This window comes from Protopterus annectens, chromosome 2.part1 (genome assembly GCF_019279795.1).
Source record: "Protopterus annectens isolate FY-2018-M chromosome 2.part1, PAN1.0, whole genome shotgun sequence".
NCBI lineage: Eukaryota > Metazoa > Chordata > Ceratodontiformes > Protopteridae > Protopterus > Protopterus annectens.
Window position 1 is genome coordinate 1608098362 of NC_056729.1, and position 72089 is coordinate 1608170450.

The window sequence follows — 72089 nt, forward strand, 5'->3', positions numbered from 1 at the left end:
ATCTGCCCTGCTGCCATCCTTGAACCTTGCTTCCTGCCTAAATCTTCCCCATGCTACCTTCCTACCCCTTTGAAAATGTAAAAAATGGGCACCTATCCCACAAAGAAGAACATATACCATTGCTTCCCCACATCCATATAACTCTTCCTTTCCTCTTCTCTTTTGTGCTCCTCTGCTTGCTCTATCCCCTTGCTGCCTGTCCTGTACACCCACTTACTTTGCATTGATAATATGAAAATAGTAGGGAGTTTGCTTATAGCAATTTGCTGGGCTATCAGCTGTGCTAAGACCGGTATGATAATGTAAGTGTAAACGTGTATCATTAAGACTTTGCTGCATGCATGCATGCTACTGGCATCATGGAAGCAAGGCCTTGCTGCATCGCCACTCAGGTCATTACATGATCTGTTACATTTTCACCAGTGAATTTCCCACTTATTCTGACCTTGTCATACAACATTGCTCCTACAACACAGTTAATTAGAAATGGGCCACATTGAGGCACACCATACTACTTCTTCTGTAAGCAATTTTTCTGAGTCTGGCCCTAAACTTTATTTACTGAACTTTCTTTGAACAAGAAAATGAATCAATGGACAGTGACGCATCTCAGAGTGGTCATTTTCTGGTCCCTGTGCTAATGGCAGTATAGATAAGTTCAATCTGTACCATTAATCTGCTGTTGCCTGTAAAAGGAAACATTCCTCTTGCTTATCCGTGTCTTATAACTCATGCGGCATGTTACTTTGTATGTTTTTTTTTTGTGTTACACTTAACTTATTGAAATCATGTCTGTCGATCTCCTTGCAAGTGCGTTTGGAATTATTAAGATAGCCATTCTCATTTTCCCTAACATTTTCCAACACAGAGGTCAAGGAGCGTGAAGCTGTCAGAAGCTACACTCTTGTGTTACATTTCTGCAAATGTTAATAAGTGTACCGCTGTTCCATTTACTTTATAAATTCATGGTGGGAAAACATCTTAATATAGATAAGTAGACAGATATATAGATGGATAGATACATATATAGAGCGATTGATTTACAGTCTGACAAGAACTGCAAATGTAAGCCAAGTGTACACACCATAAGTAGTTCAAAGACTATATAATGAAAGGGTTAGGGCTTTTCAATGGTATCTTCTTAAACAATGCAAACACATGACTATGAATAAAAGTAGATTTATTCACACTGGTACTGGGAACTTTTATAAGCAGAAATCATTTTGCATTAGCAGAATGGGGACATTGATATATGCTGCCCAAAGTACTAGCTGAACTTAAACATGGCTAATGCTACTTATCTTAGAAACCAGCGATTACACCTATCAAAAATCCCTTTGTAAAGTTATTTACAGGGAAAATTTCAAACCAAATCTCACAGACTATCTGGAAAATGCAGATGAAAATCTACCTTTTACAGAGAATTATAGAAACTTGAAAAATGACTGTAGAAAGGATATCTATGACCTATCACAAATTACCTTCACTCTTGCAAATGTTCACTTTCCCAACTCCTGTCAAGATTACAGACCCATCTCTAACCTCAAGCCACTAGCCAAAATATTTATAATGGGTGGCACAATGGTGAAGCAGTTAGTATTTTCAACTCATAGCCAGAGGTTCTGTGGTTTGATTCTCAGCTGGGGTGTCTTCTGTATGGAGTCTATATGTCCTCCCTGCATTTGCATGGGTTTCCCCTGGGTGCTCCAGTTTCCTCCCATATTCGAAAGACATGAGTTTGGAGCATTTCTCCCAGGCCTTGGCTGAAAATGGGCTGTGTCCCAGTCAGACTTTCCTGGTAAACAAATGTTAAATAAATATTTAGAAAAAAAGATCTGCAAACTAATCTTTGCACACATAAATCTATATGGTGTAGTTTGTGATAGTCAACAGACCTTTTGTAATGCCTTCATTTCCATGACAGCATTGTAAACAATTGCTAATAAAATTTACTGCAACATAAAAATGGACTTCTCACAGAAGGTTTATTTGTTGACAAGACCAAGGCTTTCGAGATTGTCCTGCTACTCAATAAACTCACTAGGTTTAAATTTGAAGCAAAATACAGTACAATGTTTTAAATGTTTCCTAGATGACAGAAACTTTCAAGTCTTCTGTAATAACTCATTGTCTAATGCTGTATCCCTTAATATAGGTATTACTCATACTTCTGTAATTTACTTTTTCTATTCTCACTATTCATAAATGATATCAGCCAGGAGGTGGACCTAGCCTTGTATGCCAATGACCTACTCTTCACAGAATCTAGTAAGTCATTTTCCCGCCTGCAGCAAAATATGCAAGATAATTTCTTCTCTCATTGTAAATGGACAAACAAAAAAAAAAAATAAATTATTTATTTATTTTATTTTATTTATTTATTTATTTAAATTTGTTGACCGGGAGTGTCAGACTGGACGTGGGTCCATTTTCAGCGGAGGCCCGGGGAGAAAAGCTCCACAGTAAAATAAACAGACAGTAGTTACATTGGATTACATAGTGATTAACAATTTAACATAGAAATTACTTACAACATATTTACAGATGAAGAACATAGTACAACAGTAGACAACTAGAATCTTTATCTGTGAAGTACATAACAGGCATTAACAAATGTAACAATGAGAAGTTCCTGCTGTATAATAAATACTAGGCTTATGAGCATCTGAGCTTGCTATCATCAAGGTAGTTAGTGGAGGTGAAAGAAAGGTAGTAGTTGGATGGGGTGGATGATATTAGAGTGGAGTTGCAAGGGCATAGCCAGCATGTTTTGCTTTTAATAAAGTTTGGAGGTAATTGTGGGTGGGAGTGAGTTCCATAAAGAGAATAGTGCTTCACCAGCAGAGTTATTGGCTTTAGTGATCTGCAAGTGATTTTTGTTGCTGGATCTTAGTGGTCTGATAGGGTTGAGGTAGATTCTGGAGGATTGGGACATTTATTGGATGGTTTTCTAGTTTGTGGGTGAGTGAGAGTTGATACCACTGTAGGAGGTGAGGAAGCCAGCCCAGTTCAGCAAGGAGACAGTGGTGACTATGTATAGGGATGCCCTGTGATTTTTTTGCATTTTGTTGCAGCAGGTCTCGCTTTGGTGAGAAATTGTTTATTTCTGTATAATGCTCCTAGTTTTTGTGGACTTTTTATGGTCATGGATATGTGAATGTCAAATTTTAGTTTATTGTCTATTTCTAGCAATTTGGTGTGTTCAGTTTGGTATATAGTGGTGTTGTCTTTTGCTGTGATGTTAAAGTGAGAGTTGTTTAATAAATCCTAATACATCTGTTGTAATGATGTTCTGCAAATCTGTGCCCTACCACCATTACAAATATGTGATACAGCAAACAAGATTTTACCCAGTGTTACTCAACAGATGTATCTTGGCATTCTGCTGGACCCCTAACTTTCCTTCTGAACACACACTGACTTTGCTATCCACAAGGATTTCCTCTCCTAAAACTCTGCTCAAGATTAACTCACCTCATACCTCACATCATCCTTCCCAACCCCTTAAGAGTGAGAAATTTGAACAAAGCCAAATAAAACGGGGGGACAAATGCCCAAAATGGGGCAAATTTTAAATATTGCTCTTGTAAACTTAGAAAATTGCTAGAACAACATATTTTGTGTTAGTATGTTTTTTGTTCGGCTTTTAGGGGTTACCACAGCAGAACTCCGGACTGCTAATGATTGGCAGTTGATTTTTACAGTGCCAAGGTGCCAGCCTGACACCCTACCTTCAACGAAGGCACGTCCATTCACGCATGTCTTTCGAATGCCACTTAACCGCGGGGAGGGCATGCAGACTCCACACAGAAGGCACTCTAGCCGAGAATCGAACGGGAGAACCTCTTGCTGTGAGGCAACAATGCTACCACTGCACCACCATGGCTTATTTTGTGTTAGTATGTATTTTTGAATTATGTGAACCCTGAAACTCAGATGTCTCATTATTTAGCAACTTCAGTCCCTAGCGGTTTGCTAGAAATCTACAAATGTTATGAGATGCAGAGTGAAAGTATGAGGCAAAATTCTGAACAGCTGAGAGGAAAAGAAAATGGTTGCCATAATGGTTAAGGTATTTACCTTATAGATGCAGGGTTCAGGATTCAGTTCTTACATTGGCTAACTGGCTAGGTTTAAAATAGCCCAAAAGGACAGTTAGCATAGTACTAATCTATGAACCTATGTATGACTCGTCTGCTTACTCCTAAAGCTAGAAATACAGTTCTTAAAAATGTGCCAAAACTCAAACAAGGGATACTATTACTAAGGCTTCACTCCAGTACAACCACCAAGAAACTCCAAGAAGCAGTAAACAAAATTAGTTGATTTGACCCTTTAGTCAGTCAATGCATCCATTGTTGCAATCTACTTAAGCACTTCAAATTGCTTCCAATACATAATAGGGCAATATTACAGCTCAGTACAATAATTTTCAAAATCCTCACACTTGGCAACTGCCCTCATCTGAAAAACAAACTTTTAGCAATAGGCCCAGCCTATGCTGTCTGCAACACCTCAGATGATGGGTCCCCGATCATAAGGCCTCATTTTGTCTCTTCCAAAGGAGAAAGAGCCTTTGTAAAAACTGCCCCTACCACTTGGAATCACCTCCCATGTGAATAAGATCACAAATCACATTACTGCACTTTAAGTCAAAACTTAAGTAGCATTTAAAGAGTGAATCAACCTACATCTGTTTCAGAGACCGAGGCATAGCGTAAACAGCAAATAAGTTACTGACTTCTACCTCTTCATCCTTGTTAAACCCAATGTGGCAAATTAGATCCAATCAATGTAAATATTGTAAATAACTTTCTAGTTTTATTGCTTCCTATGAACTATCCCGTAGTGGGAGTATGTTTTTGCAGACTGTGGATATGTTGTTGTATGTTGTCTTTCAGAGTATGTGTATACGATAAACTTCTCAACATTAATTTATAAATGTTACAGTGTAATTTGACTCTCCCACCTTCCTGGTTAACAAATTGCAATAAATAAGTAAACCATGCCAGAATTATAGCAAGGGTAGGGCAAGATGGGACACTGTCCTAAGTGCAAGCTATTAGAGAATTAATTGGCTCTTGATTTGTCCCTGCAGAAATACTGTTTGTAGGGCAAAAGTGGGTAAGCAGCCTGAATGCTGATTTTAAACGTGACTGTTAAATGAAATGGAAATTCATTAGATTATTTATTTTTTTTTTTTATGAACTCCTTGCCACATTTTGCAAATTTATTTCACTACGTTTTCAGAAATAAAACTGTGGGAAGGTGACCCTTGCAACAGAGAGGAGAGCACTTTTTTTAGTTTTTGCATGCACAGAGGTTGTTTTTTGGTGCATGCTTAGCACTGCATTGACATTCGCGTTTATGCTGTATTGTGGATGCTGTTTTACATGTCGACAAATGGGAATGTACATACAGGCATGTATGTATCTACAGTCAAAATTTCAGTAATCAAACTTCCTGAAGGACAGTAAGTTTCAAGAAGAACCTGCTGGTGCATAAATCCAAGTAGCGGGTGCAGTGACAGAACTCACTGCCTTCTAATCTTCCTACCATCAAAGGTGAGTGCGGTGTCTCTTGAGAATTGCAAAACATTGAGCTAAAGAGCTGAAGAATATATACAATACTGGATATAATGTGAGATGGTTTCTTGTGGGTTTCTGCTTACCATACCCCCATGTACTAATCATTCTTTCTAAAGAGTCATAGCAACATGGGAATGGCAATCATTTCCTCACACTTTTTAATTCTTTACTCAGAGATTGCTGTTTTGTAAGACAAACCTCTGCAAACAGCAGAATATCTCCCAGACTGAGGAATGGAAGCATTTTAGCAGTTTTGCATTGTAATTAGAAGCAATGAAGAAATTTAGATATCATTCCTGATTTTATATTTAAATTATCAGCTCTACACTGTGCGTTTACCGCATTTTGTATGAGAAAATTATATTTCTTGTATAGATTTTGAAATTACATGACTGAACATGGCAGGAGGCATATTACTGTTTATAATAGCTGCATTTACTCAGCATGCCCTTCAGAAAACATTGAAACAGTCACTGTTTTATACAGGGAAATAATCAGATTTACTGCAAAGTTAACAGAGATGACTCATCACTTTATAGCTTATATAATACAATTTGCCATCCCTGAACAAAAGGTTGAGATTTAAGATATTTTTTTTTACATTTCAGTTACATAAGTAAGTTAATTTTTTTCCAGCTCCTCACTTTCTCATCTGTCAGTGATATTACAGATAAATATATGGTTCAAAATATAAATCCAGTTCTGAAAAAAAGGGGTTTGATACATCAGCTTGTCTTGGCTGGTATACTGGCGTCCATTTGCCTACTTACTGTGTTAAAATCATATACTTATGTAGACATACATTTGTGGATTTTCTTATCAGTTGTAAATAACACAACTCAGTTTAAATGTCATAGTGTTTGTAATGTATAGTATAGATTCCATTAATGGAAAATGGGAAATGCCCATTTTTTGTTGGCAGTTAAAATAAAAATAGATCAAAAGATATCCATCACCATTTTAGAAAATACAGTGCATCCAGTAAGCGCTTTGGATACAACAGGCAGGTGCTTACTTTGATGACATCATTAACCCAGTGTTATCGCATTAAAACCCTTTGTCTTACACGACCTTCTTGACCTCTGCCATTCTATGAGCTGCACTAAGATGCTACTGATATGTTTGTATCAAGCAACATCCACCCGCTTCCATCTTCATCCTTCGTAGTGTACTCATTAATATCAATAACTCTTTTTCTGTTCTAATGGTCTGATATTCACATGTAACATGCATATTGCAGTTGAATGAACCAACTTCTGTTTGTTGGAAGTCCCATAAAATAATGATTCTCTAGGAATGGTGGCAGCATTCCTTAGGGGATTTTACCACGTGTTTATACAGAGGGATAATGGCATCCCGAGTACTTTTATACTACTGTGTGTTCAACTCAGCACTCCAACAGCTGGGTTTGCTGCCCACTGACATATCGCTTTGTCTGTTGGCATTATCTTCTTCTGATATGGCCACGCTTAAGTCCATTTCTGCTGCTATTTTTACTGCTGCATCCTGCTTTGGTTGTTCATTTGATTCAATGTACTCCCTATATGCACCTAACACTTGCTCATGCATGAGAAGACATTTTACTTAATGGATCTTACCTAGTAAATGGATCTTACCTAGTAAAAATGGAAAATATTTATAACCTAGTCTGGATTGTTACATAGATGTCTTCTGTGTGGAGTCTGTAGGACATCCCTGCATCTGTGTCTGATTTTGCTGGGTGATTCAGATTCTTTCCATATTGAAAATAATTACCATAGCTGAACAGGTATTATTACAGATTGCCAGTAAGTGTGTGTGCTGTATGAGAGTAAGTGAGTGCATGTTTGTGTTTGTGTTTGTGTATGTGTGTGTGTCTGCTCATCTGATTGTGTTTCTGTGTGTATTATTGTATGTCCATGCAAGTGTTTGTGTGAGTGAGCATGTCTGTGTGGGCGTGTGTGTGTGAGTGTGTTTGTGTGTGTGTGTGTGTGTGTGTACATCTGTGTGCACTTGTATATGTGTGCGCGCGTGTGCATGTGTGTGTGTGTGTGTGTCTGTGTGTGTGCGCATTTGTGTGTGTGCGCATTTGTGTGTGTGTGTGTGTGTGTGTGTGTCTACGGTGAGTGCACGATACGTTTACTTGATGTCCAATCAAGATTATTTCCTTTGCATCCTATGCCATGATTGTATGATTGCAGATACCTACAATACCATGACTGTGCACTTGCAGATATGCAGCAGATTATTTGCATGTATTCTTAACATATTACACGCGCAGTGTGCACTATAATATGCTGCAATGCGAACCACAGTGGCCAGATGCTATACAAGTGTTGCTGTGACCTAGGGTGCACATCCAGATGCTTCTAAGCATCTTTGTACATCTGTCTAAAACTTCTGCTCTCACCTGCAAAGTCCATCATATCCTTAGATTGCATATCCATTACATGTAGGCTAAACCATGTAACATCATCTGTGTAGAAGACAATATATTACTCATTTATTTACATATTGGTGTTTTCTGGCTTCATTGCTCACCTGGTGAAGGGATGATCCAAAGTCAGTATTTTTCACTCATGAACCAGGCCAGAATCAAACATACAGCTGAAACAGTACAGATGCACTCTAGACAACAGACAGCATACAGATCCAACTTAAATTACAAATGTTGAGCCCAGAGCAAGGGATGTGGACATAAGACAGAACTTCCAATATCAAGGTTAAAGATACACTTCAATGTAATGCAAATTAAAGTCGATCCCATTGCAGGGACTTCAAATACAATCAAACATGCAGCAGTAATAAACTTAGTTATAAATATGTAACTGGATTTTCCAAGCCATAGGGCTTGTTGAGTGGTGTATTATACAGCAGTTGCCTGATAACGTAATCACTAAAGGTAGCATGAAGAAGTTAGATAAACTGGTCCACAAATATGCAACTTCAATTAAAATATTGCAGGGTGAGCAAGAAGAAAAAAGTGCTGAGGCTAGTGGATAACTAGAAAAGTGATCAGGTAAGGAAAGAAATAGCATTAAAGGAAAGAATTAGTAATACAAACTGAAGCAAAGTGACTGAGCAATGCGGTGAAGGCTAAACGTATTAGGGATAAATAGGCAGGCAAAGGCAAGGATATTCAGGGAATTAATACAGTATTTTGTTAATGCCAGGAAGACTATATGGGATGAATAGAACAAAAGATAAAGGCACAGATAGATGAAACATTTTCAAGATGAAAAAAAAAACTTTTAGTGGTAGAGTAACAGGTGGATGAGAAGATGGGATGAGTCAAGCAACAGGTAGGTCAGGAGATGACATGAGTACTGAGAAGTGCTTGTGCTATGCTGGATGCAATCTGCAGGTGATCTGTGCCCTCCCAGTAAGGTGTAGCAGTACCTGGAAGTGTCATCAATGTTTCTTATAACTGCAGTGAAGCAATCTCAGCTAGTAGCTGAGTTGTGAAGAAGATGTGAAACCAGTTTACTATTCCTAAGGAAGCACAGTATGGGTCAATTTGAGACAAACGTGGCAAATTTTAGGTGGATGGAGGAGGTTGATAAAAGGTAATGCATATTCTTGTTTGGTAATGAAGACTCCTTTACAGATGGTCATTTAGAGCTTAAGTATTATAATAACTTTCAGCATAGCTTCATCTGGATAGTAGATGACCAAATCTTTTAATCACTTCAAATAAATTTTTTTTTGGCACTGTTATTTAGGCTATACTCAAATATGACCAATCCTAAATATTCAGTAAATTCAAAATGACTGAGGTACTATAAGATAAGTCGAGGCTTCCAGCATGGATTGCCAAGCTTCTATTTAGCCAATTACCCAAACTGCTTAATTCAAGCAACCATTCCTCTAACATGTTGAGGGTACTTGAGGTCATAATGTAGCTGCCTAACTGCTCAGCTGTTACTGTAGGCAAGTGGGTGGGCTTTGTGCTGAAAACAGTCAGTCACCATCTGCAGTATTACTTGACTTGTACAATAGTGTGCCTTTTTCATAACCTAACAGCTAGCAGTCAGCGAGACACCAAAAGAGGTTATCCCCCTTCTTCTATGCTTAGATATAAAATGCAGTGTATTCTGGCTTCTATATGACTTATAATTCAGCACTATCATGTTCTCGGACAAACAGTATCAGAAGGAAGCAAGAGTAGCTGAAGGAAAGGTATATGGCTTTATATTACCCCAGTGGGTTAGGCCATTCTTGTTAGTGATGACTGCTTTTGGCACAGAGAGCAGCCTGGCAATGTAAGTTCTTGTTGAGACTTATTGTAGAGGTATACCATCTAGTGTTGAGATTGGGGGAGAACGCTGTTCACTGTGGAGGATGAGGGGTTTGTTAGGTCTAATTCTCATCACCATTCCCCTGCTTCAGAAGAGACAATGACAACATAATTGATAGAAGTGATAAAAGCTGAGGCAAATTCCTCCAAGGATATACGTGCAGTTATATAGTTTTACAAGACAACTCACAGAGTGTCTTTGCAGAACCTACCACAAAAGAAGGCCTTACAGCAGCTTGTCTGGAGCCTCAGGAAGAATCAAATGGCCATCACAATGAAGACTTTCACCAAGAGTGCTAGACTTAATACTGGACATTATAACCATAAGTAACAGCATGATTATAATACAGAAAAGCAGGCTAGATGGTTTTAGGTAATGGATATTCCTAATGATAATGGAATGGGACTCAGCAAGCCTTGCTAGAAGTCTTGTTTGGATGAAAGATGTGTCGTTCTTAAAAAAAAAAAAAATCTATGGATAGCTGGGTACCATGAACAGTAACAGGTGCAGCTCCTTTAATGTATTGCTTGGTGGTTTCAACCAACCATCAAATATGTGAGTCAGATGTTGGTCAGGTGATTGTCTTGGTCAAGGAGTAGGCTTATAGTAACAACTCAGTGCACATCCTTGACTTTGAAAGGGCCTTTATCAATCCTTTGGAAAATGCCTGCCAGGGTCCTGGCCATTTGGCTGTCTGTTCCACATGGGGCAGATTTTGTGGTGCAGGATCCATGAATGGGTGAGGAGGTGTGATTAAAGTATGGTATCTACCATGAATTTGAATTGGAGGAGAAGGAGTCCTTGAGCTGAATGTGGTTCCAGACAACATGTGATCTTCAAACTGTCAAATAAGCAGCGATCCTAGGAGAGCGTCCCCTTCTTCTCCTCCTCCTAGTTCACTGACAGTTACATCTCGAGTAAGTGTCAATGAATTGACAACCATACAGTTCATCAGCACAGATTGGTTCCTGTACATCTCCCCAGTTTGTCCCCCAAAATGTTTTATTCATGTCAGAACTGGTGGCTTTCTTACATTGGTTCATAGGTTGTTAATAGTAATGCAATCCAGGAGACTATTGAGGAGCCCTGTCCAGTTTTCTAATTAGACCCAGACCTCTATCTGGTTAAATGACTTATTATCACATAGTAGGCAAATGGAGGCTGAGAAAATCAAACCTGGATCACAGGAAGTAGCTCATTAACATCTTAAAGCATTAATCCTACATGTACACTTTAGACCGTAGAGTGGTGGCACTGATATCTCAAGTCTGTCTGTATGAATCAGGCTGTGGGCTTGGATGATATGCAAGTGTCCTTTTCCTGTGAACAGAGCCACTCTGATGTCCTATGTGAGGCTTTCCTGCATGGCCTTCCCCAACCCCTAAGAATCATAGATGAAGAGTGTGATATGATACTCTCTGCCAGGTATTGTCAGACAGGTCAGAGTTTGATACTTGCATTTTTTTATTAAGCCAAAGCATAGTGGCAGCTGTATTATACCTATACCAGTTCCACATTTGTTGTGCTTCCCATATTTTCCAAAAAGCACTTGTGGCCAGTATAATGGACATTATTCAGCATTGTTCTGTTGTTCCTTCCCTTTGTGACAACTCCAGTGATGTGTCCATGTTTGCCATGACTGCTTGTGGATTTGTGGGATATGTGTAGCATCTCTTAGTGCCCTTACTATGATTCTTTGAGTGTGTGTGTGTGTGTGTGTGTGTGTGTGTGTGTGTGTGTGTGTGTGTGTGTGTGTGTCTACAGGGGTGGCAGTGGAAAGGGACATTTCCTACCTGTTCTTGCCCAGTAATTAACTGTGCTATCTGTTGAGGGGATACTGCTGTGGGTGTTGTTGTTGCCTATTATGTTATAGTTATTAGTGGGCTATGGTACTTGTATCATTCCTTCCTTATTTTTGTGCTGCCATGCAGAGGACTGCACAGCTATCACTTTGTTTCCCTTTGGATGTATTTTGCATATATCAATCCATGCTTGTTTTGCCAGAAATCTGTGTTGTACCATCTTCTATGCCTCCAACTTTGCTGGTGGATGGACAAGACCTGCCTGACTTTAGCTCTTTTAACAGATTTGACTTAAAATCGTCCCTCAACATATAGAAAGTGATCTTTTTCCTAATTTTATCTGCTGCTGTTCATGTGAAAATCCTGCTCTGTGCTATCATAATTTTGCATGTGAAACTACTCTATATGATTATTGCTTTAGATTTTAAATGAATTACTGTTGGTTATATAGCACTCAACTAATTGAACTGTGTGCTATTTTAGTCTACTTTAAACTGTTTATTTTTGTAGATGACACAACTCTTTCATGTTGGGCTATGGCATAACCAACATGCCTTGGATTCTTTTACTAGGGTTAGCTTAAAAAACAGTCTCACAGCATCACAGGATTATATGACCAGAGGAAATACAAAGCAACCGAGGCACAAGACATTTTATATCTACATGTACGTATTATTTGGTATGGCAGTTTAGAAACTCTAAATGAATTTTTGTTTATATGCATTCAACCAGAGCAGGATTTAAGGTCAACAGAGACCAGACTGAAGACCTGGAAGTTGACTGGAGAGGAAGTACAACAGTTAAAAGAATTACTCAGGGCTCTAGCACCCCAAGAAGAGGAAATAGGTGGAGCTGAAGAAGTATGGCAGCACCTCAAAACAGCATGTGTTAGGACTACAGAACAGATATGTGGCCAAGCCAGGTATGGAAATAAGGTACATAAGGAAAGCTGGTGGTGGAATGCATACATCTAGGAAGTGATCAAAAGAAAGAAGGAGTGCAGGAAAAGTGGGAGATAGAAAAGACAGGCCAGGCTAGGAAGGAATACTGGTTGGCTAACAAAGATGATAAGAAAGGAGTTGCAATAGCAAAGAATAGGGCATCACAGGCACTGTACCATCTTCTGGAAAGTGACTCCGTAGGTCGTACAAAGAAATTATATCAGGCAAAGACAGAATGATAAAGAAGATAGTCTGACACTCTTCATAAGGGATGCCAGCCACAACCTGCTCATCAGTCCACATGACATCAAAGACAGATGGAAGGGGTATTTCCAGCAGCTTTTGAATGAAGAAAACCCCACAAAAGCTGTACTGTCCCAGAAACAGCTTATTATGAGAGAAGAAGAGGAACCCACCCTAGGAAAAGTAAGAATAGCACTAAGGAAAATGAAGTCAGGGAACGCAGCAGGTTCAGATGAGGTCACAGCAGATATGATAAAGATGTTGGGTGAGATAGGGGAAAAATGGCTCCTGAGGGTACTTATAGCAGTGTGGAGAGAAAGGAGTATCCCGGATGACTGGAGAATAAGCATACTCATGCCAGTGTACAAGAACAAAGGGGACATCCACAACTGTGAGCAGTACAGAGGCATTAAACTCCTATCACATTGCATGAAAGTTCTGAAGAGGGTGATTGATAAATGGATGCACAGAGTAGTAGAACGTAAGATGGGAGATGAGCAGTTTGGAGGATGCAGTACAACTGACCTGATGTTTACAGTGAGACAGATAGTCGAGAAGAAACTAGAGATGAGGAAAGAGTCCAACTGGGCATTCTTAGACTTGGAGAAAGCATATGACAAGGTCCCAAGAAAGCTGATCTGGGCAGTATTGTGGTGGTTCAAAGTCCCAGAGACATTGGTAGAATAAGTGCAGGCTATGTACAATGACTCAATGACTCAAGTACGAACAGTGTTCGGCTTCACAGACGGGTTCCCAGTGGGAATGGGTGTACACCAGGGTTCAGCTCTGAGCCCACTGTTGTTCATACTGGTGATGGAATGAATACATTAACAAACAGGTTACAGGGGACAGATTAACACAATTACTGTATGCAGGTGATGTGGCATTACAGGCAGACTCTGAGCAAGAACTTCAGCAAAGGATAGTGGAATGGAATGCAAAACTGAAGGCACATGGGATGAAACTAAGCACAGATAAGACAAGTAGTAATGGCAGCCAACTGGGGAAATCAGAAGAAGCTGAGAATTGAGAAAGAAGGGAAGCTAGTGAAACAGATAAATAGCTTCAAGTATCTGGGAGGGGTGGTTAAGGAGAAGGGAAATCTGAATGAAGAGGTTGAAGCTAGAATTAGAGGTGCTGCAGCCAACTGGCACAGAGTGTTAGGTGTAGTATATAACAGAAGAATGCCAAACAAGCTGAAAAGTAAGGCATACAAGACAGTGGTGCAACCAGTACTACTGTATGGTACAGAAATCTGGGCAGTAAAGGCAGAGCAGACGAAGAAGCTAGAAGTGATGGAAATGAAGTACCTGAGAAGGGTGGTAGGATGCACACTGTGAGACAGACGAAGAAATGAGGACATAAGAGCAGAAGCCAAAGTAACTCCAGTTGCAGAAAATATCAGATTACAGTGGTTCTGACATGAGAAGAAAATCAGAAGACAATCTGGTGGAGAGGATTTGTGACATACAGGAAGAAGGCAAGAGGAAACAAAGACATCCAACAAAGAGGCATATGCACTCTGTGAGAGAAGACCTGCGATAGCCAAGCATGAGTGTCGAAGAAAGTAGGAGAGTAGCATTGCGAAGAGAGAGATGGCGACAGCTGACATGACACCCTGACCACATGTAGAAAATGGGAAAAAGGGGGCTGCTGCTGCTGCTGATGATGATGATGACATCCAACCACTAATTTTTTAAGCGTTAACTCAATAGAATCTACTATCAGTATTAACTTTGTAGATATTAGTATTTTCTTACAGACTGGAAGAATAGATACTAAAATTTACAGGAAAGCTGTACAAACATCATGATATTTACATGGGAATAATATGCTTCCCGGTCATATATATAATGGTATAGTCCGTAGTCAATTTATTAGCTAGTAAGTTGAACACTAATAAAGATGACAGCCTTATACAGATTGAAGAAATGTATACTGAATTTTGTGACACAGGGTATAAAATGGAAATCTTAGATAAAAATAGAAAAAAGGTGTTGGAAGAGAGAGCTACTATAGCTAAACCTTATTTTTCAGAAGAGCAGGTTAATGATGGACAACTTAAAGGAATGTCCAGTTTAAGTGTAGAGTTAGATACTGTATTAAATACAATACACATACCAGCAATATAAAACATATTATTAAGGATAACTGGTCTACTTTATGTTCTTCTGATATGAATAATGAAATAATAGGGCAACAACCTAGTTTTCTATATAAAAAGGAGAAGAATTTGTGACAGCAGCTTTGTTTTTAAGATTTAAATATACAATCTAAAGTCAATATAATAACAACTAAGGGTATAACTCCTTGATATGACTATCAGTTTTGCAAGTATAACATCCCATCTAGCACTACTTTAGCTAAATTTAAACAAACACTAAAATCTCACCTTACCACTAAATGGGTCTGCCCCTGCTTTACCCCAGATTAAGTATTTCCTACTATGACTTTTCTTCACACTAACATTACTAACATTGACTTCTTTGTTGATTTATGTATTTTAGTACTATTAACTCTTAAGCACCCACTCAAGTGGGAACTCTGCTAATCAACAACATTTATACTGATTTAACTCGTTATTTTCGGTCAACTTATGTTAAGTACATTACTCTATCTATTTTTGTACATATTTGCTGATATCAACCTCTGTAAACCTGTACACCATGTCCAATTGTATATCATGTTCTACAGATATCACCTCACTTAGGCTACTATTTGTAAACTCTTTTTTACATTGTTAATTATGTTTTTGTCTTTTGTATTTTTCTCTGTGTGGAGATTTTCTCCTCGGGCCTCCGCTGAAAAAGGACATGTTGTCCAATCAGACTATCCCAGTAAACAAATGTAAAATAAAAATAAAATATTTAAACAAATGTAAAATAAAAATAAAATATTAATAAGTATAGTGAATTTAAATAACCAGTTGCAGAAAATACTTTTTATTTTTGCTGCTTTGTTACATCTAAAACTAAGAATGTTGTAAATTTAGCTACTTGCAATGTCCCTGTTTCTATGTTGGCAAAACCAATAGGATGTTGAAAGAACAAATTGCTGAACATCTTTCTGATATATGTAGAAACATTGACAACAATGCTTTAGCAAAACATGTAATAGATATGCTAGAGCCATATAGATTCGCTTTTACAGTGATAATGACTGTTAATAAAACCCTACAGAAGGAGATATAGTTCTTAGACCTGAATGTATTGAATATTCTTCTTGTATTTAATTATTATGTTTAAAGATTGTATTGAATTTATTCATTTATTGAATTATTATAGCTGTTTTCTGATTGATTAATTTATGTTATCTGTGATTTATAAATCGGCACTGAATGCTTTAGAGTTGTTTAAGCATTAAAGAAGAGTTATCTCAAAAGCTTTGCAAATAAATGTATTGTCTTTTACACAACAGATTTTTGAGTTCCTTGGTTTGTGGATTGCTTATTATCTGGAACTTCTGCTGATTGGAACCATTTTTTTCTTGTATTTTACATTTTATATCTTTGCCAGCACCAGTCACCCCTTCTCAGTAATGTCAATGCATGTCAGTCCCAGAGTACATTTATAGATACTCATCCAATCATCTTGATTTAACATGAAGAATGCTAAGATGTAATTTTGTTTCATTTGCATATGCTTGTTCCAGAGGTGGGGGTAGGTGGTGGGTAAAAATGTGTTTCTACAGAATGTTTTATTCATGTGCTGATGGAGATTTAAGTTCCTAGTTCCTGTATTAGTGGAGCTATATGAGTTGTGATTCTACAAGAGGTCAAAGAGGATGGGTCCCTAACTGAATCAAATGTAAAGCATAGATCAGCCAATAAAAGACTATCTTCTTTGCTTAGAACACCTGTAGCCTTCCCAGTTGCATAATATGTCTAGAAAGGTACATCCCAAAGGAGGCATTGCTATCAGTAATTCATCTCAATAGGGGGTGCATACAGAGGGATAATTATTTCTTTTGACCAGGATGATATATATTCATATATACTAGGCATGTAGTCTAGGAGACTATTGAGGAGCATAGCCCAAAGTCCCAAATATCCCAAAGCACTGTCTGTTAAGGTCAAACAGTAGGTAAATAAAGGTTGTGGGAATCAAACACTGTACCAAAAGGAAGCATATCATTAATGGTGCACAGCCTTTATCCTTTGCGCTAATTACCAGAATATGCCTTTAGATGTTATGCTAAATAGAAATAGTTTCTGACTACTGTTGCTGCATGGTGGTTGGAAGAGGGGGATTTATTAACCCCTTTTCAAGGATCCCTGACTACATTACCATTTTGGAGTGTGGACATTGCCAATACAGTACCTTGAGAAAAAGAGTTGTTTGCTAGACAAGACTTTTGTTCACACTGAGTTTTAACCTTGTTTCCATACTCCACTTATTTATGAGGGAGCGTGTGAGCTGTAATGAAGGGGTATCAGGAGGAAACCTGACAACAGCAGTCATGTGCAAACGTAGTTAATCCAAGGTCCTGATTCCTGGCCTGGAGATCACAGAGGTACATATCAAAAAGGAGGAGCCCCAGAACTATGCCATGAGGCACACCTGAGGAGGCACCTGACAACTTAACTATATGTATTCTATCTTTCAGCCAGTTGGCTGTCCACCTCAGAATGCATGCATCCACTTTAAGGTACTTTGCTCATTAATGATAGCGTATGGGAGTACAGTGTCGAGTGCTTTGGCATTTGTGCTGCTGTGCTTAGTGCAGCTGTGCTTAGCATAGAGGATCTGCAGAATCTACAACAGAGTACCTGAATGTATATGACAGCAGCAAACATTTATAACACTTGAACTGTTCCATTACTCTCAAGCCCTATTCCTTAGACTACTACACTTTAGTGCTCACCTGGTCTGACTGGAACTGGTTGCATGTAGTGGCAGCTTGCAGCACCTTCTGTCCAGTAGTGAAACTGGATTTGTCTTTACTAATTATCATTGTCTGCTGTGTTTTTCATCTGTGTCTTATTGTTTATTTCCCTGCTGTATTTCATCCTTGCAGTTACTGATTGTTTACTGTTGTGCTATATTTTATCATTGCTGTGACAGTATCATACACCTTGTTGTATTACTTCTACTATCCTGCACTGCATGTATTACTGTGACATCCTGACTTTCTGTGGATGCTTTGATCATTGTGTTGTGGTCCCTAAGCCTAGTGTACCTACCGTCCCTTGTAACATTTTGCTAGGTGTATTATCAGCCTTGCAGAAGCATGTGGAAGTTTCACTACAGTATTAACCACCACATGAAGTCTTGGAGACAGTTATTACTGTTGGTACAGAATTACTGGGCCATGGCATCCATCCCTGCTCATTCATTCATTAATGTATGTGCAAGGATTGATTATTATATTATACTGTTCCTGTCTGCTGCTCATGGACTGTTATACTATTGGTTCATTGAACATATCCTAGTTTATTGTGCTATGGCATGCATGTCTGCTGTTCATTATGTTGTGCCCTATTGACCTGTACTAGGGGCTACCGAATCCAAAATGGTTGAGATAACATCGCCAAACCTGCAATATGCTGACACAACATATTACAGAAGTTCTTTATGGGGAAAACAAACAACTGGCCTACATGAAACAAAAAACAAAGCAGATCATGTCAAACCTGTGCCCCCCACCCCCCCAACTAAATATAGCAACTCCAGGATCGCACTACAGTATGGTATAGGGGCAATTTCCCAATGCTAACCAACTGTTCGTTTTCTCTGTAAAAAATGTCGGTAATATGTGGCGTTGGTGTTTTGCATCTTTGATGATGTAATCTTGCTCATTTCAGATTTGGGTAAGTGAGGATTCGATCATTTCAAGTAGAAACACACACACACACACACACACACACACACACACAGATAGATATAGATATATTAGCTACCTTACTGTGTTGAATTATACTGTTTTGTACTGCTTTGCACCATTTGCACTGCTTCAGTATTGTTTTCCATATCACAGAGTTCCCCTCCTTTCTGGATAGATCACATGCCACCACATTCCATGGCATCACTTGTCATTTGCCATCTATCATTTCTAGATCAATAGTGGGTCCTCGGTCTGCCTTTACCTCATCTGATGTCACTCCTCTAGGTAAAGGTACACTGAGGTAGTTGTATAAACTGCCACATCCTTATTGACAAGCATATGTAAAAAACACAAAGATGTATTACAACTGGAGGAAAACCTGTCAAATAAACTTGTTATCAGGATGCATACTAACATCACAAGTACACATTGCAATACAAACATAACCTTTCTGTTCTGAAGTGCTGTAAAATAAAATCACTCCCAAAAACCCAGAGGCCTCCTAGCCAGGGTGTCTGTAGACATATGAACCACAGCCAGACCTCAGTTGCACATTAATGTCCATTCCATACCACATATTGCTTTATTCTATTTTATTTATTTGACTCTTTTCAGCCACTACCTGAGCTTATAGAGCAAGGTTGAAATAGTTTATGACATTATCAGAGTTAAATAAATTACACAAAATATTTAACAGTTAATAGAATAAGTAAATGCAAACTATATACAAACAAGGATAATTACAAGGAATATACTGAAAAACATGTGTAGAAGAGTATCCTGAGCTATTTATATTGCTTTGCTTGCATAGAATTCTTCCACAACTACCACTGCCACACTCAAGAGTGACCGGAGTGCTTTGGCCAAGTTCTTCAGGCTAGAGGAGCAGTCTACTTGTCATGGTCAGGTACTTGTTATAGATGGCCCAACACTGTGGCACACTGACTCTCCACTCACAAGGCTCAGCAAGGATTAGGTTGTAGCTATCTGTCAGGTGCTAAAATCCACCATATAAGCAAGTCACTCTAGTCCCTTTGCACAGGTATAAGTATGATATGGCTATAGTTTGCTTGGGTGTGAATAGCTGGCATTGTCTCCCTTTATTTATATGACAAGGGCATAAAGGCACTCTGTCAACATGTTTCATAGGCTGAATGAAAACTAGCCTTCAGTAGTATCTTACCCATCACTGGGACTAATGTCATAATATAAACAGAGGATACTTTAATAATCAGCTTAGTCCCTCATCTTTCTGAAGGGCCCAATGTGCGCCACTGTGGAGGGAGATGGAACACAATCCCATCTGTTTCACCAAGGATAGCCTGCACCTATTATTTCAGGGGTTTTGCATACTGGCCTTGTACACAATGTCAGTCTACTCAAACTACCAACCTATGAACAATAAATTTAGATCTCGCAGATATCAATGTAATACTGCCCAGTGCTGGGAGTCTAAATAAAAAATGCCCTCCACTGACTCTTTTTCAGATCTAGAAAATGTAGATATTCATGTTGCTACCAAAACATTTTCCAGTGCTGTGACAGCACTCCCTTCTTATCAGACTTCTCTGCCATCCACTCACTTAGATGAATAAATGTTGATAGCAGTAACATTGGTGGAGATGTGTCTATCTGACACACCATCTACTATTGACTAATGAACCCCAAACTTGTTCATATCCTGATATCAGTAAACAAGACCTCTTACCACATCCTAAGGCAACTACAGAATACCATCCATAACACCCACAAAACATAAAATATACTTTCATAAAACAAAATTCCTGTCCATTAACTCAAGCAGCGTTTTTCTAGGAGACTTTACCTTCCATATTCTGACACACCTACACCTTTGCAAATAAATATCTTCAATGCCTCCTTAAATTTCTCATTGCAAACTCCACTGATCAAATGGATCTCTCCCTCATTACAGGTGCCAAAATACTTGATATTGTCTCTGCCAACACAGCTGCTATCTGATCATCACTCATTGTCACACTCTGCTCACATCAGACCACCATGACTTTTTATTGACCGTATGGACAACTAGAGGTCAATGACTAATCCAACTATCTTTCGAGACTTCTCCAAGTCAAAATTTCTTCAGTTTTTGATAATGATTTGAGACTGTTTAATAGTCTTTGACCCCTCAATGACCCTACAGAAAATACTATTGTGCATAACCAAAGTACTCCCTTCTAAACTCTTGCATTGAGGCTTATGTTTATATTGGCCACAAATAGAACTGCAAGTGTAGAACCAATCTCCTCCGGTGAAATTACTCTTTAATCAAACTCTACAGTGAAAGGAAGAGAACAAAACCTCAACACTGTTATAATCAGTCTCAGAAGAGTTAACAATTAACTCTTGAGCAAGATCAAATCCAGAAGAGACTATTATTAACTATAAAAATTACTATATTAGCAAAGGATAACCAAAAGCCATTCGTTAACTATATAAATAATTTCAGAAATAAAACTTAACATTGCACCAAGCAGCTTATGTCAAAGGGCATCACCAGTAGTGTAGCTGGGGCATGGTGAGAGGGGCAATTGCCTCGGGCACAAAGTGTTTGGAGGGGGGATGATCAGGTGATACTGATCTTTCTTTAATACAATACTGACTGCAATACCAACTTTTAAAAGCCAGTACTGCATTTGCTGTCAAATCCAAGCCCAGTAGGACCCTGTGTGTGTGGTTTAAACTGTAGCAACTGCTGGCTACTTTGCTACAGTTTAAACATTAAAAAAAATATATATTTTTTTTAACTAAAACCTGACTGTAGTTCTCAGTGCAGGCAGGGTATAAACTATAACAAATGTTTGCTACAGTTTAAAAGCAGAAATATATATACTATATATATATATATATATATATATATATATATATATATATATATATATATATATATATATATATATGAAAGAATCCACAAACGTACTATTTAGCAGTCAAAGATACGCACTTGGATAAAATGTATAAAAAAGCTAGCAAATCAAACAAAAGGCAGTGTCGGAAAGGAGCAACTTTGATTCAGTTTCAGCTATAAATGCATTATTTTACCTTCTAATGGCAGATCTGAAGAAGGCTTTAACCCAAAATTGCCAATTTAAGTTTTTATTTTTCACTTTTTATTAAAGAAGAGATTTATGATTGTCAGCCTGGTTATTGCCTTGATTTTGAATTTTTGTATTATATATATGTATACGTGTGTATATATGTGTATATATATATATATATATATATATATATATATATATATATATATATATATATATATATATATATATATATAGTTTTTTTTGGGGGGGGGCACAGAACAGGACCTGAATGTCTGGGGCATGGGGAGGGGGTTATGCATCTGGTCACATGGCTGGTGTAACAGTAGAAGGAATGTACTTTTTTTCTTTGGTCTTCAGTGGAAGAGCTGGGGGGACATGGATTTGACAGCAATAAGCCAATCACTATGATCAGCTTAATGTAGTAAAGTGCTTTTTTGGGTTCCTCACTTGAAGAGCTAGTGAGTGAGTTACTGGTTCATGGTACAACCACAAGGTACTGGATGACCCAAATATGCTGCTTCTGGACATCACCCTCTCACACTCTAAGGATAGAGCTGATCCTTGCAGATAAATTCAGCTCCCCTCTGCTGCCACCAGACTTTCCAGTACAAAGTATCCAGTCCATATATCTTCCCAGTATTCATACTGAAATCATTCTTCAAGACCAAAAAGCATCTCTGCAGGTCCAGATAATGTGCTGACCTGATTCCTTGTCATTATAAAACACCCACTATCAGGCCTCCTGGATATGTACCAGAAGCTTGGAGAACAGTTGTAGTAATTTCCCTCTACAAGGGAGGCCCCACCATGGATCTTGCTAACTATAGAGCTATCAAACTCATCAACATCATTTGCAGAGTGATGGAAGGCATCATCATGGACTTCATATGCATGGACAAGAAGAACTTAAAAATCCTTAGACCCTAACCAAGTTGGCTTTGTAGAAAGCGGATCAAGTCTATTAAACCTAAATGACTTTTTTGAAAGAGTCACAGAAGCACTAGATGAAAGTAACTCAATGCACACAGTTTACCTTGATTTAGGAAAAACTGTTGGCACTATACTCCACTCTGACATCATTGACAAACTAGGTAGGCTCAGGATAAATCCCTCTGTGTAACCCATTAGATTACAAACTGACTCACTGACAGAGCACTGTTTTGGGATCACTGTTATTTGTTATCTACTTCATCATATAAAGTGGGCTTTCTGATTCTAAAATATGTAAGTTTCCCTTTAGTTACTTCAGTGAGCCTATATTTATTACATTTAAAAACTGTGTATTTGTATTCACTTATTTGGATCTATATCTATTAAGTTAAAAATTGTGTTTGTATTCACTCTATACTGAGCAGCTATCCAATCATGTCTTGATGATGTATTATCTGTTGGCACCATCTGATGATGTCATACATGGGGAGACAGTGTGTAGTCCAGTACCTCTAGATATTGAATGTTAGGAACGGGTACTAAAATTCTATAACACATTATGTTAATGAATCATATTACCTATTCTGAAAATAGCCCAAACTTGCCCAAGGACTCAGTGGTGTGACTGAGTCTGGCCGATGTTCTCCAAAGCAGCAGTTCCACATGTATGCCATATGGTATATTGCCAGCAGGGAAGTGGATCTGACATACAGGTATGAGGCTATTGTCTGGCACAGGCATACCACCAGTAGGACAGCATGGCTACTACAACAGCATTCAGGGAATTAAATCAATTTTTGAAAACAGAATGTTGAGAACCATCTGTGTAGGAATCTGACAACGGTTCCTATTACACTGAACCTGCATATGCATGGTCTGAGGCGCCACTCCTGACTCTTAAAATGCGCAGCACAGTTACACCTATATATGAAACTCAGGCAGTCTGTCTTTCCATCAGGTACTGCCTGAGCACCTATTCATACATATGTGTGGAGCTTCCTCCTTTCCAAAAAGCACGTTTTTTGCAACAGACCTTATTCAGTTTATGTTTAACATACACCAACATATTTTACTATTGCCAGTTTTTGTGGTGATTTACATATCCCTAGTTTTCATCCTAGGAATGATCATGAAACAACTTGCAGAATGATTTCTGTATTTGTTTCTATTTAGAGGTGAATACCAGGGAGAGGTATGGACTGGATGGGCAGCAGAGGGGAGAAGTCAGAGTTGAATTTATCAACAAGGATGTCAGCACTAGCCTCAGGATCTGATTGTGTGATATCATTTGACGTAAGCTACTTGCTGTGATGTTGAGTATTATTTCTGAAATAATTTACATAGTTAAAGAATGGCTTGTGGTTATCCTTTGCTGATATAGCAATATTTATAGTTCATAAAAATAGTTGTCATAGGATCATAGGAGGTTACTAGGCTAACGGCCCCAGGGCCCTTCCAAGCCTAGCCAAGGTCAACCTGTGTTCCCAAGGGTGTCTGTTTCAATGTACAAGCAGACCCTCCTTTTATAAGGAGTGTTATCCTGTTGCATTTCTCTTTCAAAACCTTTTTTATTTGAATATAAACGTACTTAGTTATTTACTGATTTATTGTCTGACTGCCTGACAGAATGACTGATTGAGGCACAATCTTTGTTTCTTTACATGTTAAAACCTACTGCAGACTACAGAGAAGCAGCCTATCCACTAATAGCTGTTTACACCCCAAACTGCGTCATCAAAATGTGGAGTCACATGACTCAGACTTAGGAATCACCTGACAGCTGTTCAGCATACAAGAGATAGAAACATACATTTAAAACACTTAATACATATAGTTCAGATGAAGAAATTAAAAGTAAAAGCTGCATATTTGAGAATCAGTAAACCCACTTTACATGACAAGAGCAAAATTACGACAAAAAGAAAAAAAATGTTTAAATGTCCTCTGTCTGACAAAGTTCATGAATGATTGCAAACTTGGATTTACCATCAACTCTCCGGAAGATGCTCTGATCTTCCAAGAGGACCTAACTTGAACAAACATATATCAGGATCATGGTCTATTGCTTAACACCAAGAAATTCTTCCACTGAAAAGACCCCCCCCGAACCAGACAGTGTCATTAGAGACCTAGACAGCTTTGTGAATAACACAGTCTCGACTGACCACCAAGTATCAACTGTCTAGTAAAGCCTTCTACCTCACCCAACAGATTACTAAGGGCATCTCCTCTTGGTCTAAAGAGATTATTATTTAACACCAGGCCCATACTAAAACTCAATGTGCCCTTCGGTAGGTACCTGTCCAAACACCTAATTCATTTTGAATACCCCACATGATTTACACAAATAAATCTCAGGTATGACCTCCCCTGTTACTCAGAGCATCTGAAGTCCCTGTCTCTCTTTTGTATCTCTTGCAGACTGCTACTGAATATTATGTGCATGGCCTACAAAGTTACAAATGGCCCAGCTCTGATTTATGTTCTATGTATCTGACCTAAGTCAATATTCCAACATCAATAGGACTTGTTAGCATGAAATATATAATTTTCAGATAATTCCCTACCTCTGGCACAGCCTCATCTCCCCAGTAGTGCAACCATTCAAATCAAACTCAGATGAAGAGATGGGAAAACTACAAACATGCACAAGATCTATACTCCCTATCTCTGATTGACTTTGGGGTAACTAGTTGAGTGTACCACTGGAATTGCAGTGACAAGTCTTCAAATGACTTAACTGGTCTGCTGCTTAATAGCAACCTATGAACTTTGAACCAATGCATATTAAGCATGTTCATAGTTTAGAGGGTATTAGTCAGTAATTGCCCATATATAAAGGTTGTAGCAATCATTTTATTTAATGCTGCATAATGTCATGTGAATTTATTTTAGCATGTGAAGTGTTTTACTTCCATGGTAATTATTATAGACAAATACAAGGCACTGCCATGGACATCCTAAAGCTCCAAATTATTCATGCAGCTATATAACTTACAAAAAACAACAGTTTATTAGTAATTTGTTTTGTCTGTATGTTAACAATACTGTGATGTTTCTTTAATAACAGTTTCTTGATTTGGATGGCCAGTGATAACCACAGTACATTTATATATTTGTATGGTTATTAGTTAGGCTTGTAATAGTCTGTAGACTGACAGATTAATATTTACCTATGAACCTTTAAAAAATGACTATCCAATATTGAGGGATAGTATACCTTTTCTTGACTACCAACACATCCAATTGTTAAGAAGTGGGTATCAGTAGATAGTTTACTTTCCAGCAGTAGCTGTCATCATCGACATGTGATCAGTAATATCCCATCAGCTGGAATGTTCTCAGAGGTATGTAATACTGGTTTGAATGTTTTGGGTGGTATAAAGTACTAAACAACTTAATGATATTGTTACTGACTTAAGTTAAATCTAAGTTTATTGAATATAAATGTCCGGAAGACTTATTCTGCAAATGTGCGACATCATTATTTTATAAAAAAAACTAAGAAAATAAATCAACAATAAAAATGGCAAATGAAAACTCTGATAAAACCAACTTTTTCTTCCCATGTCTCTAGCAATTCAGCACAACCTTCTTTAATGTGTAGTTTCTCATCAGAGTAATTTCATATTTCAGTAACTGAAATGAAAAGAAGTTGAATTACAGTTCTGGAAGTAATTGAAAGACATCTAGTCAGTGGTATAATATAGAGGGATAAAGCCTTGACTATGGCCCAGCTGATCCAGGTTGTGTTACCTTCTCTATCGACAGAGGCTTTGCGCGTAGAGATGAATATGTCTATTCTAATGGGAACAGGGCGCACACTTCATGATCAATCCCTGGTGGAAGCTGGGGATGCATGTGGACATGGCCCCAAGGGGGAATAAGTGGGGGACATTAGCTGAGTTGCTGTGGAGGCAGGATAATACCTAGCATGCCCCAGTGACATTTTGCAAGCACATGCAGAAGGGAGGGTGGAAAGAGTAGGTCATAACAGAAAAAGCACTCATGGCAGCAATATGATACTTTCATCTCCTAGCCAGCCCTGGATATTGGTCAGATAGATCCTTAGGAAGACTAAGGCAGGTCTGACAGACCAGGTGACAAGGAAAATACCTGGGGAAAGCTAATGGTCAGCTGTAGGGAGCCAAATAAAATACAGCTAAAGTGAATATGATATCTAATATATATAGCTTAGTAAGTTACTTCCACTCTGGTAGTAAACAGATTTATTTATTAATTTAGTTTAACTGGGTAAGTGACCATGCACATGGGCCATTTGTAGTCTCAACCTGAGCCAAACAGCAGAAGTAACTTAGTTGTATTGTGTAAAACACATATTATGCCACTAAAGGTTTTACAATAGTAAATAAATTTTTTTCAGTTCTGTTATAGCTGAATATGTTGATTATCACTGCATATAACATAGAAATAAACATTCAGTTAGGGGTAATGTATGTAAAATATTACATTGGTAAATGTTGATAAATAATTCAGTCAGCAGATCAAAGCAGAAGTAAAAATGCTTGCAAATTTCAGCATCATCAAAACAGCAACACCAAAAATCTTTGGATTGAAAACATTATCAGAAGAAACTGGGATATGCTTGCAAGGTGGGGCAATGGGCAATGGGAAATAGGTTCATAGGAGGTTACTAGGCTAATGGCCATAGGTCCTTTACAAGCTTAGCCGTGTAAAAATTCAAATACCCTTACTGACCACATTTAGGTCATTGTTAGCAGAGCAATTTTGTGATCAGCACCGACTGCCCTTGTCCATGAGGGACATAGGTGCCATCCCCGGATGAATTTATGGTCACCCAGTCAGATGTAAAGATTAAGCTTGAATAGGGTCATTGAGGAGCTCTGCTTCACATGGGGTGGGAGCTTATTCGAGAGGAGCGTCAATCGGTGGGAGATATATCTGTCTCTCCAGCATGTTCAGTTAATGTCAAAGGCTAGGTTGAGATCCCTGGAGTGAATTATTCTTGTGCCATTTGATTTGCAGATGTGCAGCAGTTCCATTAGGGCAGGGTCAGAGACTGCTCACACACACACACACACACACACACACACACACACACACACACGTGCGCACACATAAATATGCACATATTCAGGCAGCTACAAAGAAGCTCCTGTAGCCACCCACAGACTGTGGTAACTATTCACCCACACATCCACATGCATGCTTCCTCCCACATGCCCCCCACACACATGCATCTATGAAGCTCCATTCACATTCCCAAAGACAGGTACACATATGGCCTTACACACACTTATTTACACAAAAACACACAGACACATTCACTTCCAACTCCATGGTAACTACCTGTACTTGCACAACTAGCAGAGAATCATCATAGGGGTGTACACTTATTCCCTCTCATAACAAAAATAACACAGAGGGGTAATTCTTTGAATCATTCTTAATATATTATTCTGGTGCCATACCACTTCTGGGGAAGACTACATGGCTAGTTAGCATTAATCATGCCCCTGGACTGCTGCATTTGCATGTGGCTTCCCCAGTGAGACTTGTGCCTGTTCTATGGCCAGTGCCTGCATAAAGTCTTTGTAGGAGAATAGTCTCTGAATCACTCAGGTTTAATGCACTGCATATTTCAGCAGACTGTTAGGCCTTTCTGAATCTCAGTAAATGCACAAATTATGTGCAATAATCTACTTACACAAAACGGCTGTAGAATTATGTGATTCTGTATCTTTCTACCCTTGTTACTATCGAGTATGGCAAATTAACCATGTCAGGACTGTAAAGGGTCTTTGGGCCAGTGGGCTCACCCAATTAACAAACTCAGATAAATAAATAAATAAATAAATAAATAAATTATTATTCACATCCTTTATCTGCTCATTTAATGTTTTGCTTTATGTTTGCTAGCAATCATGACTAACATTATTGAATCTTGATTAGGATCTGCCATCACATATCTTCACAGTTTATCATTTGCTACAAACTCACAATGATGGGATTACATTATGAATACAGGTTTTGGGATTCATTGTGAAATTTTGATGTTTTGAATTATGGTAGTTAAGCATTATGAAATGTTGAATTATGAAATTTTGTATTATTATTAAGCTCATGAATACTACCTTTTGTGTTATTAAGGTAGAAGCGGCAGATACGTGTTAACATGAAGTTTTATAAAGTATTGTATATTTAATTATTTATTGATTTATTCACTTATTCACAGTGTGTAATATTCTCTTGGACTCTAAATATGAGTCGGTGTGAGTTTGTAGTTTGAACAATAAGCTTTTAAAGGATAATCAATTAATTGATTGATTAATGAGTAAATTGTTCATTGTATTTAAGGAGATGGGTTTGTTTAGTGAGGTGTTCCATTGAAGGCGAATTGCCGAGGTACCAGGACATGTCAATAAAGGACAACTTTTTTTACCATCTCTGTGGTTGATATTTCCTATCTGCTTACAGTTTGGAGTATCTTTTTTGTTTTTCTTCATTTTTGTGTTTTATCATGGATCATGTTCTAGCAGAAGGAAGTTCTCATGGTGAGAATTTATTGCTCACTGAATTTTTGAAGGAGAGGGAAAGAAAATTTGCTGCTTCAGATTTATGGTCTAACTGTGTTACCGAGTCTTGTTCGGATAACTTCATTTGGTTGGAAAGATTGATGTCCAAGGAGGTGACCATTTTTTATGATTCCAAACTGCTTGAAAAATATGTTTCCTTGAATATTACCCCTAGAGGGCTGCGTATTGATAGGCCGCCTGCTGGCAGCTTTGGTGAGGATGAGAGTGACTTGCTCTTCGAATGGAGGCATGCCGCACAAGAGTGTACTCTGAACTGGCTTAAAATATTAATTAAGAGAAACAACAGAACTGTTGACAATCTACGTAAGGAGATTGTCAAATTACAGCATGAGCTGATGGACAAAACTCCACCAAATGTCTTTCAAGGTACTTTTAGAGCTATAAATGAGAAAATAAATAAAGTGGAAAGTGATGTTATGGGACGGAAGAAATCCAAACTTAACAGGGATATAAGAAACTATGATAAAAATGAAGTGTTCAATTGGCCACGTAAGGGTCGGAACAGCAAGTTGCGCATGCCCAGGAGTGAGGATGGTTTGTCCTGTTCTTCTATGGAGACTGTTGGCAGTTGGAAGAGCGTGTCTTTTGAAGATGCCGGAAGAGATAGTTCAACTGAATGGGCCGGGACTGGTAAAATTGATCAGAACGTCAAGAAAATGAATTCAAATGGCAGACTCATTCGAGAAAGAATCAAGGGAAGTTACCTTTTTTCAAAAGAATCAATAGTAGACGTTTCCCAGTTTTTGAGTTCAGCTTATATTGAAGGTAATGCATTTACACATGTTTTGAACACTAATGTGGATTCACCGAAGTTTGTTAATGACATTTATGGTGAGAGTGGTTTTTCCACTCGTGACAATATGAGTATTATCAACCTTTCCAGTGTAAGTTTGTCCAGAGATTTTTGCAATGTTCTATGTAAAGATACTAAATTTATACCTACTAAATGGCCCACATTAGCAGACGTAATTCTGGATATCAGAAGATTCGTCCGTAAATTGAATTTGAAGGTTTATTTTTCTGAACGTAATGTACGTAATGTATGCAATGAAAATGTGTGTGTGTGGACTTTCCAAATGGTAATTGGTAAAAAGAAGATGACAAACTGTTTAACCTGAGTATTTATGATATTCCTGATGAACTGACTTTTGAATATGAAAATGTTTGGGACGATGGTAATATTTTAGATGGTGGGTTGTTTGGAATGGGTTATACATGTTTAGGTTTGCCTTGTTTCACTAATGATAGTACCTTTTTGCCTCCAAAATGTTCGATAGCCATCAATGTTTTTGAACATGTAGTTTGTGCAAGCATTGAAAAAGAATATGTAGAATTTTGTAGAAGAGAGAGGGTATTTAATCTCTCTAAGAATGAATGGCTTGCTTTGAAGGAATTTAGGTTGAAATTAGACAAAGTGACAGTCAGACCTGCTGACAAAGGAGGCAACTGGGTGATCATGGATAATGTGAAGTATGAGAGAATTGTTGAGGAACTGCTCAGAGAAGACGTATATAGGAAATTGAATCATAACCCTTTAAGGCAATACACAGATGAACTTGTTGAACTGCTTGATAGGGGGGAAAGGCTTGGATTTTTTTCTGGCAGTGATGTTAAAAAATTGCTGATGAAGGAACCCAGGCATCCCCAAGACATGGTTAACCCTCCAGGGAGATCCATCATCTCAGGGGTTGGTTCTTATATCGAAAGAACCAACAAATTTCTGGAGTATCATTTCAAAGTCTACTTACCCAATGTGATCTCCCATGTTAAGAACACCCAGGATGTGTGTGGGGCATTACGGGGGATGACGTGGGATAAGGAGTTGTACTGGGCTACAGCAGATATTTCTTCTTTATATACAAACATTGATAAGCATTGGGGCATGGAAGCAATGAGAAAGATGATGGGTGAAGGGCCTCGAACAATGTTTTTGTTATCATTGTTGGAATATAGTCTCACACACAACTATTTCATTTGGAAGAAGGATTTTTACCTTCAAGTTAAAGGAACAGCTATGGGGGCGGCTTTTGCTCTGACTTATGCTGTTATATATATGGGGGAATTTGAGAAGGAATTCATGTTTCAACACTATTTTTTTGTCAATAATGTCGTTTTTTACAAACGATATATTGACAACCTCATATTTGTTTGTAGGGGAAGACCATCTTTGTTTGATGTTTTTATGCAGGATTTGAATAAGAACTCACATGGGCTTAGTAGGAAAAAAATTATTTTCTGGATGTAGAATTTTACATTGGAAAGGATTATAAGGTGCAATTCAGACCGTTTAGGAAACCTACCTCAGTGAACAATGTTTTGCATGCTAGAAGCATGCATCCTCCTCATTTGATTAAGGCATTGCCTGAAGGGGAATTTAGAAGAATTTTGAGGAATACCTCTGATTCAGAATTATGGGATGGGGTACTTGGTGAAGTGCTTCTTAGACTTTCTTCCAGAGGGTATTCGAAGGAACAACTGTTAGGTATTAAAAACAGGCTTTGTGGAGGACGGAAAATAAGAAATGATCATAGCTAACAAAATCCAGTTGTAAAAGAGGATAGATTATTTTTTGTATCTAGGTACTCTGAATTTTCACGTACAATTGAAAAGATTGTAAAATATTTTTGGCATTTAGTTTGTGATGATATGGCCGTTGGTTGTTTGTTTTCTAGACATGTTACTTTTTCCTATAGTAGATTTAACAACTTGAAGGAATTGTTAAGTAAAAAGTTGGAGCATTCAACAGATGGTTTGAATGTCGGTATGCAGCAGTGTGGAAGATGTTCAGTATGCCATAAGGTTAGAAATTTACATGGTAAGAAAATCAATGGGGAAAAGTATCAAACGTTTGAGAGATTTGATTGTTTGTCACAAGGGGTGGTGTATGTTTGGGGTTGTGATTGTGCCAAACCAGTTTGGTATGTTGGCCAAACCATCAGAAAGGTAAAAGTTCGCATACTCGAACATTTGGGGGATGTAAGAAGGGGGAATTTGGATAGTCCCGTGGCTTCTCATTTTGTTAATGTACACAATAGCAACACTGATGGATTTATTTTCAGTGTTTTGGCCAGACCACATTTTGAGGTTGGTAATTTTAAAGCTGAACTCAATAAACTAGAAAACAGGATGATTCTTAATTATCATACATTATATCTGAGCGGTATGAATTTAGATATTGGGATTACATTATGAATTCAGGTTTTGGGATTCATTGTGAAATTTTGATGTTTTGAATTATGGTAGTTAAGCATTATGAAATGTTGAATTATGAAATTTTGTATTATTAAGCTCATGAATACTGCCTTTTGCGTTATTAAGGTAGAAGCGGCAGATACGTGTTAACATGAAGTTTTATAAAGTATTGTATATTTGTTTAATTATTCATTGATTTATTCACTTATTCACAGTGTGTAATATTCTCTTGAACTGTAAATATGAGTTGTTGTGAGTTTGTAGTTTGAACAATAAGCTTATAAAGGATAATCAATTAATTGATTGATTAATGAGTAAATTGTTCATTGTATTTAAGGAGATGGGTTTGTTTAGTGAGGTGTTCCATTGAAGACGAATTGCCGAGGTACCAGGACATGTCAATAAAGGACAACTTTTTTTACCATCTCTGTGGGTGATATTTCATATCTACTTGCAGTTTGGAGTATCTTTTTTGTTTTTCTTCGTTATTGTGTTTTATCATGAACTACAGGAGAGGGAAAGTAGGAGATAGAAAGTTATGTGTTTATTAGTAAAGTGTGGGGTATGGATAGGGAAGAAGCAAAAGGGTGAAAGAAAAGTTAGAGGACTGTATAGTGATAATAGTGGTATAAGTTACAGGTAAAAGAGGCAAGAAAGTATTAATTGTATAAAAGATAATAGAAAGATGGAGGATAATGCTGCTACAGTTACAAATTAAGGAGCTATTTCATTACCTGGTATAGAACATAATCAGAGCGATCTACCTTTTAGATAGTTTTTAGAAGAGTGCGTGAAAGATTTAAGTCTGTCCTTATAGATGTGGGCATAGTGTTCCATATTTTATCTATAGAGTGAGAATACAGAGAACACCCTGCTGATTTAATTGGTTTATGAACAATGAGTTGAACTTGGTTATTTCATCGCAGAGGCTGTTTAGGAGAGTATTTTTGTAGTATAGAATTTAAGGCTGGGCAGGTGGCTAGGTAATGAATGATTTTTTGTGTGGTAATTAGCTGAATATATTTTAGGTCGTTGGATAATTCTAGCCAGTTAAGTATTTTCAATGCAGTGCAGTGGTGGGTATAGCAGTGAGAATTTGATGCAAATCTGGTTATTTTATTGTAACTGTTATGTTATGAATAGCTTGCCTCTCAGTAACTTGTAGAAGACTGAGTACAGAGATAGGACCTTAAGACGATCTGTGTAGGACAGGTACTTGTACCCTGGATTTTCCTGGTGAGAAACCCTTGAGGGTGCTCCACCTGTTGCAAGTTCCTGGTTAGGTACATGCCAAAGGGGGCATCGTGCTCAGTGATTGATCTGATAAAGGTTGAGTATAGTGGCACTATCACTTCCTTGGACTGGATACCATACCCTTGCTTAATTACTATCTTGGCTATTGGTTGGGCGAACACCAGATTACTGTCTGAATATGTTCCCAGATCCTTAACTATCAGGTCAACACTTCGGGGTGTTTTATCAATTAATTTATTAGATGGGGTGGACAATTTCCAAAAGGGCACTATAATTAATTTCTCTACATTGGGTTTTAATCCTTGGCTTGTGCTTCAGTCATTTGTGTTAAATGCTCTTAGAGTATGTTTGTGTTGTGGGGGAATCTATGAAGGCTCTCAATTTACAGTAATTAGTGAATGTGTTGAGCCAGAGACCTATAATAACAGCATTGATTTCCAAGAAGTATATATCAAAGAAGAGAGGACCTGACATGGAGCCCTGTGGTACTCAGCTGGTGACTGGTCTTTTGGTGGAGGTGGTCCCACTGATCCTGACTTTTTGGGTCTTGTCTGTGAGCCAGCTGGCAATCTAATGAGTTCTGTAAGATTTATGCCTACTTCTGAGAGTTTAAAAACAATACGAGAGTGGCATATTGTACTAAAGGCCTTGGTCAGGTCAAAGTAGGCGATATACACCATTGTCCCCTTATCCATAGCTATGGTGACCTTCTTGAAGAAGTCTACCAGGTTAAGTAGGCAAGACCTTCCCTTAACAAAGCCAGACTGGGAGGGGTCCAGTTCTGTAGGTTGCCAATGTCATTGCTGATCATTTCCATGGTAATTCATTCCATGGCATTTTATATCAAACTTGTCAGACTGATGGGTCTGTAGTTTACAGGTTCAGTTGATGGTCCACCCTTACGAAGATGGATGACCATTGCGGCCCTCCATTCACTTGGTATGTAACTTGTTTTGAGACTGTGGTCCTGTTAGGTCATATTTTCGGGTATTTATGAGGCAACAGTGGATATTGTCAGGGCCCACTGAAGTAGTGTTTTTGGCCTTAGCGAGCACCTTGAGGACCTGCTCCCTGTTAATACTTGGGGGAATATGTTAGAAGGAATTTTACTGGGGGTAGTGGGGGGCATTGGCTGTTGTACCTACTAACTCTGAAAATGTAATTACCATGTAATCAACTTGGAGCAAGTCTTAGAATCGCTGTCAGTGGCTAAAAGAAATGTTTCTATGGGACCAGATAACTGATCAGGCTGCATATTCATCAGTGCCAGGTATGCACTATCCAAGCCTCTATTTAAACTGCTCAACCTCAACCTATTCACCGGGTTTGGGCCTGGTGCCTGGATAGCAGCCATTGTGACTTCCATACACAAGGGACCCAGGTATTGGCCCATTAGCCTCACCGCATTATATGGAATGCCATTGAATGTAACATAGCAGAACTCATGCATGCGGACATATGTAATTTAACTGATCTGGACCCTACTCAGTTTGGTTTTGTGAAGGACAGGTCCTGTCTCCTGAACATAGTAAACTTCATTGAAAAGATTATAGAATCTGTAGATGGTGGTCACTCTGTACATGTTGCTTAACTTGATCTGGTGAGGCTATTTGTCACTATCCCCTATGCTTGTATTATTGAAAAGTTAGATACATTTTATTTAACCCCCTTCATTAACCACTGGAAAACAAACTAGCTATTCAACAGATCCCAAGCAATGAAAATTACAGGTACCCTCTTCGAGAGTAAAATTGTAACTAGCGAAGTACTAAACGGATCGGTGCTGGGCCTGCTTCCATTTGCATTAATTTTGCAGACATCCTAGTCCATATCCCTGAAGTTTAGTTGACTAGGTTTGATATGACTGCAAGCTGGCTGCTGTTATACCCTCATCCGCTGATGCTAAACTGCTCCAAAAATGTGCTGAAATATATTCAGACCTGGTGTACTGAAAACAACAAACTCAATTGACTCCAGCTACTAAAGGTGTCCCAAAGTGGTACAACAAAATAGGAAAATCTTCAGGGTACACCACCATGAGCTTGTACTGTGTCAACAGTGATAAAAACACTCTTTATTTGAAGAAAAACAATAAAAGTGTTAAAAACACACACAATTCCCAGCTGAGATATGCGCTTTCGGCTTCTTGAGCCTTCTTCTTCTTATTTTTCTTTGAATAAAGAGTGTTTTTATTACTGTTGACACAGTACAAGCTCGTGGTGGTGTACCTTTAAAATTGTCCTACTTTGGTGTACTAAAAACAGTCTCAAGCTAAATGAAAAAAAGTGCAGCATACTAGCATTTGGTGAAATTAGCTGTTTCTCTCCCTCATAAGTCACATGTGGTACCTCTGTTCAAACAGATATGGTCATAAGAGACCTGGGTACTTATTTGGACAACTCTCCTCATTCAATCATCATCTTTCCACCACAGTCATGAAATCCTTTTATCTGGCCCAGTGAATTATCAAGGGAATATCTTCAAGATCTAAAGAAGCTATTTTTCCACTGTACTCTTCCCTTGTTAGACCCATCTTCGAATACAATGCCCCCTTTATATGCATCCATGTACAAATCCAAGTATACCTCTTTAATGAAAAAGCCCCACTGATTTTTATCAAAATAATTTAAATGTTTTAAATCCTTTAATAATTATGATAGATTAGCATGACTCATATTATAATTAATAGCCTTCTGTCTTCCAATTCATGAAAGACAAAATCGTATTGCTCTATAAGCATCAGTATTGGGGATCTCAGTTTACAGTAATAAATAAATAAGATTCATTGGAATAAAATGTTCTTAATGCAATGTATTCCCAGCCTGTGGAATGTTACCACTACAAGTTCTGCAATGTACTACTCTGTTTGCTCTAAAGGCTTGTCTTGATGATTAGATGGGTAGGCATACATTTATACCAGGGTTATCATTAATGAACCTGCTTAATTTGGGAGGTAGTCACTCTTAACTATACATAAAGGATGGCAAGACCTTTTAAGTGTGTCTACTTAAAGGTGTATATGGCTAGACCTGTTATGATCACTTTCATTAAAGTGTTATTGCAGTTTTCATACAAGATAACAGCTATTCCATTGGTATCAGATTTACAGAAGTCAAGTGGACAACTTTTAGGTGCTAAAGCTTTTCTGGAAGACAGAGATTTGAATACTTAAGAGATCTTATTTGATGACTTTGTCTTATTTAAATCAAATAACATTGGGAAGTTGGAAGATGCTGTCACTGTCTGTCTGATTATCTATCTATCTATCTATCTATCTATCTATCTATCTATCTATCTATCTATCTATCTATCTATCGACTAATGCCGGACCTCAAATAAATTTAAGATAAAGTTTAAATAAGCAAGACTAAACTCTGTCTGGTCACTTAATTGCATTTAGTCAGAAATAGGGTGAAATGCTACAAGTGGTAACCAAGATACATTCAGTTCAGAGTAATTACATCATGGAATTTTGGTTTTTCATTTATTCTGGATTCAGTGTTTCCATTATCACTGAAACCTAACTCTGTATAAAAGTTGAGCTGAATTGCATAAAACGTTTAGTACTGCAGTGTCATAAATGGCTTTCATTATAACGTGTGGAAAACTAAAGCAAAACTCTTAGCTGACCAGTATGCCTCCTATACTGAGATGGTGTGGTTATTTTTTTTAATTTATTTATTCTTTATCACAGTTATTACCACTAGGCTAGTATCCTCTTTTCAGAGGACACCCAAGATGGTAACTATACTAGGGGAAATTTGGCCAGTTCATCAGGGAACTTCTCCTAATCTTTTTAATAGATGCTGTGAGATCTTTTACATCCACCTCACCTACCACCAAGTCAAGCAGATGGGGCCTTTATACAACACTTTGTCCAAAGAACGGCACACTCAGGAATGAAACATCCACTTATGCTGTACTGCATTATCAGCAATGAATTAACCTGGTGCGGAAATATTACCTACAACCTTTTATACCAAAGGCGAGTATGCTGCTTGTCACATCACTGCAACTGCAGAAAGCATAGAGTTAAGTAATAATCACTACTGATGGATGGGGTCATTCTCCTTCAGTTCAGGCACATGCAAGCTAACTGAACCAAACTGAGTAACAAATGGCAGTAGCAGGATTCTTCCAACTGATTTACTTCTTTCTTTTTTAAAGGTTAAGTAAATAGCTGCAATTCTTCTCATCTCTTCAGGTTAGGTTCCTTGAGTCATACAATGCACAGCAAAATGGCTGATCAAACATGCTGTTTGGTTTTGAGTTCAAATTCAGTGTCTGTTAACAATAATGATTAATCTCTGATAATGAGTATAGCCCACTACAAAAACTTCATGTTAGCTAAACTCAGGTGTGCTACCAGCGGTTTATGTTCTATCCAACTATTTTTACCTCCTCCCATTTGATATTGTTGTCACTCAGTCTAGATACACTTTTCCTGACAGTAACTTTGTCCTCTCTGCTATCTTTTTTCCACTCCATAAGCATTGCATTTTTCTTAAATTTTCAAAGATTAAACATTTAAACCCTATTGCAGACAGCATTATGTATTGTACCTGATAGTTACATGTAAGTTAAAATTACTGACAAAAAAGTGCCTTGCCTAATATCCTGTGCATGTCATAACTAGTTTGAAAACTAATCTGGTCATGATATAGTATTATAGTACACTCAATTTGTATATATTACTTCTTTTGCTTTGCAACTTTTTTTCACTTCATATGAAGTTTTTCTCACTGTGGCCCCTCTGAAAATGGGCTTCTGCACCTGAGAGCTATCCCATTCAAAAAAGAGAAATAGATAAATATATCAAAAATCTATGTCTACCGCCATGAGTAGAGAAAGGCATACAACATGCAATTTTCACAGAAGCAACATTTTGCCAATGAAAGAAACACTGCCACTGCATATTCCATCCTGAAACAATTAAATGAAGTAGAAAGGCACAAGCTACCGCCAAATAAGAATTTGGTATACATATCAATTTTATCTATCTATCTATCTATCTATCTATCTATCTATCTATCTATCTATCTATCTATCTATCTGTCTGTCTGTGTCTATATCTATCTGTGTGTGTATATATATATATATATATATATATATATATATATATATATATATATATATATATATATATATATATATATATATATATATATATATTTATATATGCACATATATGTATATAGATAGATACAGAGATATATATATCTATATATCTAGACATAAATATATTTATATATCTATCCATCTATAGACAGATATCTTTATAAATGCAATCTCTCTCTCTCTCTCTCTATATATATATATATATATATATATATATATATATATATATATATATAATGTGTGTGTGTGTACTAAACAAACAAAAGAACAGCATCCAAGAAAAACATTCATTAATGTATTTACTGTTCCAAACACAAAATGAAAAAAATGCAAACCTAGTTTGACACAGTAGAGCATGCTGACTGCAGACAAAGTTAAGATTGTACTTTTGGTGCTTTGTACAGTAAATGCATTATTGGATGCTTTTGTTGAGTGCTGATCTTTTATTTCATTAGTGTCAATCTGAAATATGCACCCTTCTTTTAACTGTGCATTGAGAAGTGTATCCTGTGCCCAAATCCTTTCAGGTATCTGGCCACGACTGCATAAGAAACATGGCTAATGTGGTTCTACCTGGGCATTCAGGGGACCCTATGTTTTATATCCACCATTCTCAGGACAGCACCCCTATTCCCCCACTCATCAGGAGATCCTCAAGATTGATGGAAAAAAGGAGTAAGAAGGAAGGCATGAAAGAATATTCTGCCCCACCAGCTCAATATCAGAACCGGCAGAAGAAGAAGGGGAAAGAGAAATGGGGAGGGATGAGATAGTAAGTCTTACTTGGTTAACTAACTTTATTATGACTAATGATTTTGATAGTGTGGATGATGTTAGTATTCCTTATCTGAATTATGTGTCTGTATTAGGTGCATCCTCTTATTCTACTGATCAGTAAATGATTTTTGATGATTGCACTATTCACAAAGCCCTTGATGGGTGTGTGTCTGTGTGTGTGTAAGGGGAATGCTAACGTGGGTACTTAGTAGGAACGTTTATGGTATATGAATCAAATGGTCTTAAAATCTATAAGTGTAGTCAGATTGTAATTACTGATGAGTTAATTAATATTTTTAGCAATGGTTTTACTTTTTGTGTCAATTAGCAATTTTAATTTGGTGGATACCCTGGTGGAACCTAAGTTGTTTTCTAGGAAAATGAATGTTTCCTTTATTATGGGTGACAAGTCCAATAACAGGGTAGGACTTTTTAGAAACGTACCTACAATCCCCCATTACAACATATTTTATCCCTATTTGAAAAAATTATGTGAAGTAGATCTTAGGGTGCTTGGCCAGCATAAGATAAGAAACTTTTTTAATTTGCGTAAAAAAATATGCATCATTGCATCATTTATCAGGTAACCCCGATATTCGTATTATGAAGCCTGAGAAGGAAGGATGTGTGGTAATTATGAATAGTACCTTGTACACTATAATATTGCAAAGATGCATCTATATTTATATGATGAGGAATTTTTGAATCCATTACAGTTAACCAAATCAATATTGCTTATTGCAAAATTGATTTATGGCTAGAAGAGATCTTTTAGGATTTTGGACTTGATAGAGATGCTATTAGATTTTTCAAGGTTCACCATCCTGTAGTGCCTGCTATCTTTGGCATTACTAAAACTCACAAGGATGCTCTAAACCCAACTCTCAGACCTATAGTGTCTACTGATAGGTCCAACATGGAACCATTAGCTAAATGGGTTGATTATAAATTATTTTTTTTTTAAGTGATAAAGATAATGTATAAAAAGATTCCTGGGATTGTTTAATGAAAATTGGTGGTATTAAATATGTTGACACTGGGTTGTTCATTACAACTGATATAAAGGACCTTTTCCTGGTCGTACCATACAAGCTGGGAATTTATTGGTTTCACTCTTTTAATTTCTCCAAATCTTTTGGGTTATACCATGACAAGTATGGACCCCAATACTAAGTCAAAGTACAATTAAAGTTCATGAAATTAGCATTGTTTGAATCTTTGATGTCAGCCAAAGGTGCTCTTTGCAGCACCCACAATGTGCCCAGTAATTATTCCTTCTCCAGTTTGTATGGGGTTACAGGTATCAGTGACATATCTAAATATGACTGTAGATTCTTTTTTATAAGACCCCATTGCTCCTACTACTATTGGAGCAGTCTGGATATCTTTCTTCCACATTGCTCTCATTTCTGCCTGCAGATCCTGATATTTTATGACTTTGTGTCTCTCCATATGCAAGACACTGTAGTCACTGGGTGTGGCAATTTCAATGATCAATGATGCTTTTGTCTTCTTTTCATGGACCACTATATCCAGTTTTCTAGCATCTGTCTTTTGAACTGTTGGTAATGGATGAATCCATGTAATATAAACTTCATCATTTTCTATGATGCTTTGTGGTTTATGTTTTCAGTGTTTTTCAGCCACTTCAGTACCATAATGTTTGCACAATCTCCATTGCAACAGTCTTGCCACATTATTACGGCTTTCAGTATAGAGTTCTTCTGCCATTAGTATGTCATAACCAGCAAAGAGGTGTGCGATTGTTTCCAATTCAGTTTTACAAAACCTACATTTGACTGTTTCTCCTACATGTTTAATGGACTTTGTAAACCAGTGTGTACGCAGCCCACTAGCTTGGGCCACCAGTATTAACCTTTCATCACTTGGTTTGAATTCACCTCTCCTTAACCATTCCTGCATTCATTCCTGATCAACATGAGGTTCTTTCCAGAAGTTTTCTATACTTGTAACTATATTTATGCATTTTCCACATTTCTTGCCTTCTCATCTGGTCCTTCAACTTATATTCTTTCTTTTGTTTTTTGGCACATTCAGTTGCTGCCTAATTTTTTTCTACTTCTGGTTTGACTTCCATTCCTGTTTGACACTGATATGCTTCTGCTAGATTAAGCAAAGAAGTAATCTTAGATTTGTTCTCCTCATGTTTCAAAACATTCACTATGTTTCGGTCTTGTGAGGTCAGCAGATATGTATGGAGTCCATGACTGCAGATCTATAAATGTAATCAATTTCAAGGAGGCCCATCCCTCCTTTGGAACAGGGAATATATAATCTTGGTATGCACTGATTTTTTTATAAATCATTTGGCGAGCATCCTTCTTGTTTTCCTATTTAATCTATACAACATGTTTTGGGGCCAGTCAATCACTCCAAAACTATAAGTTAGGACAGGAAGAGCAAATTGGTTTATAGGACCCCTCCTGTTTGGTATATACTTCTCAGAGGTACAGGCAAGCACAGGAGGACTATGGCTGACCAAATTTGCAGACAACTGCAAACTAGGGGCTATAACTGACTCTCCAGCTGACACAGACATCCTCCAAAAGGGTCTCACTGAGACGGATACCTGGTGTCAAAATCATGGCCTCAAGCTAAATGCCAAAAAGTGCATAGTCATCCCCTTTGGAAAAAACAACATACCCACAAACTACCAAATAGGTGGTAGTGCCCTAAATATGGAAGATATAATAAGGGATCTGGGGACCCAAGTAGATAGTAATCTCTCCTTTGATAATCACATTGCCAAAGTGGTTAGAAAATCCTTCTATGTGGCCCACCTAATCACAAAAGGGTTTGCATCCAAATCAAAAGAGGTCATTGTGCCCCTCTACTCATCACTCATCAGACCCATCATAGAGTACAATGCCCCATTTGGATGTACCTTACAAGACACCTGCAACAGCTGGAAAGACCACAGAAGTACCTCACCAAGAGGATCACTGGCCTCAAACAGATGCGCTATGCAGCTTGACTGAAGAAACTCCAGCTGTACTCGGTTGCATACCACCTACTCAAAGGTGATCTCTGCCTGACATACAAGGCCATGTCCAGCCCATAATTGATGGACATGCTCCACCTAAAGAAAACCATATCCCCTTGAGCCACATGCTCTAGGGATCTAAACCTCACCACAACAATAAATATGTGCTGGAGGGATAGATTCCTGTCCCAGAGACTTTCCATGCTTTGGAATAAGATTCCAGTCTACATTAGGCAGAGCTCCTCACTAACACTCTTCAAGAGAAACCTTGATGAGTGGATGGGAAACAGAAAGTTTACCCCGGGGATCACTTCAGTGGCTCTGCTGGACAGAGGCACAGGAAACTAATCTAAGGGAGCGGCGAAAGACAACACATTCTGGCTAGGCTTATAAATGCTTTTGGGCAGAAAGCCTAGTGCCAACCTATGAACCTATAGCTTAGATTTTGTTCCTAGAGGTCAATGCTATTTTCAGGATTAATTTAAGTCTTCTAAAGTATTCCTTACTAAGTTTTATTCACATTTGTTCATGTTCTATTGTTGTTTTTTCATCAATTCCCAAATATTTATACAACCCCTCTTGCCTTTAAAGGTAGCATTGGCATACGTATTAAAACCAAATGACATTCTTATATCAACTGAAAAAGTTTTGACAACTTGCAGTTGTACTTTCAGTTCCTCATCTGATGAGCTATACAATTTTAAATCATTGACAAAGAGAAGATGGGAAATCTTTACACTTTGTTGTTTTCTAGGAACCAAATTGTAGTCATGACCTAAGCTGTGAAATAGACAGCTTAATGGGTTAAGGCAAGGCAGAATAGCAGTGGTGACAGAGTGTCACCATGGAGTATCCTCCTTTGAATTTTTATACCTGGGATAATAATTTGTCCTTTATTATGTCTTAATTGCAAAGTGGTCTGCCACTGTTTCATGGTCACTGTAATGTAGATGATCAGTGTAGGGTGTATCTTATACATTTTTAAGCACTCTTTTATCCATGAATGTGGGATACTATCAAATGCTTTTTTCTAGTCAGTCCATGCCATACTTAAACTCTTCCCCTTTTTACAGTTCTCCACTAAGACATTATTTAAGAACAAATTATTCTTTGTTCCATATGACTTTTTTATTGCCCTTTTTGTTCCACTGCCATAACTGAGTTTTCTTCTAAATGACTATAAACTCTGTCGGCATCAATTCCAATGTACAGTTTACATGTCGTCAGAAGGCAAGTTATTGGTTTATAATATTTAGGGTAGTATACAGGTTCACTCTAAAAGTAGGAGCTTTGTTTTTCCTGTTGTTAGACAGGTTGATGTCTGTTTGGGGTGTGCATATAAATAGGTCTTGCTCATGGCTAAATCTTTGTGCAAAGATGTTAGCACTTTTAACCAAAAGTTAGGTATTGCATCTGGGCCTGGGGGTTTCCTTTTGGAGGCTTTTCTTAACTTTGTTTCAATCTGTCTAGCTGTTACTTCATTCCATTTCATATCCTGTACCTTTAAACTTCTTATTCTTTTTTTACTTCTATCCATTTAGCTTCTTTGTTATGTTCCACAGATACTTCTCCAAAATGTATCTATTTCTTCTTTTTTGGGGGGTCTTTCAATTCCTTTTACTTTGTTTCCCAATTGTCTATAAAACTTTTTTTGGGTCATCAATAAATTGCTTATTTTGTACTTTTCCTTTATATTTATGTGTGTATCGTCTACGTTTTTCCACCTGCACTGAGAATTTTTGTTTGGTATTTGTGATAGTGCATGATAGAGCATGATCTTTTCTAATAGTGCAAATTGCTTTTACCACATCTACCTTTCTTAGTATTTTTGTTGATCTGTTCCCTCTTCTATATTTTTCTAATAGTGACCCTTATTGTCTTTTACTTCTGTTATATTGCATGGATCTCTATGGACAGTCATAATTACTGTGTTCATTTGTTTTATCAACCTTCTGACTTTTGGGGTTTTATTGAACTTCTGCAGTATATTTCTTTCATTGATCTTAATACATATATCTATGTCTATCAAATCAAGCAACTCTTCTCTTAGCTCATTATCTTCCATACTGAGGGCACATTTTTTGTTTTCCATCTCCTGAGGGCATTCTAGAGAAAGTTCTATAGCATCTTCCTGTGGCACATTCTCTTCAACTTCAGCCTGTGCCATCCGTTGCTTTGTCATATGGGAACTCACTGACCTATCACTCCTCGACATTGACATTGTCAGAGTTTCCACAGTTTCCTGTTCTTCCCTTGCTGTCCAGCTTTAAGTGACCATTTATACTGGTTTCCTGTGGAAGGTTTCAAACAATCTTCACAGGGCACCTGACCAATTGGTTCCATGTGGCTTTTTTTGTGGGTTCTAAGTCGACTAATTGTGACAGTAACATGATTGTTGAGTTTATGGAGATCATACTTTGCAATAATTTTATATTTTTTGATCATGAATATTTTAAGCAAACTAGGGGCATAGCAGTAGGTGCTGCATCTGCCCCTACGTTCACAAACATTATTCTTTGGTTTTGGGAGCAACAATATATCATGCCATCAAGATTGTGGAGCTACATGTTATTATATTTAAGATATCTTAATGATATCTTGATCGTATGGACAGGAAGTATTGGGTTATTTAAAGAATTTATGGATTACATTGAGAGCACAATCTCCTTTTTGAAATTTACTTATTTAGTAGATAATGTTAGTATCAATTATCTTGACATTACAATCTACAAGAACTTTTTGGATAATACCTACGAATCTTCTATTTTTCACAGACACATTTTCCATTTCTTATCTCCATTTTAACAGCCACCACCCCATTTGTCAGAAAAATAATTTAGTGAAAGGACTATTTGTTAGACTATCTGAGAACAGCTGCGCAAAGCATAAGCATGTGGAAAACTGACCTGAGGCTCAAGACCTCCAAATTTTATCCCCATCTACCTGCCAGATGCCCCCCAGAAAATACCCACATCCATAACTCCTCCAGCTATCACTAAAGAACAGGTACTAAAGGTTCTCTCCAAGGCCAAGAACACTGCATCAATAGGCCCCGATTATATCCCAGGATGCCTCCTTAATAGCATAAAACATGAACTATAGGGCCCACTAGAATCATTATTTAACCTCAAATTCCAAACAGGCTTTGTGCCGAATGATGGAGAACTGCAATAGTTATTCTACTGCACAAGGACGGGCCATCCATGGGCCCAGGGAATTATCAACCCATAAGCCTCACTAGCTTAATCTGCAAAGCTATGGAGAGAAAAATCAATCCTATCCTAAATTATGACATAGGCAACATTGGATCTCATTGAGTTAAAGTTTGTCAATGGCAGGTCTTTCCTGTTCAGCCTGGTGGACTTCCTTGAGAATGTCATCAAAACAAAGGGTGAGAGCAAAATGGTAAATATTGCATACCTTGACCTAGCCAAGATATTTGACACAATACTCCACTTGAGTATTGTAGAAACACTCACTAAACTAGGTAAAAACTCCTACATCACCTGCTGGATAGCCAACTGGCTTACAGACAGGATGCAAGAACTTAGAATAGGGGGAGCCTACTTCCACAAATGGCAAGTTACTAGTAGGATGCTTCAGGGCTCATTGTTACAGCTGCTCCTATTTGGTACCTACCACTCTGTGGTCAAGATTAACATCAAACACCACTAGCTATCCAAGTTCACAAATGATTACAAATTGGTTGCAGTCAATGAATTCTCCCCAAGTAAGAAATATCCTTCAAGTAGACCTGACACAGACTAATGCCTGGTGCAGAGTCATAGTCTAAACCTCAATACCAAAATGTGCATCATAGTATCTTTTGGAAAGATGGCCACTGAACAAACTACTATATTGACAATACACACCTAACAGCAGATTCTGTAGTCAGGGATTTGAGAATGGATGTAGACAGTGATTTAGCATCTGACCATCTTGTGTCTACTGCAGTGAGGAACTCTTTCTATGTTGCACAACTTATAAGCAGGGGTGTGGCATCTACATACAAGCATGCCATCACTATGTTGTACTCTGCTCTCATAAGACTGCAATGCCCCCCTTTGGTATATACCTGGCTAGGCATATGTACCAACTAAAATGTCCACAGGCAATCCTCACAAAGAGAATACATTGTGTGGAAAACAAGTCCTATGTGGACTGCCTCAATTTCTTGTCCTTATATCTGGTCTATTATAGGCTGTTGAGAGGCAATGTATACCTGGCCTACAGAGCAGCCACCAATCCATCCCTAATCCACTGTCACATCCATTAAACAGACAGCATCAGGGTCCTCTGATCCAGTGATCTAAATCTTGCCTGCATCATAAATAGGACATTGTGAAGAGACAGGTATTGTTTCAAATGCTATTTATGGAACAGGCTTTCCATCCATGTGTAGCAGAGTTCATCCCTACAAGTATTCAAGTGAAACTTGGATCAGTGGTTGGGGAATCATAAGTATATACCCCTGGCCTGAAACACATGCCTCTGTTAGAGAGAAGAAGCTTGTAAATGCTTAGCCACCCATTCCCGAATATATATCCTCCCACAAAACCTTTTGGAATCAATACCTGTCAAATCTTATTAGGAAGTGTGACTAGGCTTAAAAAGGACCCTTGTGTCGATAACCTAACCTTTTGCAATGATACTATCATACCGTTTTGTTAGTGTTGATTGCAACTCGTCTCTTATAAGGGAGTTGTAGATGGTTTGGAAGGTCAAAAGGACTGCAGTAATTTTTAAAATATTTATATGCTATTCTACCTTACCTTGAACTATTTGTCCATCTAACTATCCCATCCCATCCCCCAGGTAAATTGGGATGCTGCATCTGATATAACAAATGTGCCTTGTTACATTTAAGATTTGAATGAGGTAGAACATTGGGTTCCTAATCTGAGACTATGAGGATCTTAACATCTATTGCATCAGGCGCATGTGGAACTTTGCCAGAACTGAAGCAATGTTAAGACCTAGGGGTCTGACATAGAGATGAGTAAACATTTTTGAGAATGCTGGGTTGCAGAAACCCTGGCTGGAAGGAAAAAAATCTTGTCCATTGGCAGATGTGCTCTGTAGTTTATTGAATCTAGTGTGAGGAGCTGGAATGAGCTCAATTGTAGCTGTAATACCAAGACAATACAATAAAGATTAGACACTCCCATGAACTAACCAGAGCCTGAATAAATGGTGCAGCTAGGATCCAGTAATTAAGTACAGAAAGCAACTGGATCTAGGAAGCTTGTGATAGATTGCCACAACAGGCAAACGTTTGATGAAAACCGTGGGTTCCAAGGTTATGCCAAATGAAAGAGATAAAGACTATATCCCTCCTGGAAGCAAATAAACCTCCTGGATTTCTTGAGAATTATGACATGGTTGGAGACTGGCATAATGGTTAAGGTGTTTACCTCTCAAACAAAAAGTACAGAGTTTGATTCTCACCAAAGGAAAGTGGGTAGGCTTAAAATGGCTCTAAAGGGCAGCTAACTTGTACTTATCTATGAACCTATGTGCGGGCAGCATGTAGGCAATCAAAAGAGCACGTCCAGTCTCCTACAGGTAAGCTGGAAGAACTGACCTGCACCATGGCCACACTAAAGGCTGCTTTGCAGATTAAGTTGTTTGGCCAAACCTGTTCTGTCCCTCGGCAGAGTAAGAACTGTAATTATAATCACCTCTGCTGGATGTTGGAATCAACATCTTGAAAACATGATAATATAAGGAGAAGCAGAATATTATTTCAGATGGTGAAAGCATGAGTTTGTATCCGTCTGTGAAAAAAAAACATTATCACCTTCAGCCCGACAAACTGATTTAGTATCAAAGAAACCTAGAAATGCTGTTAGTTCAGCATATATCCCCACAGTAAATCAGTATTTATAGATAATACTTTATATACAAATTATAATTATAATTCATTGTTTTCATCTTTTTTCTGAAACAGAAGAGCATATTCAAACTTCATCATTTAAAGGTGTAACAGAGGAAAATGTAATTTAAGCTTTCTAGGATAACAATTGTTTAGCAATATTTTTTTAACTTATAATTGCTCACCTTTCTCATTCTCAATATGCAAACTCTTACTGTTTACCAATAAGAAAGTCAAAATAGCTTTTTCATTGCCTAACCAAATTATAGGTTGTATAAAACATTAATATATGTATAAAAAGTTCCTGGTAGATAAGCCTCCAGAACTGCCAAGCATGAGTTTAAAATGAGCATTTTAAAACAGTTGTTAGACATTTATGGCAAAATATGGTTTAAAACATATTCATTTTTCCCAAAGGAAAATAATAATATTTGAACATATTTTCAAGTTGCTTTACATAAATCTTCCTTCCAGAACTTTTGTAAAACATTGTCTAGCATCCTGGTTCTGTTTATTTCACATTAGTACAATCAGATGTGTGGCTGCAGGAGAAGTCCCTTTATGTGAAAATAATTTCTAAATTATATGTGGCAATGATATTTTATATAGAAATTGTAATTATAATTCATTGTTTTCATTTTTTTCTGAAACACTAGTGCTTCTTGAGACTTCATCATTTACAGGTGTAGCAGAGGAAAATGTAATTTAAGCTTTTAATGGTAACAATTGTTCAGGCAGAATTTTTTTTAAATTGGTTAAGGGTCCATGTTCACTGTTAGCCTAAGAGCACTGTCTGCAGTCACATGATAAGCAAATGGTGACAAACAGAATGAAAATAAGGCTACAGGATAAAACCTTTTAGCAGCTCAAACTCATCACCTTAATCTTTTGCACCAAACTGCCAGGGTAAATGCAATTTGAGCAGCCACCGTCTCAAACATTCTGCTTCTCTTAGCTGAATTAATAATAAAAGTTAGATTTCAGATGTTCTCTGACTCAACAGATTTTCTGAGTTTTGCAAATTAGCAAGTAAAATACTTGTATTACATTATGATGATAGTGTTTCTTCCCAACAAAAAGTTAAAAAGCCAGGTATGCAGTAAAAAGATTATATAAGTGCCAGGGCCTTCATTGTTTCTTACACATAGCTTTATACATAGATATTTAAATTTAAGCTAATTAATAATTTGTATGGTGAAGCCAATATATATATATATATATATATATATATATATATATATATATATATATATATATATATATATGTGTGTGTGTGTGTGTGTATATATATTTATATACACACACACATATATATATATATAAAGAGTGTGTGTGTGTGTGTGTGTGTGTGTGTGTGTGTGTGTGTGTGTGTGTCTGTGCGTGCGTGTGTGCGTGTGTGTGTGTTTGTGTGTGTGTGTGTGTGTGTGTGTGTGTGGGAGTATGCAAGCACTGTCATTTGTAGGGCAGTATTACAGGAAGGTAATTTTATTAAGGTAAGCTGTATGGTTAGGGTTAGGGTCTGGGTTTGGGTCAGGGTTAGGATTAGGTTTAGGGTTAGCATGAATTACTAAGATGGAGCAGGAGAACGATTTTGCTTACCGGAAAAGTAAATAGGTGATTACAAGCAAAAATTACTACAGTTAATACAACTATAAAAAGATATAACAGTACACACTCTAAAAAGGCTGTAAAACAGATGATTTATAATCAAAGCTTGCAGTATTAGTATACTGTAAAAAGGTAGCTAGAATAAATATCTAGACCATGATAAAATAAAATCTTCTGATTTAATAAACAAAGGTGAGCGCTTTTGCAATGGTTACCATTGCTTCATCAGACAATTCGTTCACAAACTAACAGCACATAAATAGATTGCTTAAATTCAAAGTAACCAGTCCTATCACAGATAAATTAATTACCTTGGTTACACATCATATTTAAATAAACTAATAAAAACATTGTAAATAATATTACTTCATGAATGCATGTGTATTCATGTTCTGTTCTATACTATAGTAAAACTAATGTATGGGGGCTATCTTAATTTTCTAGAGTTCAGGGCTGGTTTCAGAGGAACGCTGTCATTTAGTCCCAATCCTCTGTACGTTCCTAGCCTCAGAATCCATTGTACTTCCATGTTTTCCATTGTATTTACAATGTCTCCAATCCTGATGTTTATATTCTGAGCATGTAGAACTTGAAACAAGTGTTTGATACTCTAAAAAGGAGCTAAAAGTCATGTCAGGCATTTATGTAGTTGCCTAAAAAACAGCACATAGTAATTTCCTTGGTAATGACAAAGGCATACAGAATAGAAAAGCAGTGTGTGTGTGTGTAGGTACAGACATACTGTATATATATATATATATATATATATATATATATATATATATATATATATATATATATATATGTGTGTGTGTGTGTGTGTATGTGTATACTGCACAAATGACTGAGCCAAGCTAGAGTCTTCACTCTATAATATGTTAAAACTTTTGAGTCATACCCGTTTTCAGCTACATGGTTTCTGTGACTTTTTATCTTTTAAGTATTTAAGGGTAAATTCAGGCCAATAAAGCCAAACCCCTCTAGCTATAGACATACATGCTTCCATCTTTTCTTTGATCTCATCAACACAGTACAAGCAGATTGCTCAACTTAGTTTTAGAAACGCAGAATTTTTAAATGAAGTGTTACGTCCATAAACATTAGGGTGCCTGTAAAATAATCAAATATTATCCGTACGAAAGGCTATAAAGGTCACACAGACAAACTATTCAGAAAAAACAAGAAAGACCAAGCCAGCGGTAGAATTTTCACTGAGTAATACCATAAACCTCATGCAAGGGAGGCCCATGGGATCTATGCAAATTACCCCTTAAATACATACCAGTATTTCAGCTGCAGGATTTACTCTCATGAACCCAGGAACTTAAGTATCTTGAAGCTCAAGTAGGCTGGCTTGCCTTGTGCTTGAAGACAAATATGAATTAAGACAAACAGCTGCCACAGCTTACCTGAACACTGCCACATTATGCAAATTCGAGTTAAGTTAGTATGGTGGCCATGGTGAGGGAGTTGGGGAAGTAGATGTGTAGATTAGGGCAATGGTGAAGAAAGGAGGTTTTAGGTTTAGGGAGTGAGTGGCGGGGATTGTCGCTAAAGGGAGTGAGAGTGGTGACATTAGGTTTAGGAAGAAGGAAGGGAGTTTTAGGTGTAGGGAGTGAGAAGTGAGTCTTAGGCTTAGAGAGTGGGAAGGGGTTTTGTTTTAAAGAGAGGGAAGGCATTCTAGAGTTAAGGAGTGGAATGGTGTTTTAGGGTTAGAATTAGAGTTCTGGTATGACTACAAAGTTTTGTAGGACAAGATAAGTAGCTACGGCAGATCAGGTTAGTGACACTTAGAGCACTTGTCTTTTTGAGCAAGTACAGATACCACACAAGTATTTGTAATAGCTTTTGTTAGATGATGGTTTTGTCACTATCTGTTTAATCAACAGAATTTGGTTGACTAAACAGATGGTCAACAGGAGTGTGAGATCAGATGATGCTTGGGGATGGGGAATATTCTGTTTCCCCAAGAACTGTGCAGTCTCAGATTTAGTATACATAATTAGCGAGGGATGTGGGGAAAACTATGTTTTCTTTTTTGTGTGTTTTTTATTTTGTATGCAACAAGATTGCTGCTCAGCACACACACAGACGTTGGTCGACAATTTTGTGTCAGTGTTATTCACATTGATATTTCAGTCATTCAATATATTTGAGCAAAGAACGGACAAGCACAGGAATCTGTCTAGTTCGAACCTCACCAACATGAGTGTTGAGAAAAAATAAAAACGAGAAAAACTAGTAGACTTAAAACTTCGTTGATGAGCTCAGTCACTATAATTTCCAAAAATCATGAAACTCAGGTAGTGTTCCAAAGCAACAAGCCTTTATTCATCACAGAGAAGCAATCCTCAGTAACAAAAAATCAAAAATACTTTACAATGGTAAACATATCAACTTTTATACCCTTAGAAGTAGGTGTGGAAAATATATGTATTGTTTAATTTTAAACCAGCCCATTCCAGGCAAACACATCACAGCACTACCACAGCCCTTCTATCCTTCACTAATCATATACACCTTCACAGAAATTATAACAAATATGTATCAACCATTTTCCTAGACCTCTCAAAAGCATTTGATATGGTCTCCCACTCCATTCTACTAGACTCGCTAACATCATTTTACTTCATCTCCTCTACTATGGCCTGGTTCAGAAGCTACCTATCTGACAGGCATCAATCAGTCCAATGGAAGGGAACTCTGTCTACACAACTTTCAACCACCATAGGAGTCCCACAGGGCTCTATACTAGGCCCAGTATTGTTCTCTATTTTCACAAATAACCTCAATAGGTCTACACAACATGCCACGCTCATACAATATGCGGATGATTCAACCCTGATCTGCTCTGCCTCATCTCCCACCACCCTACATACACTCACTCAAGATACCTTTAACTCAGTAGAAAAATGGATATCAGGTATCCAACTAATTCTAAATCCCAAAAAGACAAAACTGCTACTATTTACCTCTAATAGATCAAAGGCCCCCTTTCCTTTACCTTAACATTTAAGGGCGGCACCACCATCTCCCCTTCTAACCACACCAAACTTCTGGGCATTGAAATAGACAATAATCTCCACTTTGATGTTCACATCTCATATACCATAAAACTAGTACACAAAAAGCTAGGCTCCATATACAGGGTCAAGTCCTTTCTCTCACAAAAAGCAAGAGTCACTCTTTCACAAAGACACCTCCTCTCAACTCTATTATACACAGCACCAATCTTTACCCAAATCAGACAATGTGACCTAGACAAACTAGAATCATACTACAATAAAATAAAGTTTGCTACTAACTCAACCTATAAAACCCATTACTGTACTGCACTAAAAGAACTAAAATGGCTTGAGCTACCACAGCTACTTAACTATCACCAGCTGGGCACAGCCTACAGTATTCTCAAATATCCTGAAAAAAACCCTCATTATCCAGCCTACTTACTGCCTATACTGCAAACTGGTACCTAAAATCTAGTGAAAAATCTCTCCTCTCCATCACCAAGGCTAACAATAATGCAGGGAAAGTGCTCTACTCCCACACCATTGCCAGAAATTGGAGCTCTCTTCCCCTATCCATGTCCACTGCCCTCTCCACATCCATATTCAAAAACTCCCTCAAATTGCATCGTCTTCTTACCTGGTTATGCCCTTGTATCACATAACCCTAGGTACTTTTAACTGTAGAATCTTGATATATTTTCTTCTCTTACCAATGTATAATAGACATTCTTTTACCTATGTTCCATATCTTCTTTTACCTGGAGTGTTTTATTAATTTTTTGTTATATTACCATACTCAGCATACATGATGTAAGCTGTTTTGTGTATGTTATATTACCATACTCAGCATACATGATGTAAGCTGTTTTGTGTATTATGCTGGATGTACTGTATTTGTATAACTTGATGCCGGAGCTTTTCTCCCCGGGCCTCTGCTGAAAATGGACATGGTCCAGTCAGAATTTCCCTGTTAACAAATGTAAAATAAATAAATAAATAAAATATTTTTAAACCAGCCTATTTCAGGCAAACAATATAAAAAGGGTTGTAAAAGTACATTTAAGAACAGCAAGTGCCCACACCTAAACACTACTACTGAAATCAAACTAAATCCTAGTTAAGGAAAACACTACCTATGTGTCTGCGACCCACATTCCAAAATCAGTATGAAGAAAAGCGTAATATACATGTAAAAAGCCTATCATTTAACTAAAATCACTATTGGCTAACTAATACAATAAAGCCTTCATCACGTCTGTGACAAGAACTAAAATCATATACATTAAGTAGATAAGTAAAAAGAGCTAACTAGATAGATGCAAGAAAAACACACGTAGCTATCTAACCATAACCATTATCTAATTAGAACACTAAATATTTATCTGTGTAATAATATCCAATAACCATCCAGCCATATGTATTGGTGTGCATAAAAACTAAGTTATTTACAGCTCAGAATAAAATGTCAGTGCTTTGCAGCTGAAAAAAAAAACACCTGTCATGACAGTTTTCATGTTTACAGCCCAAAAAAATGTTTATACAATGAAAAACAGTAGAAAAAACACACAAAATACAGAAAAAGTGGATGAAGTAAACCTGTAATGCATAAGAGTGTTCAAGTGCGTGCATGACTGTGCACCAGTATGCTAAACTGGGGAAATACACCAATAATTTATGGTAACTGCAGCATGAAAAAATGTGTGTTTTTAAGTTACCATTTAAATCTCTGTTGTGATACAAGTGTACTAAATCTAATCAAAGTAGAACTGAGGTTAAAATAACTAAACGTATATACATTTATATACATTCTACACATCATTTTTATTATTATTTAGTATGTTTGCTACCTTTAGTACATAAAAATATTTCCTCAAAAATTGCCTAAGAAACCTTTACAGATGGTGTATGTGGCAGCTTACGTAAATTCAACACACTCTTAATAGAGCAATAGTAGTTAAGTCTTGGTTTTCTGAATGCATTTAATTTCAGCTGCCAGCATAATTCTTTTTTCTCCAAAACACCATTGTCGCCCCCTCAAGCTCATCCATCTCCACACAGTCCAGAATGATAAATTTAAAACCAGAATGTCTAGGATGTTCTAATAAGTGTTAAGTATATATGTACATATGTCCTTCACTAGAAGTTACCCTGCAGCAGAACTCTCCAATTACAGACCTTTGCTCATCTAATAAGCTCTTAGTAATCACAATAAACTATAATAACTCAGCAGCTGACTCACTATATTCCTATTATAGTTGTTAGCCTTGCAACAACCTATGTACCTATGGTAGCTGTTCTCTTTTAAGCCTGTGATCTTTTTAGTTAAGAAAGTCTGGGGTCTTTTTAGTCACTTAATATACCTAGTAAGATACATCCCTTAAGGAGCATTGTATTCAGTAGTAATAGGTCTGATCAGAATGAAATATGGAGCAGTGTCTTCCTTGGTTCTAGATAAATAACCTTTTGCAATCAGCTGTGCCAGGTAAAAAGATTTCCTAACTACTATTGCCATGTGATGGTCAAAGGCAAGGGGATTATCTATCCATTTTCCAATATATCTTACCACACATTCATTTTAAAGTGTAGTGTTGTCTATAATATAAGATGGATGGAAGGATTGTTTACCAGATATGATGTTGTTGTACTTTTTAGCATTAAATTTTAACCTGTTGTTGAGCACCAGTTGTTGACATGTGTTTGTTCCAACTGCAACTTTGGCATATCAGAGGGGAACTTGAGGATGACACCACATTTGCAGTCATCTACAAACCTGGTTAGCCAGCGATCCCTATTTTGAAATTTTGAGATCTGTGAAGTAAATACCAAATAGCAGAGGAACACCACTGCTCACCATCTTGCACCTGCCACCCTTTTTACAGGGGTTATATCTCTCAAAACAAATTGCTATCCACCTATGTATGGGACAACCTATGTCATATTTATCCATTTCATATATTTATTGATGTATTTGTCTGTGTTACTATAGTGTGTGAAGTTTCTGGTGCCATGTTAGTTGCTGTGTTTTCAAAACTCTTTTCATAATTTTTGAGAATTTTAGACAAACCTAGATAGCTATCAATTTTACACTATTTGTTACCTCTTCAAGCTTCAGTTAGGATGACATCAAATATTGAACATTTGCTTATTAGCCTATTAATCACTAGTTAGGTCCTAACTTTTTTGTATTGTTAAATGCCAGTATTTTGACTCCTTGCCTTTTGAAATTCCATGTTTGCAACACAACTGTTATTTGAAAATAATATGCTGATACTTAGGTCCTTATTAAAAATGGGACTTCATGGCTGAACCTCATTGGTTAGCATCATTGTTATCATCATTATCAACATCAACCCCTATTTTGCCATTTTATACATGGGGATGGGGTCAACTGTCTGCATCTCTCTCTATTCAGTGGCACTCTCCTACCTTCTTCACAGATCTTCCCTCATGAAATCCACTGTTGGATGCCCTTGTTTCCTCTTGTTGTCTTCTTTTGTCTCCTAAATCACCCTCTCTCAACATCAACTATCTCCTCAAAAATATCATTTAACATAACCCCTTCAATTATAACTAGGGAACATGTACCAGCTGCACTCACGAAATCTAAGAACATGGCCTCAGTGCTCCCCAATAACATTTCAGAATGCCTCCTGAATAGTACAAAATATGACTTATCAGGACCCCTGGAATCATTATTTAAATATATTCTTAAAACAGGCTTTGTCCACCATGAATAGCGGACTGTGATGGTCACCCTCCTTCATAAGAGAGGACCTTCGATAGATATTAAAAACTACAGACTCATTAGTCTGACTAGTCGTATTTGCAAAACCACAGAGAATTACCAAGGAAATGATCAACAAGGACATATGAGACCTCCAAACACTGGATCCATCCCAGCTTGGCTTTTTCAAATGAAGATTATGCTTATTGAATCTGGTGCACTTCTCTGAAAATTTAACTAAGGCAATGAATGAGGGGGGAATGGTGCAAACTGCCTCCCTAAATCTGGCTAAAGCATTTCATGCAATACCCCACTTGGGAATTGTGAATAAACTTAAGGAGCTGGGTATAAACCCCCTTTAACACACTGGATAGCTAGTTGGCTCACTGATAGGACCCAGGAGGTATGAATTTGTGAGGCCACCTCTACAAAGTGGCCAGGCACCAGTGGGTATGTGCTGGGCCCACTCCCCTTTGGTATCTACTTCTTTTTTTTGCTTAAATGTTTTAATTGATTTTACAAAACGAATGTCATTTCATAATGTTGCAATATAAAATATAATTTACACAGCTTAACAACTATATACAGTCAACAACTATGAAATCTAAACAAACTATTTACAAGGGTATCTAAGTTTAAACGATATCATACATTGTTACATTTAAAATTTCATTTCATGAGGTAGTACAGTCGTCTCTCTATTTCATTCACTTTCTTCCATGAATTGTAATAAGATGTTATTATTTCTGTTCTCATTCTGATGGTTCTCATTTCCATTCATGATACATTCAATACAATGTTTCTGTATTCTCTAAATGTGGCTGGTTTCACTTTTCCAATTTGTAGTGATGGTTTTGTGTGCTATAGCCAGTAGTGTCCATAAAAGTGAAAACTTTTTCTTGCAACACATTGGGGTATGGGAGCATTAAACAAAATCAAAGATTTAGATAAATAGAAAGTATCTTTAAAACTACTTGCAAGAAAAAATTAACTTTATCCCAAAATGGTTTAAGTAAATGACAATCATAAAGCATATGCCTCCAATCTTATCTCAAGTTCCTTTTACCTATCCAACATCCTATATTTTGTTTAAACATTATTTCCATTTTATGTGGTGTTATAAAGGACCTATGAATAAATTTCCATGTAAATAGTTTCCATTGCATTGAAAGAGATGTTTACTTTGTGGAGATAAGTATTAATTTCTCATCATTGTCATTTGGCATTTGATTATTTATTGTTTTATAGTAGTCCCAAAGATTTTCTGTATAATATATGCCTGCTCTCCAATATGATATGAAATTGTAAATTGTGCCTTTGAGACTATGGTTGTATCTGTAACTAAACTTTGTAATTGCGGAGCTTTTCTCCCCGAGCCTCCACTGAAAATGGGCTCCCTGAGCCCAGTGGACCTCCCCGGTCATCAAACTGGGAATAAATAGATATAGATTTATTTTCTAAATTATTTTATAGATGTTTGATAAGTAATCTTTTCCATGCACCGCTTGTGTTGTTGAAAAGACCAAGTGTTCTATAAATGTAGGTATATTTTATCTGATTGTTAACTGCAGTGTCTCTATTCAGTTTAAAACATGCTGTCAGACATCCTATATGCTTAGCTGCAGATCATTCCATAAATCATTTTTTTCTTATTTGTTCCATTGTTAAAACTTTTCCAGAGTCTGGTAACTGATGCTGGCAAGTCAGTTCATGCTTTCTAAGAGTCTTGATTATATCTATATCAAAAGTTTTAACATTATTTTGTGTACATGCAATAGGATATAGCAAGAATGACCAAACTTTTATGTTGGGATTCCTATTCATAAGTGTTTTACATCCTTTTAATGTTTTTTTATAAACTTGGAACGTATGTGCTTCTGTTTTCTAAAAATGTTCTCTCATCATCCAAAAGAAAATTATTTGATACCAACTCAGCATATTGTGATGGTAAAGTAAGACCTGATTTTAGCCATACATTTTCATATATGTGTTTCCATCTGAAAGAATAAGCATTTTTGTACCCATAATGATATTGTTTTTATATTAGAAGATAGTACATATATTTCTATATCTGGAAGACTAATTCCTCTTGCTTTCCAGTCACTTAAATGATGATTCAGAGTGATTATGGGTTTACTGGGATACCATAGAAGTTTAGCATTAGTTTATTAAATTGTTTTATATAATATTTAGGAGGAGGGATAGAAAAGACTTATATGAAGTATATATTTTTTTGAAAAATAATAATTTTAATTATATAATGCCTCTCCTCCAGTGTAAAAAAGTATTTATTCCATTTTGAATGAGTGTTTTAATATTATTTAGCATATTACAATAGTTTATTGTTGCTGTCTTATTTAGTTCATATGTTAATGTAAGCAGCTATACATTTAGAAAAATCCTTGTCTATGTCTTTCTTATTAGAATTTACAAGTGACATCTGTGTCTTATTTTCATTTCAAGAGTTTCTGAAAGAGTTCAATTAAATTTAATAGAGTTTTCAGAAAGATGTTATCATCCTTTCTTAGTTTCTTTGTTAGCCAACCAGTAGTCCTTCCTAGCTTGGTCAGTCTTTTCAGTCTCCCACTTCTTCCTGCACTCCTTCTTTCTTTTGATTACTTCCTGCACTTCTGCATTCCACCACCAGCTTTCCTTATGTACCTTATTTCCATACCTGGCTCGGCCACATATCTTTTCTGTAGTCCTAACACATGCTGTTTTAGGTGCTGCCACTCTTCTTCAACTCCACCTATTTCCTCTTCTTCTTGGGGTGCTAGAGCCCTGAGTAATTCCTTGAACTCCTGTACTTTCTCTCCAGTCAACTTCCAGGTCTTCAGCCTGGTCTCTGTTGACCTTAGAGCCTTCTCTGACCACTGCTTGCAGCTTATTGTGGCAACTACTGGTTTATGCTGTGAACCGACTGTTTCACTGGGGATAATTTTGCAATCATGGATTCTACCCCAGTGCCTTTTCCTTACTAGGAGGAAGTCTACCTGAGTTGCATGTTGGCTACTCTTGTATGTGATCTTGTGACCGTCTCTCTTTCTGAACCATGTGTTGGCTACTATCAAGCCATTTGCCAGACAGAAGTCTAGAATGGCTTCTCCTTCTTTATTCCTATTGCTCCACCCATGTGGACCCAGGCAGTCCTCATATCCTGTTCTGTCTGTCCCGATATGTGCATTTAAGTCACCCATTATCAACACCAATTCATGCTGTCCTGCTTTATCTAGTAGGTCCTGCAACTGCTGTCTGAATGCACTCTTTTCCTCACTATCACAACCCTGCTGTGGGGCATAGGCTGAGATTATGACTACTGTCCTATCATTACACTGGAGTCTGATTGCCATGAGTCTGTCATTAATTCTGATGATATCCCTCACTGACTTCTGAAGCCTCTGTCTCACCACAATTCCTACACCATTTCTAGCCTGTCCACCACCTGAGTAGTAGAGTCTGGATCCCAAGCCAAGTGGCTTTGTTGCACTGCCCTTCCATCTCGTCTCTTGGACACATAGGATGTCCAGCCTCCTCCGTATCATCATGTCATCCACTTCTAAGCTGCGTCCTGTCAGTGAACCTACATTAAGCGTAGCAATTCTCAGTTCATGTTTGGCAGGTTGGTTGGTTTTATGTCCAGCTTTCACTCAACAAAGCTACCCCAGGTAACCCAGGCTGGGCAACTAGACATCGGCCAGCCAGTAGCCTATTGACCCTGGGCTGCTGGGCTTTTATGGCGGGCACACACTGGCCAATAGGGGCACATATACCTCTCCCACCATTAGCATGGGTCAGAGAGTAGGCCGGGTCCTCAACCCACTTATCACCGGTAACTACCCATGCCCATTTTTTTTTTGGCGACAGTCAACATGACCGAATCACCTAGAGCCATATTTTACACCATTGAGTGGCTAGCCCTGCCACGGCACGCAGTTTGTGATCCATGTTCTCCTATCTTGAGGATACTGCGCACCACAATAGATGCCCAAAGCGGTTGATCTTTTTACAACTCTTCCCCCTATTGGGCAGCATGTAGAGTCTGTGCTGCTGCCCACAGCTCCATTCATTGGTGAGTTTGAGATGGAAATACTCAGCATGTTTTTGCAATAGCAAAGAAAAGGGCATCAGAGGCACGGGAAAGTGACTCAGTAAGGGGCACAAAGGAACTATACCAGGTTGCAAGGCAAAGACAGAAAGATAAAGAAGATAGTCAGACACCCTTCATAAGGGATTCCAGCAACAACCTGCTTACCAGCCCACAGGACATCAAAGGCAGATGGAAGGAGTATTTCCAGCAGCTTCTGAATGAAGAAAACCCCATAGAAGTGGTACTGCCCCAGAAACAGCCTATAATGAGAGTAGAAGAGGAGCCCAGCTTAGAAGAAGTAAGAGCAGCACTAAGGAAAGTGAAGTCAGGGAAAGCAGCAGGCTCAGATGAGGTCACAGCAGATATGATAAAGATGCTGGGTGAGCTAGGGGAGAAATGGCTCCTGAGGGTACTAATTGCACTGTGGAGAGAAAGGCGTATTCCAGCTGACTGGAGAATAAGCATACTCGTGCCAGTGTACAAGAACAAAGGGGACATCCACAACTGTGGACAGTACAGAGGCATCAAACTCCTACCACATTGCATGAAAGTTCTGGAGAGGGTGATTGATAAACGGATACGCAGAATAGTAGAATGTAAGATGGGAGATGAACAGTTCGGATTCAGATCAGGATGCAGCACAGTTGACCCGATGTTTGCATTGAGACAGATACTTGAGAAGAAACTAGAGAAGAGGAGAGAGTCAAACTGGGCTTTCCTAGACTTGGAGAAAGCATATGACAAGGTCCCAAGAAAGCTGATCTGGGCAGTACTGCGGTGGTTTGAAGTCCCAGAGACATTGGTAGAATTAGTACAGGCTATGTACAAGGACCCAGTGACTCAAGTATGAACAGTGTTTGGCCTCACTGAGGGGTTCCCAGTGGGAGTGGGTGTACACCAGGGTTCAGCTCTGAGCCCACTGCTGTTCATACTGGTAATGGACTACATCAGCAAACAGGTTGGAGGGGTCAGAGCAACAAAGCTGCTGTATGCAGACGATGTGGCAGTACAGGCAGACTCTGATCTAGAACTTCAGCAAAGGATAGGAGAATGGAATGCAAATCTGAAGGCACATGGGATGAAACTAAGCACAGATAAGAAAGTGGTAATGGCAGCAGACTGGGGAAATCAGAAGAAGCTGAGAATAGAGATAGATGGGAAGATAGTGGAACAGGTAAACAGCTTCAAGTATCTGGGAGGGGTGGTGGAGGAGAAGGGTAGTCTGAATGAAGAGGTCAAAGCTAGAATCAGAGGGGTTGCAACCAACTGGCATAGAGTATCAGGTGTAATATATGACAGAAGAATGCCAAAGAAGCTGAAAAGTAAGGTGTACAAGACAGTGGTGCGACCAGTACTACTGTATGGTACAGAAACCTGGGCAGTAAAGGCATAACAGTTGAAGAAGCTAGAGGTGATGGAAATGAAGTGCCTGAGAAAGGTGGTAGGATGCACACTGTGGGACAGGCGAAGAAATGAGGACATAAGAGCAGAAGCCAAAGTAGCTCCAATTGCAGAAAAGATCAAAGAAAACAGATTACGATGGAATGGGCACGTGTAGAAAAGCAGAAGACATTCTGGTGAGGGAGATTTGGGACAGACAGGAAGAAGGTAAGAGGAAGCGAGGGCATCCAGCAAAGAGGTGGATGGATTGTGTAAAAGAAGATCTGCGACAGTCAGGCATGAGTGTTGAAGAAGGCAGGAGAGTGACACTGAATCGAGAGAGGTGGCGACAGTTAATACGATACCCCGACCCCATGTAAATGGGAAAAAGGGGATGATGATGATGATGATGAATGATGATGTTATCATCCTTTATGGTTAACAAAATATCATCTGCAAACAAATGAACCTTCAGTTTCAAACTATTGTCAATTTGTATACCCTTAATATTCTTATCCATTTGAATATTATTTGCAAAAGGTTTGATTACTAAAGCAAATAATCATGGAGACCAGGGGCATCCCTGTTTTGTACCTTTAGTAATTTCTAAAGACTTAGAAAAGCATGATCCAATCTTTATATATGCTAAGAATCTTTCATAAAGTGATTTAATTAATAGTGTGAAGTTTGGAGAAAACCCATATTCTTGTAGAACTGACCATATAAAATCCCAGTGGACAGAATCAAAGACACTATTTATGTCTAAACTGACTATATTCATGTTATTTTGTATGATTAATCTAATCAATTAAAGATATAACTCTTTTAATGTTATCATATGTATTTCTATCTTTATAAAGTCAGTTTAATCTTTGTCTATTAATAATGGAAGTAGTTGTTTGATCCTAGCTGCATGTATTGTCAAATATTTTATAATCAACATTTAGTAAAGATATAGGTCTGTAAGATGAGCATTTCCTTGCACTTTTATCTGGTTTCAGAATAGGTGATATTATTGTATATTTCCAAGAAGGAGGAATATTTTTGCTTTCCTTTACTAATGTAAATACTTTCAGTAGTAAAGCCAGAGCTTCTCTGGTCAATAATTTGAACATTTCTGGGATCATATTATCTATGCCAGGTGCTTTGTTTGGCTTTAAATTCTTAATTTGGGATTTAAGTTCAGTCATAGTTATTTGCTTGTCTATTAACTTTATATGATCATTTGTTAGTTTGGTTTTGATATGTTTTCTAAAGAAAGACGTTAATGTGTTTTGAGGTTCTATTATTTCCTTTTGGGTATTAACTTTATGAACATATAATTTAAATGGCTCAGCTTGTAATACCAATGGACGACTCACCACACAGCCAGGCATCCTAGTGATAGGATTTTTCATTGTGAGACACACTAATGCATCACTCATGAGGCTGGGCAAAGACAAAGTTATGGTCAACTGCCTATCTAGAGACATGCTTTGCCACATAACACATGCACTGGAGTCCTTGCATCACAGGTACAAATATGACTCAGTCATAGCACACATGGAAGTGTATGTCTTCAGGAGTACCTCCCTGGATTGTATGAAGACAGACATGATGGAGGTCTCAGAATACATGTCTGAGGCAAGCATAGACCTAGCTCTGAGCAGCATTTTACCTTCACCTAGAGTGATATCACATTATGAAAGAAGTGATTGACTTTAAGTTTGGCAGTGGCGTAATTCAAAGGGGCTACAGAATATGTCTGCCTGGGAGGATGTGGTGCACAGTTCTAACTGCTTTGACAGGGATGCCCTGCATCTGTTCCCCTGGGGTTTTCATATAGTGACAAAAAACATATCCACTGCCATAGTGCCTTTTTTATGCTAAGTCAGTCAACAAAAGCTTACAACATAGCAAAACAAAATTCAGAAAACATGAAGGTATTACTTCTCAACCTTAAGAGCCTAAGCAGAAAAGTACACTCCCTATAGTCAAGCAAAGTTCCTCATTAGCAGTCTTCAAGAAAAATCTTGATAAGTGGATGGGAAATACAGCCCAGGATCACTTCTGTTGCTCTGCTCAACATGGGCACAGGAAAATAACTTTCTTGGGTGGCGTAAGCCAGGGAACATTGTTGGCTAGGCTTACTTAGGCCCTTAGGCCGATAGCCTAGTACCTACCTATGAACCTATGAACCTAAATGCTTCTAGTTTCCCTTCTAAGTCTGATACTTTCCTTCTGGTATCTGGGATGTATATTTCCTTTCCTTGATTAACTTTTATGATCTTTTTAGTTCCATTTGTTATTCTTTTATGATTTCTGGGATTCATTGAATAAGAACATAGTATGATCTTCTCTAAATGTATCATTGTCTTATGATGTAGTGTCTGTAAATATTTTTTATTCATGTCATCTAATTCACTTATTAAATTTGTCTTTACTTTCTGAATGTCTAACTTTAATAAATCAATTATTGCTTGGAATTTTTTTGTTTTTAAACCAAGTTAATGCTTTATCATATAAATATGACTTCAAAGAGTGCCAAATATATATCTCTGACATGTCTTCAGTAAGATTTATGTCTAAAAATGTTTGTATCTCTTTAACATAAAAATTACTGAAAATCCTTTAAGTTTGTTATGTATTAAGGACTTCTAGTTACAGTTATTCTTTGCTTTGTATTTAAATCTAAATCAAAAGTAATTGCATTATAGTCTGACAATGGCATGTGACTGCTTTGACTTTATCCAACTTTGTAGTTAGATTTCTTGATATGCACACTCTGTCTATTCTTGAATGTGTGGCATGTTGATGAGAGTAATGTGTAATTACTAATGTATTAGGATCAGCATATCCATTAATTTCTAAATTATTAAAAGTTCCACTAAAATCAGATAGCACCTTAGAAATTGCTGTTTTCTTTCATGTGTTTCTAGCAGCAGTGTCCTCATCATTCATTATACAATTAAAATCTCCTGCTATGGTTATTTCCCCTTTAAAATGATATACAATGTCTTCTAAATGCTGCTTGGCTACTTTGACACCTAATGCAGGTATCCAATAAATGTTTACTAGAGTATATATCTTCCCATTTATGGATATCGTTATGAAACAGAACATCCCTGTTTTGTCATTATACATATTTAAAAATTTGGCATTAAGATTGAGTTTTTCCATAAGACTGCTACTCCTCTCTTCTTTTGTTTATAGTGTGAACTTAACTAAAACTGTATAGTAATCTGTGCTAATTTTATTTATGTCTTCTTGTATAAGGTGTGCTTCTTGCAAATAATCTCTGCATTAAACATTTTCAAATATTTTAAAAACTTACCCATTTACAATTATTATTCAGACCATTTACATTAATGGAAATACATTTCATAGCTAAATTGCTAGTCATGTGTATGTATTTTAACTAATAAGCACACAGATTTAATTAAGGAGAATGACTTATTTTCATTTGATGTAGCAAAGTGGTTACAACTCATAGACACTCAACAAAAAAAGAATTGAACAATAAAACCTTAAAGACTGAGACAAAAACAAACTAACCCTCCTACGTGGAAACAAACCCCAGCTTTGAATAGACTAGCCTTTCAAGCTTACCCTGTAACATCTCCTCCAAGAATTATTTCTCAACCCAGTTATCTAAACATTTGTCTAACAAAAGAAGCTTGCTATGTCTTATATTCTATTCATATAAAACATTTGTCATAAATTATTTCTGTTTCTAAATCCAAAAAAAGTTTAACATAATCATATTATTATATTAAGCATATTAATTTAATATTAAAATAATGCACATTACAACAACTTTTTGTGTTTGCTTGTAATATGCAACAGTTATCCATTAGTCAAACTCCTTTTGATAAGCATGAATTAATATTTTCATTCAGATTAATCTAACTAATCAGCAAAACAGTTCAGATTTATAAAATTGCATAACAAGATTCCAAACATCTTTACTCTATCCTGGAAAAGATTTTGTCTCACAGGAAACATTAAATTCAAAGCTGATGTTATAGCATAATGTAGTACCACAGTCTGCTTCACATCAATCTCTTTATTATATATGATCTAACTACAACAAATTCTTATATGTTTGCATTAAAATCAAATATACTGTGCCTATTTTATAAGTTCACTTAATTACTTGTTAAAAAATCTTGCATTGCTTTTTCTCTGATTCAAATTGTACAATATTGCATGTTATTAGGTAAATATCTCTTTACGAAGCTGAGAAATGTTAACAGCTCATTGATAACCTTTAACCTGAGTACTTACATCATGCCTGAACCTTTTACTTTCATTTTCAAGCACTTGCATGGTTGCAAAGGGATTCAGCTTCTAAATATGCTAATAATGGAAAGAACCATCTTGGGAACAAGAAAACAAGCTTTTTAGCTCACAACCTCATCAGGAAGCTGTGAAACAAGTAAGTAAGCAATCTGAGTACTTATAAACATGCCCCATGCTCGTTGAGTGCTTGAGAACTTTCCCTCCCTCTAAATGACTGTTTGAAAGGCCCAGACATGTCTCTGTAGTTAGAATCAAGTTTACATTTACCTCAGACAAGTTTTATTTTAACTGTAGTAAGCCTTGTTCATTCCATATAAAAAAGAAAGAAAAAACATTTATTTTCCTTTAAGCATGCACTAATCATTAAATCAGTTAAGCTATGAAGCATTCATAGACAAACATTTCAAAAACAGGCACATATCTTCTGTTTCTTAAAGTTTAGAACTTTTTAGGAAATCTATATCTAAACTGTGGGCAGGATTCACGAAGGCTTGCACGGAGTGTAAGAGATGTGCAACACTCCATGCAAGCCTCGCGATCCAGGAACAGACCTAAACTCCGTGTAAGAGACCAGCTAAAACGTCTCTTACACGGACTGGGCGTGGACATGCTAAATACCTCACTTGCAGCCGAAAGGTATGCAAATGAGGTATATTAGCGATCCACAAGCAGAAACCAGTCCGTAAGAGACATTGCTGCAGAAATGTACTCAGTTGACAACTGAATACATTTCTGCAAATTCCACAACGGAGCCATGTCAGCTCCAAAAAAAGGGTGCATATGACTCAGGCAGTATGCCAAAGGCCAAATATGTGGCCATTTGCAATATAACCGATGCCAAAATAATAAAAATATAATTTTTTGGCGACGCCGATGTTTAAACCAGCGCAGCCAGCAAACGGGCTGCGCTGTATAAAACATGAAAATGAAGGTTATAAACCCACAAATGTGAGTTTCATGCAATACATGGAATGACAATGCAGGGACCAGCAAACCAAAACAACATGGCCACCGTAGTGGTTGCTAAGGGGGGAAGCTGAGTCTAAGACATGTAACTAAGCATTAGTAGGCAATCTCATGTAAATGAGGGTTAGGATACTGAATCTCACAGTCACATAGCAAATGAGCACAGTCTGAGTAGTGTAAGAGATACATAAGGGGGAGGAATAGAGTAGGAGATAGGTGACATCACAGGGGGGAATGGTAGAAAGAAATGCAGTCAAAACTAGTCAGGAGGAGAAGGTAACCACATACACCACAAACCTAGTCCCACATAGACCTACCACAACTGTAAACCAAACACATAAACACAGACAAATATTCCCGGAGGCCTTAATTACAAACACACCACACCAACAGAAGCCTCCAAAGCAGATCACAAGCAACCACAACCTTCAAACATAGCACATGCAACGAATAGTACGCAAAGCTGGTGTGCCAAACAGTCACAGGCCAGAAGGAGAAACAACATGCCTGATACAGTCGTAATAGGTGTCTGTATAGGCAGACACACTGCTGTCCCACTCACCAGACTGAACAAGGAAAAGGGTAGATTAAGCTGCCTGTAGGCTGCCACAAAATGCCACATAACACAAGTACGCAGGTCACCCCAAAGCAAGCAGAAATATGATGCACTCAATGTCCATGCTGGTGTGAATTACCTGAGATGTACCTGGTCAACATCAAAAGAGACATGGATGGTCCCTCTGAGTATGTACCCCAGGGCGGTATGACACTGGCTGTGTGCAGCATCCAACCCTCACCAAGAATGATGCCACAGTACAAACACAGAATGCTCATGTTTAACAGCTGGCACAGTTACAGCTGTCAGTCCAAGAGGGTCTAATGTCTGTCTGCTTGAGATGTCAAGCATGACAAGCCATGCTGCTGTTCCAGGGATGGCTTGCAGCTGTTACCCTTGTGCGTCTGGATACTGGATAAGGCCTTTGCCGCCTCCATAGAGCCGTATGTAGGCAAGGCCAAAAAGACTACCCACCACCCTAGAAAACATAAGTGGTAGGAAACATAAGGGTAATGCTGACGAATGCCAGATGTGTAAACTGCAATATGCATGCCCCTGAGGCACTTCCCATTATGGAGAACATCGATGTCTGTGCAGTGACAGAAGCCTGCTGCAAGCCTAGTGATAGCACACCAGCACTACTAGGTTATACCACATATCATGTGTTATGGCCCCAACACCTGCACCAAAACATCAAAGGAGGGGGAGTATCCATATGCAGCACAGACACCCATATTGCCAGGTAACTGACAATGCACAAAGCAGCGGAGACCACCCATGTGCACATAACTGTAGTCAAAACTGCTGTACAGTCTGTAGCATGCGACAGACCACACTCTCACATACAAGAACTCCACCCAGACATCTGAAGACACTGGACAGTATGAATGTCCCACCAATTACCGGACAAGGTACACACAAATTACCACATAGGTGTCAAACCATTATGTATGCAAGGAGTAATCAGGGACCTAGGGACACAGGTCGACATTAATCTGTCATGTGACACCCACAATGCCAATGTGGCTATGAAGATTGTCGATATTGGACACCGTATCATGAAAGGATTCACATCAACATCAACAGAGGTCACTGTGCCGCTGTACTGCTCCGTTATCAGACCCATAATCTAGTACAATGACTCATATGGGATGTACCGTACGTGACACCTGCAGCGGTTCAGAAGACCTCATAGTTACCCCACCAACAGGATAAAGGGTGTGAAATATATGTCATATGCTGCCTGGCTGTAGACACCCCAGCTGACTGCAGTCACACACTGCCAACACAGAGGCATTGTATGTCTGTTGTACAAGGCCATGTCCAACACAGGAGTAATGGACATGCTCCACCACAGGAAATCAAAGCCATTGGAGCTGTGAGAGTCACAGATGTCAGCCTCAACACATAATGAAATAAGATGTGCTGGAGGGACAGAGACATAACCCTGAGGCTCCCCACACCCAGAATCAGGATCCCAATTCATGGTAGGCAGAGCCCCTCACTGACACCCCTCAACAGGAATATTGCCAAGTGGATGGATGACCGTACATGTATACTGGGGGTCCTCACTGTGTCACGACCAGACAGAGGCACAGTGAAGAACTTCATAAATGGCCATAATTGAACATAGCAAGGGGTGGCGAAAGACACACACACTCTGGCTAGGCTTACTAATGGCCTAGGGTGTATAGCCTAGTATGAACCCATGAACCTATGAAGATACAAAACGTACAGGACACTAAGGATAATCACAAGGGTTACCCAACTGATGGTAGGAGCCATGTTAGGCATCCACAGATATGCTCCGAATCACACAGATATTACAAACAACATACCAAACACACACACATATTGTTAACATACAACCTGTCAGGTGCAGTGCAAACACCCCCCCCCCCGAGTGCAAAATACCTATCCCAGCAGACTGATGGTCCCCTGACATTGCAGATGCTGAGGTAACAGCCATTATCTGCAAAGCAGAACACACAGCAGCAAAGGTATGTGATGGTGTCCTGTGCTGAGGCCAACATGGACTCCAAGAATAATGGAATGCCAAATCACACTACTGCCCAATGTCAGCCTTACCACAGGATATGTACCCAAAGAGCAGTGTACAACAACAGTGGTCCATCACAACAAAGGTGTTGCCTGAATGGATACTCCAAACTACCACCCCAGGATCCTGACAAGCTTGTTCTGCACAGCTATGGAAAGGATCAGTATGTACCACAGACAGAAGGGTATTGTGGACCTACTGATACTGGACCCTACACAGTGTGGCTGTCGCAACTGCAGAACCTGCCCCTAAACATGTCTGACCCATTTGAAGCAGTCATTAAGGTCATTGATGAGGGCAATGTGGTCCACACAGCGTAGCTGGACCGTGCACATGCTTCTAGACAATACCGTACGAGTTCAGTATGGATATGTTCACCAGCTTTAATATATACCCCTATGTCAGTGGAGGGGTTGCAAACCAGACCAAGGACAGAACTGACATGGTCAGACATGCCGCATCCATGTCAGACTACAAAGCAGATATGAGTGGCATCCCACAAGGCCTGGTCTTGGCCCTCCCACCCCCGTTCTGTATATATGTCCCATAGGTATAGGCCAACATGGAAGGACTGTGACTGAACATGTATGCAGAGGAGTGCAAACAGCCCACCATATCCGACCCCCAGCTGACACAAGCAACCCATAAAAGGGCCACCTACAAACAGACAACTGTAGCCATAGCCATGTCAGCAAGCTAATTGCAGAACTGTGTATAGACAACCACCGTGGATATACAGTAAGTGCCCACAAATTACCACACAGGTGTTAACCCATGAGGTACCTAACATGTAATGTGAGACCTGGGTACAAAAGGTGATAAATATCCTGCACTGGACAAACATGTGGCTGTAGTGTTCGCAGAAACATGTACCATATACCCACTCAAACATGAAGGTTGGCAGATGTAGATAAGGGGAACTCAGTGTGGCTCTGCAGTCATCCTCCATCAGCATCACAACTGACTACAACAGCCCCTGTGGGATATACTGCAGCAGACACCTCCATCAACTGTAAAGTCCACAACAGTACCCCACCAGGGGTAGCAAAGAGCATGAACAGATGCCATGTGTTGCCTGAGTAAACAAACTGCAGCCCCACACACCGCCATCCTTCCCAGCTACAGGAAAGCTGTGCCTGATGTATGAAGCCATGTCCAACCTGAAATGAATGAACATGTTGCACCTTGTACAATCTGAATGGCAGTGAGCTATGCACATGAGAGACCTGAACCCCAGCACTGACATACATAGGACAAGCTGTACAGAATAATCCATAACACAGAAGGCACCCCCACTCTGCAGTAAACTCCTGGTACAGGTCAGCCAGAGAGTCACATATCGACATCCCTCAAGAGGAATCCTGATGAGTGTATGGGAGATGGTAGGCTAACCCACGGTATCACTGTTATGTCAGAGGTAGATGGAGGCACAGTATACTAACCATGACATATGTCATGGCAAACTCCAGTTACAATGTGTGTCGAAGGACAAACACACCCTGTGACTAGCATCAGAAATGGCCTAGGGAACATCGCTAGTGTTTGCCAATGTCCACCCATGTTGTGGAATACACTAGCAATGTTGGACGAGCCTGGTGTAGGTAGTCCATATCTGAACATATTGCAACATGGTCATATGTGCACAACTGACCCCTACACAGTCTGTTGTGCTCACTATGAAGATGTCAAGCAGTCATAGGACTAAAGCCCAGGATACTGTCCACCACAGTGAAAGTACTTAACCAGTACACTATACGGTACTACAGTGTTAGGTCATTATGAAAGTATGTTGAGAACTGTCTGCAAAGTATCCCATGCAATCCCTGAAGGCACAGTATAATCCCTGTTGTGGCAGACATGAAGCAGTTGGCCAGTTAGTACACAACATGACACCCAACACACAACCATAAATGTGAGATATTGTTGAAGTTCACACACACCCAAATATGTGGTGGA